Below are 72,089 nucleotides of genomic sequence, written 5' to 3' on the forward strand. Positions count from 1 at the left end.
TCAGAAATCTAGTACTAAATTCATCTGCATAAAGTTGAGCTGTAGTTGATACCGTCTTATATCATGCAAAGAATAAAAACAAACAAAGAACGGACTGTATCTGTTGTGTTTACAAGCTACAGTTTATCAAATCGAACCAACATTGTTGTTCAGTGGAATATCCGGGTGTGAACTCGACAGTACACAAAAGTACACAATGGCATAGACGCAGCAAGGATGCCAACGTTTATAGCGCCACCTATTGTCATACTGCCTTCCCAATCTCTGCTGCAGCTGCTGCTCGCTCCCCTCATTGCAGCACTGAACAAGGTATCTCAGGGGCGTCACCAGCTTTTTTTCAAGGGGGGTGCGTTTTGACCCTAATGTAATGAGATTTTTTTTTTTTTTTTTTTTTTTTTTTTGGACAGACATTTGGAATATAGGAAGCTCTCAATCCCTAGACTTTTACTGTTTTTGACGGAAACCAAGCGGGGAAAGGGCACCGGCGTAGCTAGGATTTCATCTTGGGGGGGGGGGGGGGTGGTGGTGGTGTGTTAGTATGCAAGGGAGCGAGCAAGGGGGGGGGGGGGACTCGTGAAAGTGCCTGTTGTTCCCCCCCCCCCCCCCTCCCACGGTGAGAACTTTTTGCATTTTGATGTTGTAAATGGTGTAATTTGATGCAGGCTTTTTGGGTGTTTTATCGACTTGAAACATTCTGATGGAATTTGTTGTTGAACAATATGTGCCTATAAACTATATCATTTCAATAAACTTCTTGTATTGATTTTTACACCGCTTATGATGTCATGAACGCGACCGAGCCCGAGCAGGCGGAGAGAGCGAGGGGGGATTTGATGCATTTTTTGCTTGTTTTATCGACTTGAAACAGTCCCACTTGTTTAAAACAAAGCAGTATATTTTGATGTGGATCAATATCGAACAATTTGCCTATAAAATAGTATCATCCAAATAAACTTCCTGTTTTGATATTTACACTGAATATCATGAACGCGGCCAAGCAAGAGCGATCTTGGAGGAGTGAGCGAGGGGGAGGATGTGGGAGGAAGTGTCCTCCTCCCACGGTGAGCACTTTTTGATGTTGCAAATGGTGCAATTTGATGCAGGTATTTTGCGTGTTTTATCGACTTGAAACAGTCCCACTTCAATAAAGGACCACACCCACATGTGTTAAAAATGCACTGTGATGGTGTTGAAAAGTGTTCACCTGACACTTCGTGGAGTCAATTTGACACTGTACCTGGTGTTATTTTGACACTGTACTGGTGTTAATTCAAAAATGACATCACATGGTGTTGATTTGATATTTGTTGGTGTTGATATCAATGGTTGAACACCCGTCCAGCTTCAATAAGAGACCACACCAGCTGGTGTTACTTTGGTGTAAATCTATTTTCACATTTTTTCAAAAATTCAGTATTTTAATGTAAAATTCTTGATCGTCTTGTTTAAATTAAAAATCAACAAGAAGTGCAGTTACTAAGAAACTCTTCAAAAAACAGTTTAAAATTTGGAAATGACACCCGGAGGTGTTAATTTAGCACCATAAATGAGCACCGAAAATTTAACACCAGCTCGGTGTTCACTGTCTAATACCGGACTTTTTGCAGTGTGAATTGTTTAAGGCATCGGTACATTTTGAAGTAAATTGTTATTGAACAATTTGCCTATAAATGGTATAATTCAAATAAACTTGTCATGTCATGAACGCAACCGAGCCCGAACAAGCGGAACGAGCAAGGGGGGGAGGTTGTGGGAGGGGGTTGTCCCCCTATAAATGGATTATGGAATGACGGTGTGAAACGACAAATTACTGGCAGCAATATCTGGAGAATGGCTTAACGATTACATGCGAGCGAGCGGAGCGAGCGAGCTTTAAAATTTTGACATTTTACTGTCCAAAAATTGCCGTTTGCAGCCATATTTTTTTGCTTTGGAAATTAAGGGGGGGGGGGGCAACGGGCGCAACTGCTGGCAATTACTGGCAGCAACATCAGGTGAATGGCATAACGATTAAATGCGAGTAAGCGAGGAGAGCGAGCTTGAAAATTTTGACATTTTACAGTAAAAAAACTACCATTTGGAGCTATATTTTTTCGCTCTGGAAATAAAGGGGGGAGGGCGTACCGGGCGCAACTGCCAGCAACATCAGGAGAAAGGCATAACAATTAAATGCGAGCGAGCGGAGCGAGCGTGCTTGGATATTTTGACATTTTACAGTAAAAAAAAAAAACCATGCCGTTTGTTGCTATATTTTTTCGCTTTGGAATTTAAGGGGGGCGCATCGGGCGCAACTCCTAGCAATTACTGGCAGCAATATCAGGAGAGCATAACGATTACATGCGAGCAAGCGGAGCGAGCGATCTTGAAAATTTTACATTTTACAGTCCAAAAGCTGCCGTTCTTAGCCGTATTTTTTTCGCTTTGGAAATTAAGGGAGGGGGCGCACCGGGCGGAACTGCTGGCAATTACTGGCAGCAACATCAGGTGAATTGCATAACGATTAAATGCGAGCGAGCGAAGAGAGTGAGCTTGAAAATTTTCCATTTTACAGTCCAAAAACTGCCGTTCTTAGCCATATTTTTTTCGCTTTGGAAATTAAGGGAGGGGGGCGCACCGGGCGGAACTGCTGGCAATTACAAACCTGTACTGGCAGCAACATCAGGTGAATTGCATAACGATTAAATGCAAGCGAGCTTGAAAATTTTACATTTTACAGTCCAAAAACTGCCGTTCTTAGCCATATTTTTTCGCTTTGGAAATTAAGGGGGGTGGAGCGCATGCCACCGGGCGGAACTGCTGGCAATTACTGGCAGCAACATCAGGTGAATTGCATAACGATTCAATGCGAGCGAGCGAAGAGAGCGAGCTTGAAATTTTTGACATTTTACAGTAGAAAAACTGCCGTTTGTAGCTATATTTTTTCGCTTTGGAAATTAAGGGGGGGGGGGGCGCACCGGGCGCAACTGCAGACATTACTGGTAGTAACATCAGGGGGATTGCACAAAGATTAAATGCGAGCGAGCTTGAAAATTTTGACATTTTACAGTCCAAAAACTGCCGTTTGAAGCTATATCTTTTTTGCTTTCGAAATTAAGGGAGGGGGCGCACCGGGCGTAACTGCTGGCAATTACTGGCAGCAACATCAGGTGAATTGCATAACGATTAAATGCGAGCGAGCGAAGAGAGCGAGCTTGAAATTTTTACATTTTACAGTCCAAAAACTGCCGTTCTTAGCCATATTTTTTCGCTTTGGAAATTAAGGGAGGGGGGCGCACCGGGCGGAACTGCTGGCAATTACTGGCAGCAACATCAGGTGAATTGAATAACGATTAAATGCAAGCGAGCTTGAAAATCTTACATTTTACAGTCCCAAGACTGCCGTTCTAAACCATATTTTTTCGCTTTGGAAATTAAAGGGGGGGGGGGTGGAGCGCATGCCACCGGGCGGAACTGCTGGCAATTACTGGCAGCAACATCAGGTGAACTGCATAACGATTCAATGCGAGCGAGCGAAGAGAGCGAACTTGAAAATTTTGACATTTTACAGTAGAAAAACTGCCGTTTGTAGCTATATTCTTTCGCTTTGGAAATTAAGGGGGGCGCACTGGGCGCAACTGCTGGCAATTACTGGCAGCAATAATATCAGGAGAATTTAGATGCGAGCGAGCGGAGCGAGCGACCTTGAAAATTTTGACATTTTACAGTCCAAAAACTGCCGTTTGTAGCTATTATATATATTTTTTTAAAGTAAGGGGGGGGGGCGCACCGGGTGGAGCTGCTGGCAATTACTGGCAGCAACTTCAGGAGAATGGCATTACGACTAAATGCAAGCGAGCGGAGCTAGCGAGCTTGAAAATTTTGACATTTTACAGTCCAAAAACTGCCGTTTGTAGCATGATACTTTTTCGCTTTGGAAATGAAGAGGGGGCGGGGGGGGGGGGGGACGCCCGGTGCGCCCCTCCCCCTGGATACGCCACTGGTAGTCAAGGGTGTCGTCGGTTTATGTTCATGACTGGGGGAGGTATCAGACCAGCGAGGTGGCGTAGAAGTGACCAAGCATGGGAAGGATGTCCAAAATCTATCTAAATAGTAAACACTGTGTAGAATACACTGCGAGTCTTGTATATAGTAGATGTGCATAAAATCAGTGCTGCCAGAACCAGGGGTGCGAATTGTTTTTGCCTACGATTTTTTTTTTTGTCCCCGATGCAAAATTTCAAAAAATAAATAAATAAATAAAAAATAATAATTATTCAGGGTCCGGCGTTGAGGTCGCTCCCAGACTGAGGTTTTTTTTTTTTTTTTTTTTTTTTTTTTTTTTTTTTTAAGGGTCTGAAGGGGGGTGCGTTCGCACCCAACGCACCCCCCCTGGTGACGCCCATGTATCTGTAGGCCCTAATGTGCATGAATTAATGCAAATAATGTAATAAGAATGACTCTAAATCATCCTTCGACACAGATTTGCAGTTTAACGACTCAGGTAAATCCCTTTTCGACAGATTGAAACAGAAATGAACTTGATAATAATTATGAAGGCTGGTATATTCACAGGCTGATGTCATGGATGTAGGCAGGGAGGTCTCTTTCCACCTCCCTGATAGATGTAGGCCTACTTAGTAATTGATGCAGAGTGTATTACCTTTTTTGTCCTTGTGCACATCTTTTGTTCAAACAATTCAGAAATGGCACTGTAAAATATTCACCGAATATTTTAGATTAAAAGTAGATGACTATCTATCGTTGGTCCTATATGCTGGGTTCTCGGACGGCTATCAAGGACGACATGACAGAGACATTAGAGTTTTCAAAAAATCACAGCCGTAGCTGAGAGGCAACTTTATTATGGAAACCGCAAGAATCGAGGGAGAAATATAACCCTTCGGAAAAAAAATGAGGTTCAAATTAGAAAAGCAAGACACAAGGCAGATTGCCTACCTTCTTGGAACAAAAGAATGAGATGCTGAGCTGGAACCTCCCCCCCCCCCCCCCCTACCCCAATCCACCAACCCCAATCACCACCAAGCACCACCAGTAATCACGCTCCCTCGGTTTTTGGGATGGACGATGACGACTAGTACAGGTAGTGTGATGACGAGTTTACATGTATTACACAAGAACTGATGATAAAAGTTGCAATGCCATACCTTAATTCAGAGTTCAGATGTATAGATTTACACTAGTATTGTTGTAGTCAGTTGACACAAACTGCAATATCTCCGTATCGAAACAAGACTAGCTTTTTATGTTGTCTGGACGTGGCATGAAATTAGTAGCAAATAAAATGTTCTTGAATGGAATCAATCGATGTTGTCCCACCCTTGTATACACTGTGTGGAATGAAGTCAGAATAACGAGCAGCACTCACAAAGGAAAGAAAAGAAAGAGCCAATGGTCAAAATAAAAGGAAGTCAATAAAAGGGGTTGTCACGGGGAAATTGAGATGAGCCCTCTAGAGGCGATTAAAGGATTATGTGCTCTGTCTGGCGTGGCAATGGCAGTGCTTAGGAACGTGCAGTAATTGATGCGATTGATCGATCGTAGCCCGCTGCGGTATCGACCGGCTTGTACAATCGAGAGGCGATATGTTTCAGAGGAGAAGATTCTTTCGATTCGACAATCTATTCGCCTATCGATCACTTTGACACCATGGTTGTCACGTGAGTTTTCTCTCTCTATCTAGTCTGGGTTATCCTTCACCGAGCGAAATAAACGCCTTTTGTACGAAAAGGAATGTTTTTGTCCTTTGTTAGCAGAATATTCATGTCACACAGAGACAAAAACTGTTGTATTATTTTCTCTGGAAAGCAACTGCGATCTCTAGGCAAGATACACTTTCACATCATGTTAACGTCGACTAAAATAATGAGTAAAGTTATCATAAAACATATTAAGTATTAAAAAAGAATCAAAATTGCCCAAAACAAGAAAAAATCATACAGGATAATCTTGAAGCTCCACATATTATTATGTCCACAGCCTACACGCGATTTCAGATGGCGATGTTACTTATTTAGATCAATATTCTGATATTAGTTCTCAAAAACAAACAAACAAACAAACAAATATCAAAATCATCTTCGGTTGGTGAATTATCAGTTGCAACCTATTGTCCTTAACTGTTATTTTTGCTATGAGTTATTGTTTTGTTCTTCTTAATGTCCAAAAAGTAATTTAGTGAAGATTTGAATAAAGTTCAGAAGATCTCTGAGATGATAATAACATTGCCACCTCCGCGAAGTTTGTTTGTTTGTTTGTTTGCTTTATTTTCTTCAACATAATTTCAAACACTAATACATATTCTTTTTCAGTAATACCTTAGAAAACATCAGTGAAAAAGATAAATGACACGTACATTCCATTGAGGGGCCGCGGAACGTTTTTCAGTGCGTGTGTGTGTGTGTGTGGGGGGGGGGGGGTCAAGGTCAAGGTATAGGCCATACGTGACACGCCCCTTCTTGAATATTCTGTGTTTTGAAAAAAAAAAACCCACATCTTATTGTTTCCAAATTCTAACTTAAAACAAAAAATGGTTGACATAGGTTGATCCGTGTCTATTACCTAACTTGATGACACAATTGTACTGAAGATAACATTATCTAACCAACGGCGAATCAAATGAAAGAATGAATGAATGATCACTGACTATAAACGTGATATCAGTTGACCACTTATCACTTTTTTTCTGTTTTTTTAGCGTTGAAACTATGAACATAATAGATTTCACGTACACTGGTATCTAATTTTGGGTACTGATGCAATTATATCACGAAACAAGAAAGACCTATACAAAAGGAAATCGAGCAGCGAGTGTTGTATTCCCCATCTCTTTTGTCAGTTCTCATTCAAGTGTAATGTGATAGGTCTAAATCCTGTTCATTTATGAGCGACCTTCGTAAATAGAAGTTCGGGACTTTTTTTCCCTCGGAATCAATATCTTGAGGCTGGGAGAGACGTTTTCACGGCAGTTGGCTCATTATAAAAGAGAGAAAGAGAGAGCAGGAAAGAGAGGAAGAGAGCATGAGAGAGAGGTAAAGAGAGAGAAAAAATGGGGAGGGGAGAGGTGGAGTGCTGAGCTGGACAGAGCAATAGTGCAACGAACCTTGGCTTTCTTCGGAGTTCCTGGTCCAGAAGGAATTCGTCTGGACCCGTATAATTAAGCGAGTCGAGTTAATACGATAACGACCTATAAGCTCTTCTTCGGCCAACCCTTCACCATCTGAGTTTGACAGAAAGAGCCCGCTTTCGGTTTGTTCTCTTTTCGTATCAATTAAACATGAACTTTATCAAACTATAGTATTAAATAAGTCTAAATTAAAATAGAAAAAACGATAAATTTAATGATTATGTACTCATATAATGCCAACCTTGCGAAAGATGGTGGTTAATTTGAAAAGATACTGAAGAAAACGCAAATACATTTCGTGAAGGAACTTCGCCATTCAATGTTCTCTGGATGTGCCAATGTGTAGGGGAATGGTTTAAGTTAAATTCCTGACAGTCTCTCTGTGGAACGATTACTGCTATACTTACAACAGGAGCTGTAGCGTGAGAACATGATGAAACAAACTGAACAGATGCTACACACAACAGTAATAGTGTCTAAGCAGGGAAAAAAAGGAATCGAAAAAAATGAAAAAGTACAAAAAAATATGGGCAAGTGACAAGTAGATAGGCCTACCTATTATATACATGTAGTCATATGGAAACAGACGAAGAAGAAAGAATAGAAAAGTAGGCCTACTTGGCGAACAAAAATAGCCCGATAAAACAGTAGGCCTACTCGTAATCAAAGAACACAGGAAAAGTTACTCGATCGTCCAAAAACATAACTCTTGAACATCTCAACAAGATGTAAGCCCTCATACCGCAAACTGTATCATTCCTTGGGGAAGAGTATAAAAAAAGTTGCTGTGGATTCAGAAAACAAAATAAGTGGAGGAAACAAATTGAATCCGTCAATACTCTGGAAAGCGTCGTGAAAAAAAGAAAAAGGATGTTACGCCCGATTACATAGATTACCACATTATCCGCGAGCAGGCCGTGACTGGATCCTCCCCCTAAGCTTCGGGGATTAGATTGATTTTAGACCGCTCCGCTGTCGATAAGATTCTGCTTATCACGCCAAAATGCGTATCGTGGAATGCGCAGGTTGTCCGGCTGCAGTTCCGGGGAACAATTTCGTAGAACAGCCAGCTACACAAGAAGTGTAACTGCTAACTCCTGCACCAGAATTCCTCACATTATAGCAAAAACTACAAGTCAGCTGATTGGCTATGGCCTGGTAGTTGCCATGTTGACGTGTTCATCAAATAATTTTGCACATTAATGGCGTGTCTACACGCCAAAAAAGGTACTTTTATGCACAAGGCCCTGCCATGCTACAAAACAAAGCACACACACAATACGAACGTTTCATAGCTATCACTCTCAAGGGGTTAATGTCCTGCTTTGTACTTCTCGCCTGACAACAAAGTTCGCATGTCAGTGAACATGCGCAGTATACCTTGAAGTATTTCGTGGATTTGTCCCCGTTTCGTCACAGTTTCTTTCCACTAAAACTTATCCTCCATAAAACACAATAATGGATCGGCTTCAATAATCGTCACACTATCCATCAGAAAGTTGATTTAATCAGGTAGTGATATTTAGAGAGCCTTTCAAAAAAAAATGTCCCATCAGCAGTCGATGGGCCTCGGCGATCAGTTGCCCTTTGGAGGGAGAACAAGACCAGGCACAAGTCAACCAAAATTTAGAACAGCCACAAGGCTTTCATTCCTTTGTTTCCCTATTCTTACTCTCTTCAATACCTACATTATTTTGCAAATTATCAGTACAGTGTATTTATCTCATTCAATATGCCGATATACAATGACTGTTTAATGCAATGCTTGCTGTGATAAATGAAGTGTAGTGTAAATGCCTTTTGCCATTTATTTGATCACATTCCTACGAAACCCGCGCCCTTGTACACTGTATTTAGAACGCTGTTATTTACTTATGAACATATGATTGTATGTGTAAGTATACTTTATCGCGATCGTCATCATCATCGTGATCATCATCATCATCATCATTATCATCGTAATCATCATCATCTTCTTCTTCTTCTTCTTTATCATCATCATCATCATCATCTTCATCTTCATCAGAATTGTCATCACCATCCCATGCACATGGGCCATCATTACCATCACGTGACCACAGTAACTAAATAAAATTTTTATCATTTCCATCAATCTCTCATTAGTATCATCACCACCATCAATAAGGGTCACGAACACAAATCAATCATAAAAAAGAAAGTCTAAGGAACAATTACGTCAATGAGGAAAACGTCGATTCGACTTTTACCCGGATGTTATAGCTTTGGTTAGGATGGGACTTCATGTTCCTGACTTTTTTGTAGATAGTAAGAAACCTCTTATGAAAAATGAAAGAGGAGCACAATAATTCGAATAGGAATTCAAAGTTAATTTGCTGAAAATTGGTTTTGAAATGGCTGACACATTCAAACAAACTTATCACAATAAAAGGTGGTATCCACCTTTTCCCCAGAATTTCTTTATTTTACTTCCTTTTGGATATCACAGCCATTTCAAAAACGATTTCCTCGAATAAGCTTTGAACACCTATCTATTCGAATAGTATGCTGTCTAACATTTCATAAAGTGGTTTCTCAGTATCTTGCAAAGAGTTAGAAGCTGAATCCTCATCTCAACCAATAGTATACCATCATTTTAAAGGCAAAGTTAACTGTAGCCTCGCAATTTTTTCCTGATGCGACAAAAACCAAACTCTTACAGACTCCGTCGCTACATCCATCAGCAAACAGTTTAATAAAAAAAAAAAAAAGACCAAAATTGTTGAAAGGAAACATCCCATGATATTTCACTTTAATAAAACTTCGGACAAACTCCCGAAAACAGCAATACGATTCACTAACAAAAGAGAACTGTGGCATATACGTCTTGATATAAATTTCATGACATGAATTATGCTAGAAGATGATCCGCTGGAATCTAATGGACGTAAAAGTGCATACAATGCAGGTCATAAGACGGTGACGCGACATTTGCTCCCGCGACAATATTTCTCCTCTTTTATTTTCTCCAAGGATTTAGGATTAGGGTGAGAATTGGGATTGGGTTTTAGATTAAGTTTGATACGAGGATTAGTGTTAAGGATATGTTTGTGGTAGAATGTTTGGCTTAGCGTGCACATATTTCATGAGAGCTTTTGTCGCAGGAGCAAATGTCATGGAACACGTAATATCATAGAAAAAAAAACATTGAAGTCGATGGATGAATATCTCTCTGGCTGATGCATATAAATCAACAATGACTGTGAATATTCTTGCACATTGTGATGGTGGAAAAGAACTTGAATATATACTCGGCTTGATAGGCCACTTTCTCCTTCAAGGGCGCTATAAGCATAACGTGGAATTCATGAGCATCAGAAAAACAAACAAACAAACAAACATATGTCGTTGTAAAATTATAAACAAAGAAGACATAACATGCTCCGACGGCAGAACAGAATGCGGCAAAACATAAAATACTATATAACAGGCCTATGTCAACAACAACAACAACAATAACAAAAAAAAAAAAAACCTCCAGAGCATTCAAAACAAAACTTAGACTCTGTAACACAATTTGTCCATGCTCAACACCAGGCATCGAACACTTTCCAATGGCAAGTTGGCCAAGACAACAAAAAGAAGTTTTGGCGTATTATACAGGATACATCTTGTAAGGTCTATTTACACTGTACATTAGTCAGCATGAGGTAGATCATGGACGCATCTTTATACACAATATAACCGTTTTTACTTCAGTCAGTAGAGTTTGTGATGCAGCATTTTCTAAAACGGCAACGGCAGCAACAAAAAACAAAACAAAACGATACTATGGTGTCATCATTATACACGGTATTATCATACGATAATCATGTATACCATTTGCACTCATGTTTTAATTCCATGAAGCAATATCCGTTGCTTATATTACTGAATGTACTGAAAAAAGACTTAACTCCCTAAACTCTGAGATGTCTGAAACTGCAGTGATCAGTTTCATCGACTTAGTTAAAATTACTTTCTCTATCGTGAGTACGTGATGACTAGCCAGGTTGCCAAGGTATACATTTGTCGTCAAAACTGTTCACACACAGATCTTTGCTTTCCCCATCACTTCTTGTGGTTTCTCTTTTTTTTTTAATCTTTCATTTTTTAGTTGTCGAACGTATCTTTCCTGGCAGGTCCTGCATCCTCTTCAGTCTCGTTCGTGTCCCCGTCGTCCCCTTCCTCCTCCTCGTCGTCATCGATATCACCATACTCGTCATCGATGTGGTTGTCGTCGTGGTCTTCGTCTTCGTCCCGCTGGCCGGGCAGCCTTGGTCCCCGACTGGACTTCTTTTGCTTCATGCGCCGGTTCTGGAACCACGTTTTAACCTGACGATCAAGAAAAGATTGGTGATCAACTTTGATGAGAATGATGTGAAATGATCTGCTGGACTTTTGCATCGATCTGTGACCACAAATACAAGATGGGAGGTGATTGATGTTTCGTTCTGATTTTAAAAGAAACATTCAATGAGATTTAGTCTAAAATCACGATTAAAGAATGGTATGGTTTTGGTTGAGATGGGGATTCAGGTTTTAACTTTTGCGAGGTAATTAAAAACCACTTACTAGTATAATCAGGAATAATAAGCATACAATATTCTAAGAAGCATTCACAGTTACTTTGATGAAATCGGTTATGAAATGGTTGAGATATCCAAAAACAAAGCCAAACAATGTGGTCTTGATAAAAGTTGGGATCCATATTTTATTCTTACTGCAAGTGCAGAGTGAATGTGTATCCACTGATGAAGAAGGATAAACATAGCATTTGAAATAGAAAAAGTAAATTAGAAGAATTACAGCATACGACGTGCCTATTTCATTTCGGCTGGGGAATGAAAACATACCTTACATTAGTGTTGACATAGTACAGTTTTTGCCGGAAAGGCTAAATGACAGCGGATGTCCACTGAAACATTCGGCTTTTTTTTTTCTGGCGACTTTTAGTAAAGGGCTCATTTTCAGTACATCATAAAGAGGAATGCATACATGCGGTTCCACCATAGACCCGACCAAAATGGTTTCGTACCAACTTTCTGCTGTAAATTGACCAAAGTAGCAACTGACTGTTCGGTCGGATGTGCACGGCATTTTTGCTTTCTCTTTCCTCTATTACTGTATACTGTAGTTACTCTAAAACCACATGGTCTGTTTGCTGCTAATGCTGGCACATGGAACTAACCGCGGCAATTTAAAGTTATGATATAGATTTAGTTAGGTCAATAGGTGGAGATTCAGATTTTACCTTTTTGCGAGGTAATTAGAAACCACTTAGTTCTAAGAGGTATATTCAAAGTTTATTTGTGGAAAATTGGTTTTGAAATGGCTGAAATAACTAGAAACAAAGGGATCCTAATAAACGGTGAAACCACACTCTCGAAAAAGATAAAATCCTAATCCCTTTGTCAACCAAAACTATATCATCCCTTTAAAGGTCCTGTTTACCTTTGGGAACAGTGGTTTAAAAAATGTTCAAGATCAGTAGTATCACATTTGATGCATAATCTTAATGTGTACGTCGGTTGTATCACAAAACATCTTACCATATAAGATTTTCGCAATAAAGCCTAAAATGTAAGGAGATGTCACTGTTTTTCTCATTAAACTATAACTGTAGACAGTTTAGTCTGGCAACATTTTTAGATTTTATAACTATTGTTCATATTTTGTGTATTTAACATTATTTAACATTGATTATATGGATTCAAATTTTTACAGCGGTTGCTTCTATCCCAAACAGTTTGGTACTATCTTAAAGCACTAATACCGGGTTTTTGTTTCATCTGCAAATGGTAAATTATGACTTTAAACCTGCCCGTTGAAGAAGGAGCGCCTATCTCGTCAAACTTTTGGCACGCTAAAAATATATTCGTGATAGGAAATAAAGGTAGACATTATTACGACGAAACGATAATTACGTAGGAATAGGGAGAAAGAGTAATCTCAAGCAGGTGGGGAGAAATTAGGGGTGCTCTTCAAGAGGACTGGAGGGTAAAGAAAACACCCTTTCAGCAGGAATGATCATTAGGCCATGCCATGCCGATTAGTAGATAAGCATGAAAAAGGGAGCTAATCGGAGAAAAACGGATGGGAATTATTGCTGACAGCACAATCCTCTTCTTTGGGTTTCTACTCAAGACTTAGCTCTTAAATATCCAGATATCCAAGAACAAAGTGGTCCTAATGGGTCCCAACTTGCATTTTTGTTTTTGTTTTTTTTGATATCTCAGCCATTTCAAGGTCGATTTTCATCACATCAACTTTGAATTCCTCTTAGAATTGTATTTCCTTTTATAATTCATAAGCATAGTTTCTCATTATATCATCATAAACAATAAGATCAAAATCTGAAGCACCATCTCAAAGCTATGCTTTTATTTTCTTTGAGATGAAGACAAAGAATGATACTGCCAAAATGATTCACTGAATCATAAGACCCTATAGATATCATAGACTCGCATATTCTGCCCCATTTCAATCCATCTTTCAAACTGAAGAAAATAAATCAAACAAACAAACGAACAAACAAACAAATATTAAGGGGAATTCCCAGTAATTAATGTACCTGTGATTCGGTGAGGAAGAGAAGGTTGGCAAGTTCGATGCGCTCGTGAGTAGAGAGGTACTTTTGGCTGAGAAAGCGAGCCTCCAAGCCCCGTAGCTGGTACTCCGTGAACACCGTCCGGGCCTTCCGCCGACGGCAGAAACGGAGCGACGAGTAGCGTAAGTCTGACGGGAAAGGCGACGGGATGCTGTAACCGGCTGTGTCAAAAAGAAGAAGAGGGGGGGGGGGGGGAGATGTAAGAGAAGTTGGAGCTACAGATGAATTTGCAGATACAATATTACAGTCCATGAAGTATACGATTTGATGTTATTTAGTCTTTTTGTCCACGAGGAGACTGAGAAATACAAGCTTAGCTTTTTAGCAGGTCTTCTCCATTTCCTGCAACTTTAGTTTTAATTCAGTTTTCATTTGCTTTTGAGATACGTAGTATTGTTAACTTCACGTATTTTTCTTTGTTGCTACATTGCATTGATATTGTGTTATTTTGTGTATGAAAATGTTTTACATTGTTGGAAATGAAATAAACGGAACGAAAACGAAAAACGAAAACGAAAAGTTTCAACGTATAGTAATTATCATGATTACGATTGCGGTGATAATGCATTCCCAAGTAGCATACTGCAATCTCCATTTTCCAACATTAAGCTCTCAAGAGAAATGAAAACACAACAGACATAACAAACAAAAATAGTCCTGGCTTACTGTGAGAAGAACGAAGCAAAATGCAGAACGGCAACGCAGAACAAGGAACTCGTCTCATTTCGTATTAATAAAATCAACGCGATTCCATTATACGCCTAGGTAGTACAAAATTAACTTGTATTTACATTTACATCTGCATTGGAGGCATGTCTGCGTAACCCTTCACCATGTGACAGAGGGTGCCGCATTATTCAGAATTAAAACTTCCCAGCATTAGTCAATCAGATAGGGGAAAGAACAATACCAATACTGAAGTATGATTTCTTTTCTTTTTTTTTTGCCAGGACTCTGTATAAAGGGATGATATAATTTTGGTTGAGATGCATGGGGATTTATGTTGTTGTTTTTTTTTTTGCGAGATAATAGAAACCACTTACATGAAATATGACAGAAAAGAGGAATCCAAAGTTAATTTGATGAAATTTTGTTTTGAAACAGCTGAAATATCCGAAAAGAAAGTAAAACAAAGTTGCCATTATATCAGGTGGGACCTGCTACCTTTTAATAGGACCTCTCTGTTTTAGGGTGTATATCTCCGCCATGTCAAAACCACTCTTCATATATGTAAGAGTTGTATTATTATGCTCTTCATATTTCATACAAATCGTTTCTAGTAATATCGCAAGAATCAAAACCTGAAACCCCATGTCAACCAAAAGTATACCATTCCTGTCAGATTCATCAAGGGTAATTATGCGTTCACTCCTGACAATGAGGGAAGGATGAAAACAATGAGATATATAAATACAGCGAAGATTGAAAGAGTATTAGATTGACGTCACGTTATATAATTATGATAAAAAAACAGCCTGTAGTTGTTTACTAACATTCTCATTAGAATGATTTTCCCTCTATTGTTCGAGTATACTTAAAAAATCCACTGCATTGTTTCATAAGATAGCTCTTTTACTGCTGTTCAACAAATGTCGATTCTTTTCTTGTTTTGAGGGTCAATTCCCCTTCGAATCATCATGACGTACCAAAACCATCGCCCTCCATTTTTTCAGATACCAGACTCCGTGTCACCAACCCCGGAGAAACCTCGTCACCGATCAATCAAAACCCAAGGCTGAAGTACCGGAGAAGCGTCTTATCTCGTTAGAGGAATTAACCAATTCTTTGGGAACAGCTTTGGGGCCCTTTGCTGGGAATGCCGGACAATGCGCAAAACCCAATCATCCAATCAACCTGAACTAGGGACCATAAAAGAAACACTAACCAGCAATGACACGGAAATGGGTATTAAGCCCACGACCACAACAACGGGATCGGATCGATGAGTATCGGTGAAGTCCGCTCGCATTCTTCTGCAAAATATTTGGAAAGATCACGATACTCTGAACTTATTGGTTCACGTAGACCATAGAAATGAGAGAATAGCAGAACTAAAGAAAGCACCCCCTCCTGATACCAACCCCTTTTGTGTGTTATAGAAAGTATAACCGTTATGCTCGCCGTCCCATGAAGCCTTAACAGAAGGACAATGACAGATAATTGGATTAGTACAGATGATCGTATCGACTTTCCTCTTCCCTATAAGAATTGACGGAATTGGACCAATGTCAAGGAACTATCATCTGCTGATGTAAATCGGGCACCTCTTTTTCGCTCATCAGTGTTCAACCTGATTCGTGACATCTTCTCTCACTGGGGTGAACTTTTCTGAACCCTTGTCATTGCTTGTCGCTCTTTCGTTCGCTTTCTCATGCGGAGAAAGCAACAATAATAATAATAACAACAACAACAACAACAACAACAACAAGGGTTTTTTTTTACGATTCATATTTATATCTTTAGAATAGCCACTGATGTGTTTAAAAAGGAGAATGGATTGAAGAGTCCAACCATTGTGTTGGAAGAGAGAGAGGGCCTAGTTTGTTCGACAGAGGACGAATACCTCTTTTTTCACTCAAAGTAGTATCAAGACTACACAGAATTTAACATAAACATCTGATTAAGATTTTTTTTTCTTTTGCTCAAGATCACAGTCCCTATATCTTTAATGATATCAAAGATGATTGATTGCAAGCATCACATACGACGGAGAAGGCAGAGGATAGATATGATTTTCTCAAAGCAAACCTTTACCCCGATATTAAATGCTGACAATGTGGTTTAAATGGATGCACTAAATGCAAAAGCAATGGTGGTATAATCATCATAAAAAACTCTCAGTAAGTCCCTACAAAAGTAATTATTCTTTAATGGCTGTATCACATGGTCTTATACCAGTGCCATCTTCGATGGATGAAGTTAACCCATTCCCTTCACAAGGCCGGCGGAGCGTTTTCAGAAGTGGAAGGGGGGTGGCACTTCTGGGTTTCATGAGCTAACAAGCAAAGAAAAACAAAACAAACCAAAGCAAAACAAAACAAAACAAAACAAAAGCAAAAACAAAATGTATTCAGCTCATCTTTTTCCTTCCACATCCGGGTTTCTTCAGCAGACAAGCCAAAAAAAAAAAAAAAAAAGGGGGGGGGGTCTTCATTGCAAAAGACGTTACCTCGCTCACACTTTGATATCTCTGTCTATTTCTTTTTAATGCCACTTTACGTACTTCCCCCTGCCCCCCCCCCCCCCCCCCCCCCCCCGTTCCTCCGGCCATGCCCTACACTGGAACCTGGTTACCTGTGTGTAAAGTCTATGGGGATTTAGAATTTAGTATGGAACGGGTTTAAAATAACTGCCGACACATTATTGGAACGAAATAATGAATGTATTACTAACATGACGACGTAATTTTTTTTTTCTAGGAGGATTAAAATGTTGTTGTTTTTTTAAACAAGACAAGGATAACAATTTGTGCCCTTCACAGCAAATAAGATATCATACTAATCTTGTATGATAGTCAGGTGGCAGGATATTGCAGTTCACTGATCAAAAACATTACTTTCATTTTTTTAATATAAAATTGTAATCGTGTTTTGTCTGTAAAACATAAAAATTCTATTACTTTCTTATTTCATATTCGATTTTGAGGAAACTTCGGGCATTCTGGTCGTGTGACTTTCCGATAGAATGATATTGCATCTTCTAAATCACTAACTACAAATATTACTTTTGGTCTCTTTCAAATTGTTTATCATGTATTCTGTAAAATTACGAGAACCAAAAGAATTCTATAACTTTCTGATTTTATTTCCGATTTTGAGAACACTTCGGTCATTCTGGTCATTCTGACTTTCAACTTGACCATTTAATTATGTAAATTGCTGCTTTGAATAAATGTGGTCTCTAACAACAAGACAGGAAAATTTTCATTCCAGTCGAACTGAAATTGTCTTTTTTTTTGTTCGAAAACAAAGGGTAATTAGGCAATATCATTATTTTCAAATCCGATGCTAGCTTCGATGCTATAAGAGTCTCTCCATATTCCCTTAATGGCTTGCAAGGAAACTTTTATAGTACATAAAATAGTATAGAAATAAAATAGGTCTATAGTATTCGTCAAGGTGAGGATTCAGCTTTTAACTTTTTTTTTTGTCAGATACTTAGAAACCACTTTATTAAATGTTCCAGAGCATACAATTCTAAGAGGAATTCAAAGTTTATTTGACAAAAATTGGTTTAGAAATGGCTGAGATATCCAAAAACAAAGCAAAACAAAGCGATCCTAAAGGTGGGTCCCGTCTTTTACCATATAGGACTGCTCTGTTTCGTATATCTCAGCTATATTTTAAAACAAATTTTCTTGAGATAAACGTTGAATCCCTCTTCGAATAAATGCTCTTTCATATTTCATTTAAGGTTTCTCATTATCTCAGTTCAGTTTAGTTCAGTTCAGTACAGTTGTGATACTTTACCTGGATGACTGAGAACATTCACAGACATTTCAGTTCAGTTAATTTTTCCATCGAACAGGAAGTGAAACAAATTATTGAGCATGCGTAAAACAATCACATAGTTGACTAATTTCAATCAAGAAAAACAGAAATACGATATAAGTAGTATAACTGAGAACACTAAGGCATGCTTTAGAATATAATAATAATAACCAAACAATCTAAAAATAAATGCTAGAAATGTGAAGTTAGGTCTCAACCTAAACTATGCGATTCGCAATCTATTCCTTGGTTTAGGCCTATCTTAGTTGTACTGCTTCATCAATTACTCATCCAGTTATCTAATCCTTGGGGTTAGGAATACCGCTTATGACATAATACAGATGCCATTCACTTTCAGCACTATCAGGGTAAAGGGGCATGGTGTGTGTGTGTGTGTGGGGGGGGGGGGGGGTCCTCCCACCTCCCTATTTCAACAGCCATTCATCTTCGACGTCCTATTACTAGTTATATTTGTCGAGTACGTGTATCAATAAACTGAACAAAATGTTATTGTGTTAAAGAATACAATTGTAGATGGTAGTTCAACCATTATTATTCGTTGAAAATAAATTGTCAACTTCTCAGAGAAGACGTCAGGGACTTAACATGCATGTATACTTGTATTCCCCTCTTTACATGAATTATTATAGTGTTCTTCAGTTTTGATGTTTTACCTCGTGGTATGATGAAACACTTGTTTTGGTATCTATCTTTGTGTAGTTGTAATTCATTGTAAGATAGTTCACAGTTATACATTTATTTGGCTTTGAATCATTTGATTTCGAACGTAAAAATTATTCCAGTATTAACATTTTGCTTTGCTCTCTTACCAGGAGTGAGAAGAAAGTAGGGTTCATCACACAGCTGATCAGAACACGAGCAGTTGTAGGGATGTATCTGACCAGGTCCTGGCGCCGCTGGGGAAGAGGCTGGCGGAAATGGCGGATGAGGCTGCACCGGGTATTGGGGTTGGTGCGGACTCACGGGAGAGAAGTACGGATGGAGATGGGGGAAGTCCGGGTAGCTGTGGGGGTAAAATCCGGGAGCTGCAGCAGCGAGTTGTTGCTGGTGGTAGAACTGCTGCTGCTGCCTCTGCTGCCGCCAAATGAGCTCGTGGTAAGAGGCCACATCGAGCTGCTTGCTCTCCTGCTCATACTCTGAGTCAAAAAGTTCCCCCGATTTCGGCGAATCCGTTATTGAGCTGGGACTCGAGTTGGTACTGGAAGATAATTTCCCGCCCTTTCCGCCCCCTCGCCGAGTTGCTGTCGTCTGCCCGTGAAATGTTTGGATTCCCGCGTCCCCGGTGTGCTGACGAGAGAGAATCTTGCTGATGGAGAACGCGGATCCGGTGGTCGCCTTCGTACAGGGGCTCTGAGTCGAGGTCATCTTCAATGACTTCCGAGACGAGTGACCGTCATTGACCTCATAGCAGTCTCCCTCAGCCTTTCTCTTGCGACTCTCCAAAGCCTGTTGCTCATCCATGTCACCACACATTGCACAAGAGCACCGGACTACAAGAGCGGCGATACAAATGAAATGTAGAAAAGTTTTACTGACAACTGCACGAGGAATGTGCTCGCGATATCCTCTATTTCAGTTCCCACGTGTCGCTAGCACTAAATAGTCACACAAAATAATTTCTGATTCACGACGAATCGCTCTCCTTGAAGTTCTTCAGCTCATCTCAGGGCAAAAGGTTAAAGACGATGTTGCAAGCGGTCTCGGATGACAGACGCAAAGGGGAGCAAAAAAGTGGCCGTGATGAACGATATAAATTATACGGAGAACAGAGAGAGGAGAGTGAAGAGATGAGGAGGAGGATTTTAGAGGATGGATCTTCCAGGGCGTCCTCTTCTTGGAATAGAAAAGATGATTCTCTTCTTGACCTCGTCAGAAAGGATCGGAATGAAAGTAAAAGGTTGACTGTTTTGCTCCTACAAATAAAACGAGCTGAGACGAGAGTGAGCTATCCATCCATGGGGTGGGACTGGGATCTGGAGATGGCACGGAGATGATTCTCTCGACAGCCAGGCAGGTGGAACAAATCTGACGAGAAAGGAGCGAACGAGAAGCAGAGCTAGGGGATTTGGGATGTGGGGTGCGATTACGTAATCACGAAACCCATGCTGTGGTAGTCCCGAGGTGGGCGAGATTCCTATCAATCGGTCTGAGCAGGGAGGTGGGAAGCCAATTCCCTGGTCTGAGGAGATGCGAAACGCGCCAACAAGTGTTTCGGATTATGTCAATAAATCGAACAATCAAGATGTCTGTTATGTTAGTTAGTGGCATAATCCCAGCCAGTTATCACATCAGTCGGAAAGCGTGGAATTCAAGCGTGAAAGCAGGACGACGGGAGGGGGTAGGGCGTGGAGAATTGCGTAATGGTCCTTTTCACATTCTTTTTAATACTAGTAGTCTCGAGACGAGACACCGTGTGATCAATGGAAGTTTGGACACGATTTGATAAGATGATGTAGGGCCTAAAATGCAAGATACGGATGTGTCCAGGAGGGCGTTGTTCTGCATGATAATTATAGCCCTGGTGATACACAACTGAGGGATCCATGATGATCTTTGGTCTGCGTAAGTTGTGGATGCATTCAGAGAGTTTGACTTTTATGTAAACTTATAAGAAACTGTTACGCAGTAATGTTTTCTTTTTCATTTCAGCGTCTTTTTCAGCTATGAAAATAAAGAGAAAGAGTGAGGGACTACCTTTCCTGGCTACCTGTATTGATGTAGGTAAAGATTTCTCTAAACACATCCGAAATTTGTATTTACCTGTGACAGTTTCGACGACGGCCGGGCTGTCATCTTTCTCAAACGATGGCTAACGATGAACCGGGATGGGGGTGCACCCCCATACCAACTGTCTGACATTTACGATGGCGCTGATCACTCGGATTGCACACCTGGGTGATTGCTGATTGGCGCCAAATTATCAGTTGCCAATTAGCCATCGTTTGAGAAAGATGACAGCCCGTCGTTGAAACTGTCACAGGTAAATACAACTTTTGGATGTGTTTAGAGAACTCTTAACCTATATTTATCAACCATCCTTATGAACTTATTTCGCAATTTACCTGTATTGAAGATTTGTACAGATTTGAAGAGTTTGTTCGCAAAAACCGATAAGTCCATATTTGCCAAATGGAGATATTTGCGATTAAAGGTCAAGAAAAATAAAGAGAATAATAAGAATTGTTTAACTTCTTTTAACCATAAGTTCAAAACTATACCTTTATATGTAGTGACCAATATATCATTTAAAAGGTATTATTTTGTACTTTATGACAGAGACCGTACTTCAAAATCTTCAAAACTGGACTTATCGATTTTTGCGAACAAACTCTTCATTTTCTTTTTTCTGCTGCAAAATTAGCGTATAAAACATAATATTATTCCGGCTAACGTAAACGTCAAAATAATGATCAAGATGAGACTGGGTCACAAATGCCTTTGAAAAGAAATATATAAATCTAGTATTGTATTACAAAAATAAAATGACAGTGCAAGATATCAGGCAATGACATCATGAACTCATGTTCATGTTCATATTGACTGTTCAAGAACTGCTGTATTTAGCGAAGCTTCACAAGAAAATATTTCATAACTTTCCTCATCTAATTATTCCATTTTCATCAATTTCACTATTGTGCTTATGAAATTTGATTAAAGAAATAAAATTCTGAACTGGTCCGGCATGGTCTTGTGATGGCATACTAGAAATGCTTTCTTGTCCAAATTGTGTTGCTCTGCCCCCCCCCCCCCCCCTCCCTTTAGTAGGCCTAGTAAGATGTCTAAGGAGGTGGGAAGAAGGAAGGAAAACACACTAAGAAAAACTTTATTTTGACTCAGGTTAGTACTTGGTTGAACCAAGGAGCTATTACACAACAATAGCTCCTTGGTTGAACCAAGACATTATTTATTGATTTTGTCTTATATTTTTTTGTTTTTTTTTATTATTATTATTATTATTATTATTATTATTATCATTATTATTATTATTATTATTATTATTATTATCATTATTTTTTTTTGAGTGCTGAGTAGCACCCGTCCGCAACACTGTAGGCCTACTGACTATGGAAATGTCCCTGACACAGAGGGTCAGTGCGCAATCAGTATTAGAAGCACAATTATGGGATATTATTTTCATGCTACAGCAATTTATGTTTGTTAGTGTAAAGTGATGTCAACTTTTCAAAATAATTTGCATTCTTGAACAATTCCTCTCATTGCCCTATTACTAACCAATGAGCAAGCCAGTGGGTGAGACGCCGATCATCGGCTCTCCAAAATAATCTGACTTTGTCTTTGAAAACTATAAAATTCGACTAGTGTCCTCGCTTGCCTTCTTCATATCCGATTGTGATACAAATTCTATTGGTTTGACAGCAATTCATAACAATTCAATAGGTACAACTTAGGCCCTGCATTACATGACCATTGTTCCCATCCGGACTCTCAAACCATTTTAATACATGTATGTTCAAACAATGTCAATGAGATTTTTCTCCTCACTCATCACGGAATCATGGTCCCGTGCTCATTGCAAGCTGCTCTACTACTGTAGTATACTAGTACAATAATATGATCACAAAACTCTAGATGGCGCAATTGTGCCGCGGGAGTTCGAATCGGAACCAGTGTGCAGTTGTTGACTATCGGAATTTCTAATATCGAAATTGAATGAGAATTTCACTTGGGATGACTGCGGTGTTTTCAGAGGAGTTCAAATCGTATGTTTATGAACTGTGTGGCGCCAACTGTAATATAGTAGTAGGGCCTAGTGCTTTATAGCTGTGTCCTTTGCAGTTACTCTGAGTATTATGTCGCAAACGGCTTGGACGTTGCGTTATGCGGTGCTGAAACACTTGCTATGTACTCAGTCCCATACGTTTATGTTCGTGTGGTGTGCGAATATTCACATTACAAGTGGGAAGTGGGGAAGGCTTCATGTAAAATATTATCTTAGTTGATACTAAATTCAAGTATGACCACAGGTAATCTAAACTTTTATAGTTGCAGATAGTCAAGACAGATGCATTTATAGTATACGCCTCCACACTTGACTTGGTGTCAGCAGTCATTAAATTTAAATTTACTGATTCAAATTTAATCTCGTCTTAGATTTTTACTTGATAAATTTACATTCACCTTAAATAACGTCAGTAGTCCCTATATAATCTAGAACAATGTTAATAGGCTACATTATGCTATCTAGACTCCTACCCTACTTCCTATTGAGTCTGTGACCAGTTACTATTCTTTTGTAAATCAACAAGTAGTGAAGTACTCACTCATTGACATACCCCTAACCGCAGCAGCGACCCCATACGGACAAATACGTACTGTTACTGTGTTACAGCGCCCCGCGACGGGGTTAACATACCCCCAGATATCATACACCCTTTTCATCTACATCACTCCGCGGACACTCTCACAAGCTCTTTATTCCATATGCACGAACTGTTAGCTACCAAAGGACATTCTTCCCAGACACAACCAGACTATGGAATGCTCTGCCCCCGGATACCTTCAACTGCACCACTTTAGCTCAGTTTAAGCAAGTGGTGCAGGATATTAAACTCTGCTAGAAGGGAATGGGATGTTTTTAGCTGCACTCTAGAAAATGTAGTCATTTTAACCTGCACTGTACATAAACACCTCCACACCATGCCTGCCAACAGTACGACAATACACCAAAGGTGGACTGTACTGAACAGGAAGAAGAAAAAGAAGAACAAATCTTTCAGAGAATGACAGTAGGTCCTATATAGTGAGGTGCCCGCACCTCGTCAGGGGCCCGAATACCGTCTCCCCGCTTAAGATTGTTTTGAGCACACTAAACAAAAATGTATGCCCGGGACTGTGTTCAGAACGCTTGAAACTTGGCAGGGCTATCACAACCAAGCAAATTGTGGTGAAAACCGAACAGTTTTTTGCGAAAATCTGAAATTTTAATAGGGCTATAGGAATACGTGTTATAAGTCACCCGCACGCATCTTTTACGTGTATGTCTATGGGAACATCACGGTCACCCGCACACGTCTTTTACGTGCTAAGACTATGGGAGCGCAGGTGACGAGTTGCGGGCCCCTTCCTTAGCGCACAACTATTCCGCATCGTTCGCGTTTGATTACGATAGCTGCAAATTTTCAATATCGATCAGTGAACTTGTGATTCCATTGGAATTTTCAGCATTTTTCCTGTATGTGAGTTGGATTTCAAAGAATTTCAGTGGCGAAATGTGATTCAAATATGCGCAAACTTTAACTATGACGAGGTGCGGGTCACCCAAGTATACTACTTGCACCTTGCCTCAAGTAAGTCAGAACCACATTGACTGATTCACTCTGAATAGATGGTGTAACAAGTTATGTGATAAACCTTTATTAGATCACTCTAATGTTACAGGTTGCATGATGATGATGATGATGATGATTTCTAGTCAACAATGCAAATCATTATTTCTGTGTGATACCACAACTTATTTGTATGTTACCGTTGTTTTACTTTTATAGTCTTTTTAAGTACGTTGCACATTTCAAATGCAGCTTTGCAGTGACCAGTGTTTTCAGTCTGTTCTATACAATTGTAACTGTATAACTAAGAGTACATATATACAAGCTTGATATCATACCCATCATACCCTGTTTTCAACACCTAGGACAGACAACCCATTTTATGATGAGCCAGAACCAAGGACATTCTACCATCCTACGCTTCCGAAAAAGTTGAGCAAAGCAGAAAAGAAGGTGAGCTAATTGAACTGGGTGTAATACCGTGGTAGACAATTACAATGTTTTAAACAAATGTGTAGAAATGGTAGTGTTATTAGTGGCTGTCCTCTTTGGACTAATTATGGCCTGATAAAAGATGAAAGCTGACATCCTTGTTTGTACATGTTATAAGCTTTGCCTTCTTTACTGTTCATCTGTAAAATGTTTAAGGCATCAACAGCAATATCGATATAAAAGCAAACACAAATTGTTGAAGTTGAGCACAGACTAATGTAGTTGCTCTAAATGCAAATTTCTGTACATTTCCATTTGATGTGTGTTTGCGCATGTGTAGTATGTAGAATTTTATTATTTGATTATTTTCAGCTTGCCCTGAGTCCGGAGCGGGTTCGGTCATCGCTGCACTCCACCCGTCCTGCCAAGGATGGGGTTGATGATGGGAGCCGCAAACTAAGTCCAGGGGAGAAGGGATTCCTGCAGGGGTCTAACACCATGCTGGCCAAGGAGCTCCCAACACACGACACACCTAGTCCTGGGTAAGATGTCCACTGGCCAAGATCAGCAAGGCACTAACTAATTGTAGTAAGGACCCGCCTTGAGGGGGGTTCAACATCTTTTGCCCGAAGTATGATTCTAGGTGGGGACAACTACATACCCCCTGAAGGAACCAGTCCATGGTATTATCAGACATCAGGGGGGAACTTGAAAGTATCGACAATTTATGTAATCATATCCGAAATTTGCTTCACGCACAGGGTTAATATGATGTGGCAAGTAAAAATCCGATCGAAACTTTAGAGTTAATGACAGTTGTTGCATTGTACAGGTGAGGATGGTACCGGGACATGCAGTTTAATCAATTTGTCGTGAAGAGCATCTTTCTCTATTGGGTTGGTTGACAGACCTCCAGCCGTTCTGAATGTGGAGGAAAGAATATTAATTTTGACCATTCCCAGCTCTTGTTTCAATAGGAGTGTTTTTTTTCTTTTTCTTTTTCTTTTTCGATGATTTTACTACCCATTCCTATGGGAACTGCTCTTTCGATATGAGCAAAAAATCCTTATTTTTCAGTTAGAAAGGTTGGGAGGTCTAGGATAATTTTCCTGTCAGAGAGAAAATAAATTTAAGAGACTGTTACGAACATGTTACATGGAGCTGTTGACATATAATCACTGTAATGGAGAAGTATAATAATGCATTGTCAAAAACAATGATTATTTTCCCTACAAATTCTAATAGACAAGATGCATTTGTTCTTTATGATGCTATGTTTCGTCTTTCTGCATCATATCCTGGCTGTCAATCAGACCTGGTGACACCTCCTCAAAGTTTGATGAGTCTTGGCCCACGAGTGAGCGACCCTCCACCATTGAGAGTCCCATCGAGATCCGCGACAGGTCGTCCACTTCTCCTTCGACGGCCCGAGATGTTCCAGAGATGACATCTCTTGGTATGTTTTAGGGACCTTACGCACGGAACATTCACAATCATGGATTAGAAGTGATGAGGTGACTCACTTTATGTGCCACATTCACACGCCTGACTGCATATTTTGCTCACGTGTACAATCTCTACCAAATAGATCAACGAATTGCCAAATCACAGTGCAATATAAAGTGTCGCACGTGATTCCATTTCTCCTCACATGGCTAGTTTGCATTGGTATGGTGATTGAATAACAGTGTTCTATAGGTGTTTTTTTTTTTTTTTTTTTAAAGTAAATCTCGACCGAGAATACAGTTCTGCTGTCTGTTTTGGAGTCATTTTTTAAAACTGGTCATTTGCAAGAAAAATAACCATAGCTTTATCATAAAATTTGCATCACAGCAAAGCTTTCAATTTTCTCTATAACTTTGCTGTAATGCATCCTCAGCACAAATGCTTCTACAAAAAGTTACAGGGCTTTGAAAAACAAAATGATTTCCTAAAGAGCTCATGCGCTGCAGTCTCAGAATAATGTGGCACACAGGGGGTTTATACCTTGGCACATAAAGAGGTAAGGCATTTTTTGCTGTTTCAGTCACAAATTCTCAGCATTTTCATCCTCGTGGAAGGAGGTAAAGAAAAAACACATTATGTGAATGTGAGAATGAGCCATTCTCTATTTCAAAAGAAAAAATTGTCTCGCCACTTGCAAAATTGTCTCACAATTTGCAATTTACAAAAAGTACCGTACCCATTAAACATTTGGTGTATAATACAGTATTTTGATCTTTTCAATATCAGATCTAATCAGACTTGCTTACACTCTGAAATGCAACAGAGAATTTATCCCAAATACATTTAGAATTCACCATGACAAATACTAGTATACACTGGTTTTTAAAATTGTGCACTGGATTTGGCCCTTTTCAGGATTACACTCACGAAAGAGAGAATATACGTGTGTAGTGTGCTGGAAACCAGTGGAGCTAGCATGTGTGCAAGTTGTAGACTTGGCTGTCCTTTCTTGTTGGATACATTGTGACAAAAATTGATTTCAATCTGATCTCACAATTTACAGCTGACACATCGGCGTCAAAAGAGACTCTACAGGGTCAACCTGACAGCACGATTGGCAGGTAGGTCTATTAATGTTTGTATGTATACTCTAGAAAATATGCTCTCTTTGCCTTGTCATATTTGTGTCTAAGATCAGACTCTCTACTCACTAAATTCAGCATCAGTTCAAGGAATCAAGAGCCAAAATCTAACAGAATGATCAACAGGTAGCCCCTTTCCCTTGTGCACTGATGTACACGTATGTTCATCATAAATTTTGTAAACATGCTCTACAAATACCTACTACCCAATGTTTGTTGACATATTTCTCTTTTCTCTATCTCTCTCTCTTCTTTTCAGGTAGCACAAAAAATGATATCAAAGGTTGTATTTCTTAGTTATTGTTCATTGCAAAAGGAAAAAAGAAGAAGACCAAGAAGAGAGTATTATACTGATGGTTTATAAAGATATTGATGTCATGTTTTATTCAAAACCATAATATATTATGGTTAAAAAAAAATGCATCTACAGTACATGTATTTGCAGGGGATGGACCGATAAGCCTGTTGTTTTTTCCTTTGTCCCAAGGTTAATCGACCGGTTCCGCTTTGGAGCGCCAACAAGCCGCGCTGAGCGGACCGTGAGGTCAGAGGACAAATCTGCAAGTTTCTGGTGGTTATCCTCCTCATCTCCTACCTCACAGCTTCTTTCATCATCGTCATCAGCATCCGTCTCCAGGCAACCTTCGGGAGGAACCACGCCCGCTTCTGCCAAGGGGTCAAAAGGTTACGCAGGACAAAGACCGCTGGAGTCAGCCGGTGGAAGGGGGCGGGAAAGCACCCTTAGGCATGGCCGGGGGCGAGGGCGTGATGCGTCACGGACATCATCCTGGTCGGGGACATCAATAAGGGGAAGTAGCTTGGATGCTGGAAGGAGAATGAGTGGTGTATCGACCTTGGCATCAAGCTCAAGTAGTGTAAGATTTGTTTTGTTGTTTTTAACCCTATTTTGTTACTTTCGAGACCCCTGCCCTATCTGTTTTCACTATCTTGAAGATGAAAAGAGATACTCTTTATTCATTGTCGATTTGCAGTTTTTGTTTTCAGGTGATTGCAAGAAAAACATTTTCACGTTGAATATATGCATGTATCGGTAAACACCATGGAAAGAATGTCCAAATACAGTACTTTATAAATTTTGACCTTTTCAAACAATGTGAATTGTTGGTAGCGTGGAACCAACTACTCTTCATGCCAACATACATCAATATTATAGTCATGCTCAAGCTGTCTCACATGCCAGATTAAAGTATATTTGCATTCTAGGACCACTGGGAGGTGTTCTCTGCACACAGACAATGTTCAATTATGATTCAATGTTCCAATTGGAAACATCGAGGTCGAAGCACAAATTTAGCACAAGCTATTTTATAAACAAATGCTCTCATCAGAAGATACTTTGTTTAGTGGAATAAATGAAGTTTTTTTTTTAAATTTCACAAAGGTATGCTCTTGCAACTGATGGACAAATTGCCTTACATCGACATAAATAAGCAGTGTGGCTACTAGCTACTAAAACACTGATCAATTCAGTGCTTATTTACATTGATGTATGGCAATTTGTCAATTAGTTGTTATATAAAAACAACTCAATACAAGAATTTCATCAATTTGAAAGGCATATCCCTTTTAAGTCACTTTCATTCTGTTTCTGTTGCAGTCTGTGAAACTTTCATCCAGTCCATTGGATAATGACACTGATGAATTGCAACGAAGAGCTGACAAATTGCTTGAAATGAGGTACTGACAACAAGTTTGTTTGTTTTTTTTTCCTAAAAATGGTGAATATGCCTTCATTGCTTTCAAGGGAATGAAAACAGCAAACCATTACATGTGCACGGAGCAATAATAGATTATGTTTAGATTATTTCAGTTGAACATGAATACGGAAAGAGCGATATTGTATCACTCTTTCGAGACCCAAATATGATGACTGCATTACTCCATTGTACTTGGTGCAGCATTTTCTTTCTTTCTTTTTTTAAAAAGGGAAACGTATTGTGAGTTTGCGCTTCAACAAGCAGCTGCCTTAACCCTAAAAAGGCCGGGGGGGGGGGGGGGTTGAATCAACCCCCCCCCTCGACATTTTTCGTGAGTACTCCGCCGCGCGAAATTTTTTGACTGCGCTGTTCTCTGACTTTTTACTTTCAAGTCTTGCGCATCTTTTGACACCATTTTTGCCAAAATCGCGCATACCGTTACGACGCTGCACGACCTTTTATACATGCCTGTCAGACTGAAAATGGCTCAAAATCGTGATTTTGTGTAGTTTTCTCTTCTTATTCATAAAGATATGATTATTTTCACTTTCATAGACTGAAACTAATTAGTTTTAGCATAATTATGCTTGAAATAGGTTCTGTCATAATTTTTGCGAAAAAAATGATAAAACAAAAGTCAAAAAAACAAAGAAATACATAAGAAATTCATAAAACAATAAAGTGTATAAGAAATTGATTTTGATACCAAATTTTTTTTCACGCACATTGTTAGGAATGCTACCAAGAATGTTATAACCCAAAATTAGGATTCTAGGAGCTATAATTTCTGATTTAGAGCAAAAAGTATGATTTTATGCATATATTAGCATAATTAATCATTATGACAAAAATTTCCATTTCTTTTTGTATAGTTTGGTAGATTACGCCACCGGTAATGTATGTGCCAATTTTCATGGTGATTGCGCGAGTGACGGCCGAGATCTCGGGGGGGGGGGGGGGGGGGGGGGAAGGGGTCGAATCAACCCCTCCCCGGCCACAGAACACCAAAAAAAGCCCGGCCTGGTTAGGGTTAAAGGTATTGTTTGGTATATGAATGTGACTTGTCATAACCTCCAATGGCTGTAATAGTCAGGAAGTAAAGTGAACCCAGTAATGATTTCTGTTTATGACAGTGATATTTAAATCTTTATTTCATTCTTTTTTTCAACTGAAGTAGAACTATACCACACAAAAATATATGTTCAAAGTAATAGGTAACTGGTCAACAAACATGGCTGGAAAACAATTGAAAGGAAAAGTGAGTGTGTAACTTCCCATTTGTAGAACCTATTAAAGGACAAGTTCACCTTCATAGACATGTGGGTTGAGTAAATGCAGCAATATTAATAGAACACATCAGTGAGAGTTTAAGGAAAATCGGACAATCCGTTCAAAAGTTATGAATTTGTGAAGTTTCTGCTCGCTCAAGGCTGGATGAGAAGACTACTATAGCTTGTGATGTCACATGTGTACAACGATATAAGAAAGAATAAGGAAAATTCAACATATTTTCACTTTTCTCGCATAACAGAAGAACACTTGACCTGTCTCTTTCAGAAGGCAGCAAGAATAATATTACCCTCAACATATGTCAGTAACAAGTCAAAGAAATGTGCACTTTATTCAAAAAGTAAGTTGTGTGAAATTCTCTTTTTATTTTCTTTATATTATGGTTGTACGCATGTGACATCATATACTGTAATAGTCTTTTCATCCAGCAGTGACTGCGCAGATACTGTAAAAATTCATAACTTTTGAATGGATTGTCCAATTTACCCCAAACTTTCACTGATGTCTTCTAATTTATATTGTTGCATTTACTCAATCCATTGTATGTATATACAAGTGAACTTGTCCTTTAAGCGCTATATTTCAAATGGTGGTTTTACAATATGGAATTTGTATCTATGTATGTAAAACTGTGTACGGAATGTGAATTAACTGATACGTCATGTAACTGCTTCACAAGGTTCATTTTTACAATCAAAGGGTTTTTCAAAGTTTGAGAGGGTAATATCTCTCTTCATTTTGACAGGGATATTTCTAATAATTGCCATTTATAGGTCAGACTTGCAGTGAAAGATGTTTTTATGTTTCTAGTGAGAGCACCATCCTGACCGACCCCATGGTCAGTTCAGATGGACTTGGTCACTTCTCTGCCACCTCTACCAGCCCCGACGACCTCACCCCTCCATTGGCAGATGCCTACCGCTCAAGAATCATTGGTAAGTGTAAAGAATAAACAAACTGCAAAATTAAAATTCTTTGATCTTTTGTTGTGGTGAATACTCACGTTCAAAGACCCCGGTAGCGTGGGCATTCATGCAGTGGGAAGGCTGGCCTGGTTTGGATATACTACAAAAAATGGATTTTTTTCGCGCGAGTAATTTTTCATGCTCAACTGTGTAAGATTAATTTTACATGCTTTTAATTCCTAGCTGGGTAAGATGAATATTTGATGCTAATAATTCTGTGGAATCAGGACATTAACTACTGGAACATATGGCGTGCAAAAATATTTGCATGCTTTTATTTTCGCGCTAGCATCTGGTTGCGCAAAATGCGCGAAAATTTCCACACTGAAAAATTTCCACTTTTACAGTAATCTGCAATGAATTGCGTTACACAGCTTTATCACTGATCACTATATTAGTACACACACAGCCGAAAAATCTCAACCAGAGTCGACTGTAACTGATCGCATGAGCGATCACTTCAATGCTCATACAATGTATTTGCTGACCGTTGTAGTTTTTGAACGTACCCCAAAGGGCAGCGAATGAATTTGGCCGCATATGAATCACCACACTACTAGATCTCGAAGTTTATTGTTATAGAATCATCATTTATCTTTTTCTCTGTTCTTTTATTCATTTATTTAGTTTTTTTTTTTGAGGGGGGGGGGGAGGATATTCTTTCTCACCTCTAACTCTCATTTATTATTTGTGTTTCCCTCTGTGATTATGTGATTGCATCATTGAAGAATTCACAAGAGTTAGCCAAACCAAAATGCATCAAACTTTTCATATATCCACAGCCGATGGACAACCATGCATATATCAACTTAATTGGCAGATTTTCAAGTTATGTCCTGGAGTTATGGAAGATTTGCAGTTTCGTGTGATGGGTCGAACTTGAAATCTTGGCAGGGTATTTTCTACAAGATGAAAATAAGAAATACAAGTATGACATCACATGACAGGGGAGAAGCCAGGACAGTGCTTTCAGGGTAGAGGTACATGTATTTGATAATGCAGAGTTATCTCTCTTATTCAAATTCTTGTAATACATCTCATGTGAAATGCTCATGGCTAGATGATTGCTGTGTTGATGAAAGTGTTGTTGTTGTTGTTTTAATCTGCCAAACAGACAAAGAAAACCTGCCCCGCCCGCCACTCTTCCCAGCCAACCTCCAGTTCACACAGCGCCCTCACAGGCCGGAAGAGGACATCCTCCAACAGTGGCGGATGAGAAGACGGATGGAGGAAGCGACTGGCAAGGGAACAGGCAGGGACGGAGTGAAGCGTCCTCTGCAACCATCAAGCTCTAGGCAAACCAGCACAGTATCAAAGCCCTGTGAGGTATGAGTAAAGTTCATTCTTCAAGCATTACACAAAGTTTTAGTAAGGAAAATTCCAGTTGCTATGGCAAAAACAGAGGCAGCAAATGAGTAATTTGCACAGATTTTATTTGTGTTGCAGTGGTAGTTGTATGTATCGTACTGTGCAGCCAGTTAAAGTCCCTAAAAGAAAGAAGGCCATGAGTTACTATACAATGGACTCCTCTTATAACGAAGTCCTCCGGACTGGCAGCTTCTTTCATTATATCGAAATAACCGAATAAATAACAATACAAAATATAGAGCGGATAATGTTTTGGCCAGAATTTTTTACTTTGTTATAACCCAAATTTCATTGTAACCATGTTTGTTTTAATGGGAGTGCAATGTGTTGTACAGATGATGACTGGCAGAGGTGGCAACTCACAGAATATCTTATAAGAAGTTCTTCCTATGTGATACCTGAGTGAAAAAGAAATGGCAACAATAGACTTTATCAGTTTTGCAGAGCATGTCTCTTGCTGGACTTTTAACAAAGATCAAGATTCAAACAGTATTTTGCCGTGCTGATAACTGCAAATCCTATTCACTATGTTTTTGACGGAGCAGTTTGTGCAGCCTATTATCGTTTCTCACTTTGGTGACATTACAGGAGAGTCCAGATTCAAAGCTTGCAGAGTTTCGCCGGCGTCTGCAACAACAGAGACTGCTGTCTGGAGCCACGGCAACAGGCCACACCCTGCAGACGACAATGAGGGCGGGGACAGGTGGCACCACCCACACTGGGACCGACCCTATTCCACAGGCTGCATCCACTCAGACAAACGGGAGTATACCTCCATCGGATGATCATACGCATGGTTCCTACACTGACACTGGGGCACATGCAGAATGCCCAAAGAAGGCTGCCCGGATATTGCACGAGTGTAGAGACACTCGACCGCATCATGAACCAATTGCTGTCGCGAGTCCCAATGTTGATCCACCTCCCAGAACAGGCACTGCCTCACATAGGCACAGTGACCCTAACCGAGAATCATCACAGCACTGTGATGTCGTGCCTCACGTACATTTGGCTTGCGACATACTACCTTGTGACGAAAGCAGACCTCATCGGCACAGCACATAGAGGATGTGAATGCCAGACTGTCAAGATGGGAACACCAGGTTCAGCCGGTGAGGGATACCACATGGATGGTTTCTGAGGACAGAAGAACAGAGCCTGACCACCAGCACCGTCATCCTTTCTCCCAAAGTGGTCCTCCAAGAGCAGAAACAGTCAGCCACAGAGATGAGGTTGTTGTTGGGGCACTTAATGATGACAATGGAACTGATCCCACATCTGGGAGGGATGATAAATGGGAAAGAGAACCTAATGGAAGAGCAGAGAGAGATGCTGTCCCAGTTGCTAGGCAACAGCAAAGTGGTACCAATGATGCTGAAGGTGGAGCAAGTGATCGAGAATTGGACTCTTCACCAATCAACAGAGCAATTGGACAGGTATGGTTGTGATTCACCAAGAAAAAGTCTTCCTGTCTACAGATTGGTATCATTAATGACTAGGGAGGAAAAATAAGTGATATAGGGCCCTGTTGTCTTTTGCTTTTTAGCTCACTCAAGTCAAAGGCTCAGGTGATCTATTATGATCATTCATCATCTGTTTTCCATTGTCCATCTTACGTCATCTTTCATTCATTGTCCATAAACTTTTTACATAACTTCTTGAAAACACATGGTCAAATATTCACCAAACTTGGCAGGTGTTATCACTAAGGGTGATGATTATATTCATACAAATAGGCATCATGCCCCTCTTGCCTCCCCCCCCCCCCCCCCCCCCCCCCGATCCAAAATTTGAGAATCTTTAAAAATCTTCTTCTATAATATCAGAAATGTCAGATTGCAGTTTCAAATTTGTGTGAAGTTAAGTCATGTTAACTTAAGTTGTTGTAACAAGAGGGTTTTAATCATTATTCTTTATAAATAACAGGAGACCATTCTATGCAGATACAGTTATGAATTTCTAGCTTTGCCAACCTTGCCCTGTCTGTTCCAAAGGTCATTGCTAGCAGGATGTTTGCTTCTCCTGGAGGTCAGAGGTCATCGTCTCCCAGACTGCAACCATTACCAGGGGAAGACACGCCCCCCTTCACACCACCAAGGGAGCAAGGGAGACTAGCAGACCTAGGTATTGGTGTGTGTGTGTGTGTGTTTGCATATGTGTGTGGTAATGGTGGCATAGGAATCATATGTGCAAATTATTCAAAGATTTCATTGCAGAAATTAAATAGTTTTTTGTTTTTTTTAATCTTTTTTGCAATGTGTGTGTGTGTGTGTGTGTGTGTGTGTGTGTGTGTCTGTCTGTTTTTGTTTTTGCTGTAGTCTAGGGGAAACACGCCCACACTGTCAATCACATTCCATGTTCCTGCCAAGGCATACATGTGTATGTTCTTATAGCAGTGGTTATCATACCAGTCAACCTACAGTGTATATGGCTCCCATATGTTCTTAATCAAAATGATTGTTGTTTACTTTTGTTTTGAGATGGGCCTCTCATTTCTGGATAGTATTAGCAAAAGAGGGGAGATAATTTTTGCTATTATGCATCTGTGTCTGTAACACTTCAAACCCCCAAACTCATACTGCTATTAGTTAACTGAGTGCAATTCACAGAGAAATACAAATCTAATACTGTGCACTCCCGTTATAACAAACTCGGTTATGAAAAAATTCCGGTTGCAACAAAGTTAAAATTCAGGCCTTAACATGATCCACTCTATGTATTTTTATTGTTTATTTGTTCGGTTATAAAAAAAGTTCAATATAATGAAAGAAAACTGCCTGTTCCGAGGACTGCGTGATAATGGGAGTCCTCTATACTTTACTGTTATTATGACGTCGGTCTAATTAATTAATCGTTACTATAATCTCCATTCATGCAGATGATGGACAGGATAGGGCGGAGTCCAGAACCAGTTCAGATGGCGAGGAGTTCGCTGGAGACGAGATGCTGAGAGTCCTCCGGGCACAACGGGAGGAATGCATCAGGAAGCTCAACAGGCTGGGCGATCTTCTGGCGCATCCGAGGTGAGACATTATCCTCGGCAGACAGCAAAATGGCATCAAAATACATCCAGGCATATCCACGTGGTGATTGGGTGCTTTTCGACTGGTAGACTTTCAAAAGGATGTGTGAATATGAGGACAAGTGACCATTGCGACAAGTGTGGAAAGATGATTTATTTTTTTTCAGGGCATTTGAAGAATGATGAGCTTCTTCACACCCTTGAAACGATGAACATTGTATAGTTATTAGCAAGTCCAGATTAGCCTGTCACCATGGCGACCAAGGTGGAGGAACTATTTCTAGCTGCATTGAAGTTGATGCAAACTCTTCTGCAAATGGCAAAGACTAGATTACAATGACTCTGTATGAAGGCTGAGCTGGTTTTCTCTCTGATTGCAAACAAGAAAGAGTGACAAGTCAGTGCAGCTGAGCTTTGATATCCTTGGTAAGCAGGAACAGCATTCTTTTATCTTCACTTAAAATGTGATGTGTGATTGAAATGCTGCAGTAGTGCAATAATGTCTCTCTGTTAAGATATCTTCAGTGAAGTGTGCTCTGAGCGTAGAAACTGCTTATGAATTGTTGCATTTTCTGTGCCAAACGATTTCATACAAGGTAAAAAACAAGATTCACATTTCTATGAAGCTAAGCCAATTGAACGGAGAATCATATTTTACCCCAATAAAAACTTTTGTTCAATTTCTCAAATAAACACAATTCACATTGGTTTTATACAGCACTTTGAACACTGGCAGTCATGGTCATAGCCGAGACCTGATTATAGTTACTATTTCTCTGGGAAAAACAAAGAATTTAATGTGAGTTTAATGAAGAAACTTATTGGAGTCGAGTATGTGGTTAATGACATCATCGCATGCCATCCAAACCTGGAGGCATTTTCCCTTTCGATAGTACTGTATAGAGTACAATGGTACATTTTAGCGAATGCTATGTGATGAGGAGGCAGCCCTGCATATGATATAGCAAGAATCTTTTTAGATACACATAATGAACTAGTGCTGAGAGTGATAGTGAACAAGCTGATTTTCTTACATCACATTTCACATTTTCCCATTACTTTTCTACCATGAGCCAAATGTCTCAGCATACTGGAAAGCAAGAAATTTTCACAAATTGCCATTGGCATTCAATGCATGATAGTGAAGACAGGAATTTTTGTGTGCATTTTAAGTTTGCAAATCTTGGCTCTAGCAAAATTCGTGAAATTAATATACACACGAAAACTTTTGGTTTAATGATAGTACAATGTGTTGAATTTAATAAACAAATCAAATTTTACATATCTCTGCATGGCTTTGTCGATTAGGAATAGTGCTTCACAGGTCTAACATGTAGAAGGAATTTACTTTAGTGTTGAGTAATTACACTTACCATTCTGGGCACCATTTAATGAAAGTTGTCAGTCTCTGACTATCACCATAGTAACAGTCACTCACCACAGCTTTTCAGCCAATCAAAATCAATTATTTTACTAAAATTAACAGAGAACAATCAGTTGTCAGGGCTGACAACTTTCATGAAACGGTGACCTGTTTGGGGAGCTGACTGTACTTTTTATTTGTTTCATGGGAAAAGAAGATTTGTCAGGCTCACTGAGAAGTAATTATTTTCTTCAAAGGTAATCAAACACATATTTGGGCTGGTTTGCTGAAGAGTATATTTTTTACAGTAATGTTCTCCTGGCAATAAAAGCAACTGATATAGTAGTGCATGCATCAAAACTAATGTATCAATTTTCATCACTATCTTTGTTTCTGTAGTGTCCAGTACTTGGCCAATAATAATGTTGTGAATGACCTTAATACATTATTTACATATCTGGCTTTCCATAAACAGCCATGTGGCTTTCCTGCCACCCAGTACAACAGATTACTGTGTATGACACACACAGAGTGTATTGTATGACACACACAGAGTATATTGTATGACACATGCAGAGTGTACTCCGTACACACACATACAGTGTACTTTCTACACACACACAAGGAATCAAGAATAAAGGCAGGAAGAACACATGCAAGTTAAAGCATGGACCACAGTCAAGGTCTGCTAGTCTGTTTATTTATCTGTGCATCATCATAAACTTTACAGTTTCTTCTTTTTTTTTGTACACAGTGTGTAACAAACAGACTTAAAACAAAATTTCAGTTAGAAGGGCATAAAAATTCAGGCTCCAAACATTATCGGCCCTTTGTTTTGTTTTGTTTTGTTTTTTAGCATTTACGTGTATTTGTTCGGTTATAAAGAAATTTCGATATAATGAAAGAAAACTGCAAGTCCTGAGGACTTTGTTTTAACGGGAGTCCATTGTATATGTACAGTTTTACAATTGGCCAAATGCTAAAGTTGATACCTTAGTCCTTTACAAACTGGTAATCCATAAAGCTCCATGCTTGATCCTCAAGGGGAAATATCAAAGTTTGTAGAAATATAAACTGGCCCTATTTGTAAGTTGCTACCGTGGTGAAACTTTTCATTTCTGCAAATCATTAATCATTGGTGTAAATGAGAAATAACCTGTAAGATAGGAATACACTGAGCTTTTGTTTCTGTTATACATGTTATTCTTATTTTAACAGAGTGCAAGATGTATGGTGTATTAAAGGCTACCAATAACTGCAAATCACCATACACAGTCACACACGAAGGCAAGCACACAAGTCTAAATAAGGTTACAGTAGCCTGACTAGTAACCGCTCACCCCTTAGCGCACGAGTGCAGTTGATGATGACCGAGAATATCTGCCCTACATTCAATAATATGCACTGCATGCACTGCAGTAAGCGTATGCGCAATGCTAAGAATTCGATGCTGAAACAAAACGCAATATTCAAAATATTCCCCGAATCTTGTGATGTTTAAATGCAATAAGCCACATCTGGAGATTCCTGATGGCAGAAAGGTCTCGTCTATTGAAGTTGGTGAGTAGGCCTTGACTTTTTAGCTAAAATCACTCAAAATTGAGATAAGTTGTACGAATAGGCGTCCGTCGTCGACTTGACGACTGTCAGCAAATGATATGAACAATGGTAGTGCATGGTACGTACGTGGAATTGCGTACGCAGACAAAAATGTTCGTAACTCATACAGAGATGGCGCTAGACTAGTTACCGCTCACCCACTACTTTACATGCGTGCTTTCAGACCACATTGATTGAAGTGGTAATAATACTGAAGACATAGATAAGAGTGATGAATCACTTTGACATGATGAAGATGATGGGATGAGGATGATGGTGATGGTGATGATGATGGTTGTGGTGGTATATATTGTTAAGGGTATAGGCTAAGGTTATGGGGTAAATAAATGGTGATGATGCCCAATAAATCAATTAATATAATGATAAAGATTATAATGACGTTGATAAAAATCGGATGATGATGGTGGTGATGATGCTCATGCTGAATGTATGACGATGATGATAATCGGATGATGATGATGGTAGTAGTAAAGATAATCGGATGCTGATGATGATGATGATGTTTATAGTGGTAAAGTGTGGTAATGTCATGATATATGCTACAAACATTAATGAATGGTAAAGATGATCGGATGCTGATGATAATGATAATGATGATGATGACTATGATGATGTTTATAGTGGTAAAGTGTGGTAATGTCATGATAAATGCTAGAAACATCAATGAATAAAAAAATAGTTTTAATAACAATGATGATAATCGAATGTTGATGATCGAATATTAATGATGATCGAATGATGATGTAGATGTTAAATTGTAGAGGTTAATATTTTAAAAGTTAATCCTGATTAAGCATATTTGGCATTGCCCTATTTATACATTTTCTTGTGGTTAGGACAAAATATACATGTAACATCCTAACTTACCCTATATATTTCTCTTTCTTATTTCACCATTTTGACATTTAACAGATCACTTCCCAGCTCCATCGATTCCAGGCTCTGCCGATATCCCCTCCCCTCACCCATCTCTCCGAGCGGGATTTTTACATCCCTTAGGGTATGAACTTCCAGAAACTCAAATTATATAAAATTGTAGCGGTATATAAGATTATGCAATAAATGTTTGTAAAGTTAATATTGTTTAAAAGTATTTGGCATGTATGATAATTATATTGATACATTTTCTTGTGGTTTGGACAAAATATACATTTAACATCCTAACTTACCCTATATATTTCTCTTTCTTATTTCACCATTTTGACATTCAACAGATCACTTCCCAGCTCCATCGATTCCAGGCTCTGCCGATATCCCCTCCCCTCACCCATCTCTCCGAGCGGGATTTTCAAACCTGAAGGTATGAATTACTCCCAGAAACCCAACCCCAACTCACGTTCCCCCCCCCCTCCATCTCGTCGATGTCCTTCAGCGTGCCATATCTGCCAGATTCCCAAATTCCCCCACAAGGAGTAAACTGCTTGATGCAGTGAGATCAATTAAAACTGCAACTAATCATGAACTTGAAATGATGATCATTTTTCAGCAGGCACTAGAGAATGGGTTGATTACATATTCCTTCAGTGAACACACCAGTATTGAGTATTTTCTGTTATTTCACCAACATACATTCAAGTGTTATGGCGACTGTCAGACAATACGGGGACGAAGGAGTGCGCAATATTAGAGGAGGAAGTGCTGAAGAAAGTGGAATTTGATCACGATCATTTCATTCTGTAATTAGTCACATTCTCATCTCAGCCCATCGTGAAGGAAAGGTGTAAGATATAGTATAGTTATAAGATTCAATTCCATAAGATATTAAGATACAGTGGCGATGAATACATGTAGAATAGTATATAACATAATGAAGTTCAAGTTTGAAGAAATATTTTACAATGTAAAATATATATATTTTTGTAAATGTAGTATACAGCCTTCGTTTCAAACAAAAAAGACCAATATCTGACAATATGTTATATACTTCCAATCACACAGCACTTGCAATGTATGAAATGCTTTATAGTACTCTATCAAATGTAATATATACTTGTGGATTACTGTCTGGAATATTATCTATTTGTATTTTAATTCATGTTATATTTCTGTCAAAATAACAATTGCGCATGTATGTATACATAATTATATTATATAAATGTATAGATATTTACTCATTCATGTGACTGTGCTTACATGCATAGTGAATAGTATAAAAGAAATGAAGTCTGTTCACATAAAGATTGTGTTTTCCGTCATTATTTTGTTGTCTGTCATCCAGTCATCAACGCTCCTTTACTTTCATCATCAGCATCTAACCACTAGTACCATGCAACCTGGATATCGTGTTCGGTACACCAGAATCGCAGCTTTGTCTCCGTCAGGTTGGTAGAAGAAGAAATTATCATGTTTTCAGAATATGGGCCTAGAGGCAGAGAATATATTTCCTCAAAAGATTTAAAAGTATTTACCTAAGATTAATAATGAACCTTCCTTACAAAGAATCAAATTTCATATTAAAGGTAGGGGATACCTTTTACAGACCTCCCAAAATGCAGCAAAACATTAAATATGAACCTCAGGGGACTTGTTTAGGCCACTGCTGAGAAATTTGGAAGTCAACAGTTATCTACAATTTGAATAATGCACAAAACTCAACTACTCAGTAGTTCTGTGTGTCAGCCACACTGAAGCCCTTTTGTTGCAGTCTTCTGTATTTTTTATCTATAAACACAAATCTAAAAGTATAAGAGCTGATGTAATAACATATAGAGTGTGTGGCAAGAATGTATATAGAAATGTTTGTAAGTTTTGATGAACTTTCTTCACAAAATATACATGATGGACACACATGCAGTGCATGGGTCTGCAAAGGTAGCCTAGTAATGTACTGGAATTTACGGTGAGCCCCGAAAAAAATTCAATTCAAAATCTAACGGTCAAAAAAGTGTACTAAATGTTACCTTCCACTTTCAATACTTTATGGGAGTTTCTAAAATGATACTCTCTTCAACATACCACTGTATTTATACAACTCTTCATTTAAGGCATGCAAATGGGATTCCCTACCTTTAACGATCAATTTGAGCGAAGAAAGACACGAAAATACCATCAAGAAAACAAATGTATCAATTATTTTTCTACATCTTAACAGAACACAATGCCTTGGAAGAAGGAAAACCTACAGGCTGCCCTGTGTAGAGTAAGACTTGGAGAACTGTCATTTAGGGCGGCATGAAAGGTGTACGGTGTACCGAACACAACCCTACGAGATAAATTCCATGGTCGATGCGAGCTGGATGCGAGGCACGGTCCGAAGCCCTTTCTTACTGAAGCTGAAGAAGCTGAAATTGTAAACTATGCGAAAGATATGGCTAGGATCGGCTTCGGCAAGACGAAACAAGACTTACAAGATGTAGGTTACAAAAAATGAAATTCTTGGTATTCCATATCCGTGATAGTATCATAATTAAGCGTGATATACTTTCTGTTCAAACGAAGAAAATAATCAAATCTTACATTGTGTTCACATTATTTTATACTCAACGAGGTGATAGTTATTATTGTATGTGCAGATAGTAATATGGACACAGAGGGCACATGTAAGTAGTCTTAATGGCAGTTCCCCTCCCCCCGCCAACTACCACCCGAACAACTACCACCCGAACTGACTACCACCTGGATAACCATCCTCTATGACTACGACCCCCCCCCCCCCCCCCCCCTGAATACATTCTTGGATGATCACCCCAGTCAACTACCCCCAACCAACTACACTCAGTCAATTACCCTCAACAAATATATATGTATGTATATATATTAAGTAAATAGGTAGAGTGAAATTTGCGTTGTGATTGGTTGGATAGTATCACGTGATCGTGCAAACATTTTGTTTTATAAAATGGGTTCAAGAATGTAGCCAATAGGAAGCGCTGAAATGAGACACACCTCCTTCCTTTACTTCAGTACAACTGCACTGCCTGTAATCCTATGGTAGATTGCCGATCGTCTGTGCGCGCGGCGGCTCCTTTGATGAATTGCATGCATACGCGTACGCGCTGTCAATCCTGTAAACAACTTCTAGTTCGCGGGCTGCCGGCCGGCCGGCCTGTCTTCCCTTGTGCATAACATATGTGGCGTACGTACGTATACTATACTATACGTACACTTTGTACAGTACAGTAGACCAAGCGTTATGGGACCGGACGCGTACATGGAGTCACTTTGAAGAGCAAATCCAACGATTTAGCAGGTTAATTCTCACGCCGTTTTCAGAGTATGTTGTCTAGTAGGCCTATATGAGGAGTCTATATCAAGTCTTTAAGGTAAAGGGTGCATATTCTATGTAAAATAAGTAAGTTTTCATGCGGGTGTCCGGAAACCCAACCCCCCATTATACTTATACTGTATGTGCGGGACTTCCGCGAGTGCGACGTGCGTAAAAGTTTGGGACGAACATCTTCGGACGTCTTGACCCACAAAGGTACGTGAAAAACGCTGAAAAATGATGTTAGTTTTCGAATTTTCGACCCATTTTATAAAACAAATGATGCACAGGATTATTTCGTGTTTCGCCTCGTGCATGTTTCACAATTGTAAATACCCTCGAGTGCACTACGCCTACACTAACGCACTCTATCCTGTGCATCATTTGTATAATAGTGGCACGACTGTGCCACTATACCGAACGCTTACAGCGCGTGCCTGCGCTTTATGTACGCAGAGAAAAAAATAATTTGTAGAACTTTTTTAATAACTTAATTTATTTGATAATAATTTATTATTATTATTATTGATATTATTATCATTTATTATTATTATTTTTATTATTTAATTGATTTGATAATTTAATTTATTTTTAAATAATTTTTTAGAACTTTTTTTATAATTTTGTAGAACTTTGTAGAACTTTTTTCTAAACAAAATTGGTGACTACAGCGCATGCCTGCGCTTTATGTACGCAGAGAAAAAAATAATTTGTAGAACTTTTTTAATAATTTAGTATTATTTATTATTATTATTATTAATATATTTGATATTATTTATTATTATTATTATTATTTAATTTATTTCATAATTTAATTAATTTTCAAATGATTGTTTAGAACTTTTTTTATATTTTTTTATAATTTTGTAGAACTTTGTAGAACTTTTTTCTAAACAAAATTGGTGACTGGGCGAAAAAATGGATGATGGATTTGAACACAGATAAGTGTAAGGTTTTGACAATATCCAGGAAAAGAAGTAAGGTGCAACACGTGTATCATCTGAATAACACCCCTTTTGAATCTGTTGAATGCATGAAGTACTTGGGTGTAACCATCACTTCTGATTTGAAGTGGACCCAACACATCAACAATACTGTCAATAAAGCCAATAACGTGCTTTCATTTCTAAAACGCAATCTTCGCATAAAATCTTCTGATGTTAAAGCCACAGCTTACAAAACGTTGGTTCGACCAATTGTTGAGTATGCTTCCACAGTTTGGGACCCATCTACCAAGAACCTAATCCGCCAAGTGGAAATGGTCCAGAGAAGAGCTGCTCGATTCACTTTAAATCGCTACCATAACACCTCGAGTGTCACCAAAATGCTACAAGAACTTGATTGGACCACTCTGGAACAGCGCAAAGAAAATGACAGGCTGATTATGATGTACAAAATACACAATAATCTTACTCCTCTTTCAGCACAGGACATTAAACAGGCTACTCAGTTAACGAGAGCCTCACAACCACACTCCTATCAGGTACCATATTCGAGAACTGAATCGCATCGCCATTCGTTCTTCCCAAGAACTGTAAGGAACTGGAATTCCCTGTCGTCAGAAATTGTTTCAGCGCCATATGTGGGATCATTTTGAAACCGTCTAACGGTTGATCACAGTGGCTAGTTATTTTCGTCAAATTTTCTATGTGCTTGTAAATATCTGTAAATAGATTGTATTATAATGTAAATAGCACCAGTCTGCAAGAATCTTCAGTCTATTGAAGGAGGCAGACTTAATCAGAAGAAGAAGATTCACGCAAGGCCTAGGGAGGGACGTAGACAAGGCCAAGTATTTCAACGTATGCGCGCGTAGAGCTCTGGACGCATAAAGCTGTTCGTAAATATAAGCGAGTCTGCTCTGTGATGTGCAATACGCATACACGGCTGTACTAGCGTCGCACGCTGTGTTCGTAAACTATGCATGGTAAACTATACGTTGCGGTTAAAACCTCTGCGTGCAACAAATGCAGTGCCGGCGGTACGGTGAGTCTTGTTAGATCTAAATTAAGGCCTAGACCTACGGAAATACATGTAGATCGAGGGATCTATTTACTACGTGATAACAATTAGTGCATGTTCTATTGATGCACCAGTACTGGACTATAGAACTCCAAATACTAAATTATCCCGAGTGCTGTTTTGTTTCACCGGGGCCGCAGGCCGAGGTGAAGAGAACTGCACGAGGGATAATTTAGTATTTGTCGTTCTCTAATCCAGTACATACTAACATAGTGCATCATAGAGCATGCACTATTTGTATAATATATGTATATAATGTAAATGTCATATATATATACATATATATATATAAATTACATATACATATATAAATACAATAGTTACAACTCGTTATTCATAAGGTTCGTTAATACGAAAATGAGATAAGGTTTATTATTGTGCGGGTAACTGTCTTTGGGGTAGTTGGTTGGAGGGTAATTAATAAATGATTAAGGGTACTACATTTTGGGTAGTTGACTGGCGGGTAGGTAGCTGGGGGTAATCATCATAGAGGGTAGTTAGCTGGATGGTAGTTGTCCTAGAGGGTAGTAGTCGCTTATTTGAATATTCATAAGAACCGGTCAAGAATTTTTTTCCAGAAAATATGTGAAAAATAAATATGTCATAAATTCCTCATTTCTTATATCCGATTTTCATCACTTTTGCACTACAATGTATTTTGTAGGGAAATTTTTTTCTCTTTTATTTAGAATTAGGCAAATTCTTGACGTAACTTCCACTTTAACTACATCAAATAAAATACATTATCTATTTTTTTCTGTTCGTGCTCCATTGTTTCCACATTCTCAGGTGATCAAGCATTGGCTAGACGAGGACGGTAGGGCAAATCCGTTCGTTGACAACAGACCTGGGGATCGGTTGTGGCGAAGTTTCAAAACTCACCACCCACATCTCGTCTACCGCACACCACAAAGTCTCGGAAATGAACGGGCTATAGTGAGTCAACAACGCATTGACAAATGGTTTGATGACTTAGAGAGTTATTTGAGCGAAAACAACGCACTCAGAGTGCTAAATGAACCAAACATGATCTTTAATGCCGATGAGAGTGGGTTTTCTCTTGGAGGGATGTACGCAGACCGCATGTTGGCTGAGAAAGGCGAGAAATACGTACAAGTGTTTAAGAACTCAGAGAAATCCCAAGTATCTGTGTTGGTAACTACATCAGCGGCTGGAAACTATCTTCCGCCAGTCATTCTTCTGCCTGGTCGTCCTGACGCCGCCGCCCTAGAAGGAAGACCAGAAGGATCTTTCTTCAGCTGCACGAAGAATCGGTGGATGGATAAGAAAGTCTTCTGTAGCTTCGTTGCCAACTTGTTCCACCCCTACTTGGTTCGGAAGAAGATACCACTTCCAGTCCTTCTTCTGGTAGATGGTCTCGGGGCACACCAGAGCCTTCAAGTGTCCAAATTCTGTAGGGACAATGGCATAATTTTGTACCGCCTCCCTACAAATGCCACCCATGTGCTGCAGCCTTGTGATTTGAGTGCCTTTCGGTCACTGAAAGCCTCATGGTGCACGGCTGAGCGAAACTTCCGGTTTCGGAATCCTGGAGACTATGTCACGAAGGCTACGTTTGCTCAAGTATTCGCAGACGCCTGGAAGGAGCAGTGAATGGCTTTCGAGCCGCGGGAATTTTCTCATATACACGGCGGTTCAATACATGTGTGCTGAGGCCATCTGCCATGTACACATTCGGCGACGACGACGCACCCCAACCAGACGTTGGCGGAGGTGGTGACAACGCCACGGTTAGACCTCCAGCACCCATTCCACCTCCAGCACCCATTCCACCCCTAGCACCCATTCCACCTCCAGCACCCATTCCACCTCCAGCACTCATTCCACTTCCAGCACCCATGCCACCTCCAGCATCCGCATCTGACGAGGGAAGAGGTGACGATGAGGCAGGACCTTCTAACTCGATATCCATCACCCCTACACGTACAATCACGCCACCCAAGCCGCAGACTCGGAGCGCTCATTACATCTCCCCGTCGCTCGAACATTGTATCGAATTTCCTGCGGTACATGTCCCAGGAAATCGAAAGCGGAAGTTGCAGCTTCCAGAAGCAATTTCAGGAGATGACTTCATAACTCACATGGAAGCAACACAGAAAAGAAAGGATGAGGAAGAAGAGTCGAAGAAAAGAAAGGAAGAGAGAGAGAAACAAACGAAAGAAAGATGAAGGCAAAAAGACATTGAGAAAGAAGAAAGAAGAGGGAAGACTTAAAGAAGAGAGAAGAGATGAAGTTGTGTACAGGAAATAGAAAGATCACAGAGATCTGATTGTGAATAGGAAAGAAGAAATGAACCGTAAAGAAGGAATGAAACAGAAGGAAGAAATGAAGTTGGAAGAAAAAATGCAAAAGAAGAAAGGTGTGAGTTTCGAAGAAGGAATGCAAAAGAAGAGAGAAGAAAACAAGGAAGATGACTCTACAATGGAGAATAGCGTTGAAGAAAAAGGAAAAAAAAAGAACAAAAAGGAAAGAATCGAATCAGATGATGTTGGATATGTATGTCCTGCATGCAGGAAAGAAGAAGCCGTCGAAGATCAATGGATTTCCTGCGATTTTTGTGGCACATGGTTGCAGTTGGAATGCAGTGGACTAAAAGATAAGGTTAAGACATATCAAAATACATGTATCGGTGTCCTCTCTGCTGAACTGAAAGGGGTACATGATCGCAGTCGTTCTCACGTCCCTTCTTCCTTTTGGATAACATTACATACCAGTGTTAAAAAAGATCTTGTTAATGTGTGTATTTAAATGAAATTTTCAACATTATTTTGAATAATTGAACATTCAAAACCGTGTTGAGACACCCACTATGGCTGCGCCCAGTGCCATGAAATGTCTGCTGCCCTCAACGAACTCGAATCGGTCAATAAGCATTTGCATGTTTCTGTATGTTTGCTCCACACCAGAGAGGAACCTTCGTTCAAAAAGTGAGGAATTATTTGTCATTCCAAACAGAAGAACCAAATTTTACGGAGAACGAACATTTGCTTTTATTGCCCCTACCTTATGGAATAATTTACCTCAGAAATTAAGACAAATCACTGATATAAGTAAATAGATTAAAGTCTGCCTTGAAAACGCATTTGTTTACAATGTACGCAAATATGAAGCTCGATACCATCACAGTAATTGGAATTGTATGTTTTTGTATAATCTTTACATTTTTTTTTTTTGGCGCATAGGGACATTAACATTTTGTGTTATGCGCTATACAAGCACTGTCAGTTGTTATAACTATTATTATTATGTCTGAAGGTATACATCTTTAAAAAAGTCGCCAGCATTGGTGTAGTATTGCCCGTTTATAAAATGGCATTTTGTAGATATATTATTTTTATAATAAAATTTTTCGGAGTGTTCATATCTGTTTTTTTTGTTTCATTCTTGTTCAACATTCCCTTATAATTCACTAGAATGTCTGTGGAACTTTCCCTTCACTATATAGAATTAAAAGTTTTTGTGGTGAACTATATAATTTTGTAGTCCTTTTTCATACTTATAATCAATTTCATGGGAATTGGGGTGAATGATCTACAAGAGATATATCCCTATATATAAGACTGGTTACGGGCGTGGTTTGCCTCCATGATATTTAGGCAATCACACTTTGGTATTAAAAAGAAGTTAAATTTAGATATCACGTTTCAGCTGTTTCTGTATTTTGTACAATGTTGAACCGATAACCCTTATGTTTTATGGAAAGTCTTGAGCCTATAAACATTTTATTCCAGTTCTTAAATTTATTCTTACCCTACAAAATATGCCGTGTATATGCTTTTAATGGATGGGTGATATATGACGTTTATCACGAAAGCTTTGTTGGGAAAAGTTGTGAGACATTGACACTACACGTATGTATAAAATTTAATGGATTTCTTTGTAAAGTTCTATGTTTGCCACGTTTGTATAAATTGAAATGATCTAAGAAAAAATGAAACAGACAGAAAAAAAAAAAAAATATTGCATTTGCAAAAAACAGCGCAGTGCATAATATACACATGAATTTATTTGCATTAGATCTATTCTGTTGTGCGCTTTGAATATCTTTATTAATCTCTACATCAAAGACCTCATGCATCATTCGGTTCAAAACATATGAATAACGGCTATTTCATAACTTGTATCTACAATTCCATTTTTGCAACTATAAATAAGCAAAGCCCGTTTTCCACATAATGATAAATACGACACAAAATGCAATATACCTACACATAAAAAAACCATGAAAAACAACAAACCAAACATTAATGTGATACTAGATAGTTCATTCAGACATGGACATTGAGTACAATAGAATATCCACCACACCGTATACGGTCGAAAATGTATGTTTATCTCAGACTCGGCACACGTGGTAGGGTGGGATTTCACGGAGCACGCGAACGATTTGCGAAGGACGCGAATGACAAAATCCAACATTCGGAAAAGTTTTTCTCCGAATGTGTTCCGACAATGAAGCCGAAAACTATTCTTGCGCATTTTGTGCGAAGTTTCCACGACGTTTGTGCGAATGTCGTGTGTATCATTGCTAAAGTACAGCATGTTACGTACACGAAGAACACGCGACGGAAATGCGAACAACGAAACATTTCCAATAATCATGGGAGAAAATGTACCCAAGGAGGGGTGGAAGCTGTCTTGAATTGATTTTTTTTTTCTTTCCTCTATTTCTCCTTTCTTTTTCTCTCATTTCTCTATCGTGTGCTTGCCTACATTCTTTTTCCTAATATCTCCACTAGAAACGAGCATCTGATTTTTTTTTTCAGTTCCTCCGACACATAATCTCTATAGTTCAAATGAAATCATACATACTTAAGATTAATCTTAAGTGTATTCTGCGATTTTTTTTTGTATATCAAACATTTCTTTCTCTTTGCTAGTCTTTAATTTCTTTTGTTACTATAATTGTTAATAATTGTTTGATGTTTAGGTGTATGCTACGATTTTTATTTGTAGAAAACGTACAGGTCATACATCCCCCAAACGTGCGCTAAACGTTCGCGAGAATGTCTCAAAAGGTACGCGAACAGTTTGCGATTACGTCGTAAAATGATCGGAAAAACTTCGCAGATATCGCGTAACATACGCGAGACATTCTCCAAAGTTTCGGAGTCTGTTTGGGGTTTCACGAACATTTTGCGAACATCGCGCGTGTCTTGCGAAGGTCTTGCGCATATGACGAGGCTTTAAAGACACTTTCGAGAGAATGCTGGATTCTGCCATTCGCGTCCTTCGCAAATCGTTCGCGTGCTCCGTGAAATCCCACCCTTAGCAAGCATGCCCTTTATCATCATTCAGAAAGGGACTATCTTAGCATCCTTCAGAGCCTTATGTACAGCCTTACATCATTAATGTGCGCGCGCGCCATCTAGTGGGCGGTTACTACATGTAGTCAGGGGTGAGCGGCTACTAGTACAGGATGTAACGACGAAGTGTCGCGCGTTTATTCCGTTACTGGACTTCGTGAACAGATGTTGGTAACATACTGTAAAACGAGAAATGTTCGCGTGCATTTTAATTTCGCGAATTTCGCGAGCGCCAAGATTCGCGAAATTAAAATGCACGCGAAATTTCTTATCTACACTATATGCATTGAACGCAAGAGGCAATTCGCGAAAATTTCTTGCCACGAAAAAGGCCGTCGGCTCCAATTCGCGAAAATTTCGTGCCGCGAATATATCATGTTTTACAGAAGTACATAAGAAAGAGCAATATTGCCTACCACGTTTGACAGGATTGAATCGGGAAGGAGATAATTTGGTAAAACTACATGTATTCACAATTAAGTATCAAATTGAGCGGTTACTAGTCAGGCTACTGTAGGCTACTTTTGAATACACTAACTTTTAACTACATTATACAGTGCATTCCTGTTTAGAACATGGATTAATCAAGATTTTGTTACAGCGAGTCATAATAATGGTTCCAAATTTATGTCACATGTCTTTATATAGGCCTACATTTTTTGTTCAGGTATAATGAAATTTTGATTGAAGGGGAGAAAACTGATGGTCCCAAGGGCTTTGTTATCATGGGAGTCGCCTGTATTCCTTGTTTCTTGTATTGAGAGCTCAACAGCAGTTAGACCGATATCTTTTGTTCAACAAGTGAAACCCTTTTGTTTTGTTTACAGGCAAACAAGGTACACACAACACAGAAAATGGTAACATGTATTTATTCATCACTGGCAGTTTTATTCCACCTGCTGTTTCAGACATTAGATACCTTTTCCAACAGAAAATAAAACTCAGAATTTCCACCTGTCATTACTACATGACAATGCAATTTTAAACCTAAATGGTTGATACAAAGCAGATGTTCTACAAAAGTGCATGCTCAAATGGAAAGTGAATTATGTTGAGTGTGCTTTTTCATTTAAACCAAAGAAAAAACTTATTGGTACTGGCCGACTGTCTCTGCGAAGCAAGAGAGACGAGTCACAAGGAATATGGTCCCTCTGCTTATAATACGGCAAACAAATTTCATACTCTGTTTACATGGCAGTACCCTAATCTCCAGACGAAATTATTGGAATACTCGTTTTGTGTATCCATCGTTTGAGAACCATTTGACCAAAAATAGTAATACACGATAATCCTTGGATGAATATGTTTTGCCAACCCAATGTTTATCTTGTTCAAATGTGACAAATGAAAGTAATTTCTGTCAGTTTTAGATGTACCTGCATTTATAGTTTATGAAAAGGGTTATTATTGAAAGCGGATGACAGATCAGCATATGTGCACACAAAACTTGCAATGTTTGCATGTTCCATAATAATAAATATAACATAACGTTTGGAAGATATGTTTTGCCCACCCGCTGTTCGTTTTGTTTAACTGGGATAAATGAAATGTTCAGTCATTGTTTTCTGTAATGCATGTACATGTATGTATTCATAGTCTATTAAGTCTACTGAGCGCGGAGACAGATTTGCACCTGCGCCCACAAAACCCTGGCTCCGTCGGATCCCCGGCCCTGTCCGCTCCCGAACACAGTAGTCGCCTGCTGGCAGGTGGCGAACTCGCCGCTGACGGCAGGTCCAGTGGCGTGGTGACTGACATAACCTCTGACCACCTTGGCACTGCACTGGTAGGTGGACGCACACTCCTTGAAAGCTGTGGGCAGGGGGAAGGGGAAGGGGTGGAAAGTTATGATGAGATGATAGCATTGGGTTGGCATCCTCTGATCAGAAGTCTTACTCAACACGTGCGACAGTCATGCCTCGGGGTCTTTATCATGCTTGCATGCCGTAGTGACAAGCTTTTTCTCACTCCTTGCAGAAAAGAAGAAAAAGGAAAAAAAAAATCGTCAAAAAGTCTACCTAGTACACTTGTATATGTTATAACTTAAAAGTATCCACTGGATTAGATAGCACAATTTACAACTTGATAAATGCCAAAATCTCACTCCTAACTGGTCTCTCACCTTCGCATCTCTGAAAACATACTGATTCAAAGTACAAAACATGGTTTGATGGCAGATATGTTTAGTTTTAATACAAAAACAAAACAAATTAATGCTTATATCAAGCATGCTGTGTGCAATGTCATGAGAAAAAACAAACGAGAAGATATTTTCTTATTGTTTTATCAAAACAAAAAGGACACACTCTTTAATATTACTCATGATCATAGATTAGTCATGATTAAGTCTTCGTGGGAAAAGTCTCTTCATCACTTCCAGAACATTACAAATGAAAGAAATGTGAAAACATTACAGCACAGATGCATGTACATGCTGTCATAGTAACATATACATGTGAAACACTAGCAATTACAGCTCTTTGCAGTGCAATGGAGACAAAAAAAAAAAAAAATGGAGCTCTATTGCACTTTTTAAAAGCACAGTGATAAACACACAAAACTAAAGAAATAAAATGTTAACAGCTTTCATTTACTTGTTTTATAATCGAGTACTCTTAATACTGTACAATGTATGCACCCCATACTGGCACTGCAGAGCTTCATCGAGGCTCAGAATACATGTACTGTAATAGATTGAGAAAAAATTGTATAGGTATAGGTATGATACGTTTTTATTTATTTATCAAATTAGTTTGTTTGTTGTTGTTTTGTTTGTTTTTTTTTTTTTGGGGGGGGGGAGGTCCATTTATTCTCTATTCATGCTTCTATTCAGCTGTCTATCTGCTCTGTTCGTATGTCAAGTTCTTCATTCATTTGCATTGTACTTGCAGTGACACTCGACAAAAATACGTTGACAGACGAGCAGTATATCGATTATTGGAATGTAGCTGTGTATATTGGCAAACTTACAAACATCTTCAATTTCTTGCGTTGGGTCCTGGAGGGCATCAAACCAAGTACTCTTAGTGACTTGGAACGGGCCGCACGGCTCTTCGTCGTTGTCGCACCCGCGATACGGAGGGTGACATCCGCTCTCGGCTTGGCAGATGCACCTCATGCAGGTCGACGAGATTTGCGCTGTTTGCGACGTATATGGGTGGGGGAGGGGGCAAAGAGAATGCATTCATCAACGTTTCTTCACTTGTACTGTGTGGTACACCGGAGTACACAACTGTATATTGGCACATGCGTGTTTTTTTGTTTTTGTTTGTTTGTTTGTTTGTTTGTTTGTTTTTTTTTTTTTGGGGGGGGGGTGTCATAAATAAACTCCAACTCCTGAATGAGGTTCATCTGATCGGTGATTTCATAGAAATATTATGTTCTTTTTCTCACAATTCACTATCAGGAAAACCCCTATTCAAACCCAATGAACAGAGACCATAGAGCTGCATTTACGTACAGTATATTATACAGTAATACAGCTCACTCTCTTTCTCACGTCCAGCATCATACCGCCATCTACGACTCGGTCTGAAGAAGCCATTATTGACCAGTTGCAATGGAGGCGAAAGTAAGCCCTACTCACCAAGGCCAAGGGTTCCCCTTGTGGACCAAGGTACAAAATAATTTTCGTGATGGTGAAAAAAGAACATAAGCCCTACATATTTCTATAAACGTTACTGTGAAAAATGATATCTGGCTAGATTCTATGCAAACTTAACGTCTTAACCGCACCAGCGCGATCCCAACACGTACCGTTACAGCGCCCTGCGCCGGGGTTGAGAATGTCTAAAGTCATCACTAAACTATACACAGCCCACGCACAGCGTACTAACAGCGTCTGGTCGGGCTAACTAAGTCATCACATAAAAGTCTTTCATGTTAGACCCTAACATTGTTACATAATTAAATCTCAGAATAGCCAAACTCGCTCATTAGTAAAGATCTATGAGACTTTCAAATCCATTTCATGAAGTCTCTCACAAGTGTTTCTTTTAAAAAAATTGACTCTTAAACTATGAGCGAAAAGTCGGGAATTGTGCACTTTACGTAGAGTCTACACTCTGTGTTGTAACACAACAGCTAGGCTTAGACTAGAATCGATAGTGGGGTGGCTTAGTGACAAATATACTGATAATCGTGACACGCCGGACAAAAGTGTCATTTTTTCCTCAGACATTGGTATATATATGAGGATCAAAATTAGGGGGTGCTCCAAGAAATCCGCTAACAGAAAAAATGAGAAAATGCCCTTAATTTGTACATAACAATAATGTCTGAATTCAAAGACTATACACAGGGCATTCGCCAGGTTTCTGTACAATGCAATGCAATGTACATGGTTGCTAGTCTTAAAATTCAGACCCATAATACGACATATTATGTGCATGTTTACAGTAATACACCATTTTTACTGGTTTTCCTATGGTAACAGGTGGTTAGTCTGTGTTGCAGACCTGAGGGAGGTGTGTTGGAATAGTCCAGTTTTCTTAAGCACCTTTTCATTGAATAATTTCATATAATTTCTTGTAAAGGATTTTTTTAGTACTGTCTACCTCCTGTAGAGAAATGGCAAAGAGTGACATGTGACTCTGGCTCAGATACTTTAAATCTTGGGCAATGACTGAGCCAGGTGTAGGACTATGTCACAGTTCATTTTTTCTCCCAGAACTACTAGTTTACCAGTAGAAGAGCTGCATATTCCATTGAGAACTTAAGGTTTTGGGTATTGCCCTACATATTTCCTAACAAATTTAACCCGTTTCCTCCAAGATTGTGTGAATTCCATAGGTTTAGCGCAGGGATTACCTGGTTCCCGTAAGCAATTTTTATAGTCCGCACCTCCCCTCTTTATATGTTTCTTATTTCTTATGGGGGTTATTCAAATGTTTAAAAAAGTTAAAAGTCTGCTTTCATAGATAAAGTTGAATTTAGACAATTTGAATATTTTTAAAGATATATTGATATTTGTAATTTCACTCATAAAGACTTAAAGCGGTTTGAATATTTTTGGTCTGATAGCTATGTATAGACATGTTATTAAAAAGTAAAAGCAATGTTTGATTGGTTCACATTATCCAAAGAGGGTGGGATGTAGTTGGCTGGTGAACAAAGTCTATGGGGAAGTTTAAAAAGTTGATAGAAATAAAACAAAATCGGCATAGAGCAGAATCTAAATCACAATATGATATGACAAAATTCCCGACCCCAAAGGCGGTTGATTCTATGATGCTTTATGTCAAAATACATTCCACCCAAAAATACATGTGATTGATAGGAGGAAAAAGTATAGCACATTAAAAACAATATAGTTCAACTAACCCCATTAGTCCAGCAGCATAATGAAATGATTGTTAAGTTTTATCGCCTTGTCAATTGAAGATGATGTTACATAATGACAATTATCAAAGTCAGGTAGATCTACTAGTATATCAAGAAACCAAAAAGAAGGGGTGGGGTGGGGAGAGAAGAATGAAGTAAGTTATTAGTATCTGTAGTTTTGGTTTTCAGTATATTCATTTTAATTTCCTTAATTTCCGTTAGGTCATCATGGATTGGAGCATTTGTGTACTAGTAATCTGCCAGGAACAAACACAAGAAAAACTTAAAGGTCCTATATATACACTTTTGGGAGAGTGACTTGAAAAAAATGTTCAGGATATCACATTTTATGCATAATATGTGTAGGTCTGGGGGCATTTCATGAAGCATTTTGTCCGACAAGTTGTCGGACAAATTTGCTCTCTGCCAATCAGATGCAAGGATTTCTGTAGTTTGTAACAGTTTGTCAGAAAAATATCTGACCAAACTGCTTCATGAAATGCCCCCCTGTTGTATCACAAGACATCCTACCATATACTGTTTTTGCAATCAAAGCAAACATATAAAGAGATATCAGTATTTTTCTCATTAAAGCATAAATGCGGACGGTTTAGTCTGGAAACATGTTATCATAGAAATATTGTTCACATTTTGTGTTATTAACAATACTTAACATTGATTATACAGATTCATTTTTTTTTTACAGAGGTTCTTTCTATCCGTAACTCACACTTAAGAATAATTTTCAAGCACTAATTTTGGGTTTTTGCCTTTAATTATCCACAAAAAGGAGGACTCAATGCATAAAAGGTGTATGCTTTATTTTTGGAAAATGTTGAGGAGATCAGGAAAATAATATATATTGATGTAGATTTTGGACCTGAAGGAGCAGTTGAAGCATTTTTAAGAAACAATGCCTTGTGGCATCGTTCTTATCATCAAAAATTAATAATGACAAACTCAAATGAAAATTGGAGGGGGGAAGAAAAGATGAACATAATGACATGAGACAGCTTGGTAAAGATTAAACGCTAAAATAGACAATGCAGCCTCTTTTCTCAGTTCATACTTATCCAGAGTGTGTGCTTTCTTTCCAGTACCGGTATTATTATTTAGATAGGTTAGGGGAATCCCTTTGAATTGTGTGATACATCATTTTAAAGCTTACAGTCTGCTCTTTCAGAATCTGTCCTTAAAGGACAAGTCCACCTTCATGCGCACGTGGATTCAGTGAATACAACAATATTAGTAGGACACATCACAGAAAGCTTGGAAAAAATCGTACAATCCGTTCAAAAGTTATGATTTTTTAAGGTATCTGCACAGTCGCGGCTGGATGAAAAGACTACCACAGTGTATGATGTCACATGCGCACATTCTAAGGAAAATGAAATGAGAATTTCACAAAACCATACTTTTTGAATAAAGTTCACATAGTTTCTTTGACTTGCTAGTGACGTATGTCAAGGGTAATATTATTCCCCCTGCCTTCTGAAAGAGAAGTCGAGTATCCTTTTGTAAGCGAAAATAATTTATGTTGAATTTTCTTTATTCATTCTTTATATCGTTGTACACATGTGATATTACAAGGTATAGTAGTCTTCTCATCCAGCCTCGACTGCATGAGCAGAAACTTCAAAAATTCATAACTTTAGAACGGATTGTCCAATTTTCCTCAAACTCTCACTGATGTGTTCTACTATCGTTGCTGCATTCACTCAACCCACATGCTATAAAGGTGACAAATCTTTGTCTGGCGACTTTTTTGTTGATCAATAATACCAACCCTGATGGAAATCTCTTCAAATTCATAAGTTCTGAAGTCTCCTTTAAGTTTAACCAAAATCTATATATGTAGTTGCCATGGCAACATACCACTTAACACTAATGAAAAGTATTTCAAACCTCTATACATCCCGTTGATCAGTTGTACCTATTCAAATGGAATCTCTTCCAAACTGGAAAATAGCCTCCTGTAACTAACTTCAATTAAAAACCCTAGTTTTGGGTTGCCATGGCAACGCACAAATCAACAATTATATTTGACCCCTGGTTTATACTCTTGGTACCTTCTATACAACGTTCATATCAAATTTTGTGAAAATTGAATCTTCCTACCTGGAGAAATAAACAAAAACATGATTTTTAGAAAAAGTTCATTGACCTTTGACCTTTGACCTTTGGAAATTTCACCCCAAATTCAATCAAAATATTTTACTTGTTCTCAATATTCTTCCTGCCAAGTTTTATCCAGATTGGATATTCCTGACCTGAGAAATAGCCAAAAAACCTATTTCACAAATAAAGGTCATTGACCTTTGACCTCTAACCTCCTTCCCAGCATCAATTTTCTTGGAGCACCCTATTTTTTGAGAAGGTACATCATGAAGTACCTTTGGTGAAAAAATCATGCTTTTGTCCGCCGTGTCACGATAATTTCACTAAGCCACCCCACTACGATAAGACTTTCATGAAACGGAGCCCAGGTTACTTGAGAGATCGTATGTAAACGGAAAGTATATAATTTTGATGTTCGACGGTAACTTCTGTTCTTGGGAAGAAAACGGGGAAAAAAAAGAAGCATACCACGTCGATGTGTAAAGCGTGGGTCGAACTGGTCAGTCCTCTGCTGATCACCTGATGCTCCGGCAGGCACAGCCGTTGCTGTCCAACATCCCAAAGATAGCGTGAGTGCAGCTACCAACGCAGCGAAAGTGGAGGTTTTCATTGTTGCGGCTTTCACTTTCAAACTCAAGTTTCTGTCCCGAGAATAGGCTCAGTGTTCCGTTAATAAATGGCCTTGAAGCAGGTCTGCGCTATGAACGGCGGGTTGTGGAATTAGTTTAGATAAACTGCACGTATTTGTTCAAGAATTCCATGAACAAGAAAGCTATATAATCGATGTCAGTAAAGGTGCTTCCGTATGATTGCACACATACTATACTAGGATACTACATACACTCGAATGCTAACAACATTGTTTGCGCGTTTGGTTCCAGCCAGCACGCGCATTCAAGCGTAATAAACTGCTAAACAGCGCGTCTTGAAGCAGTTTAGGAAAATTTAGACCTATTTTCCAGTCGCGACCCAATTTTTTTACTGTTTTATTTCTTTTTAATTCTATTTATTCTTATTATTTTGTGAACCTACATGTAGGTTACATTGTTATGGACAGACCTGGGGCCTGTCTTATAAAGACTTGTCATAGAAATCAATCACAAGTTTTTTGAGAGCTTCAGTGCAAGTTGCGATTGATTTGGGGACTTGTGATTGATTTGAAGGCGTTGCTAGGTCCCAACAGAGCAAAATCACCAAAAGGCTTGTAAAAAATCACCAAAAGCCATCAAAAATCACCAAATTTGGAAAAACGTAGGTGAGGCTTCAATTTCAAGACAAAATTATATCAATAAACCTTTATCAAATACTCTGCGCGAGTCTCGGTGCAATTTTCGGCGCGCCGTAGTCACACACACTAAGTGCAAAATGTGTACGATGTGTATGGATATAATGACTATATATGATTAGTGTTTGTGTGTGTCGCTGTGACAAAAAAAAAGGGGCACATGTTATGTTTCTGCAGGAAATGAGGGGAAAACTTTGGGCAAAATGCATTTTCGTTTTCAATTAGTGTGATTTTTTTCATTGGTCTGAAAATCATCAAAAAGTTACCAAAAATCACCAAATTTTGATTTGGTTACCAGGCTAAAATTTTGTCACCAAACAACTTCAAAAATCACCAAATTTCACCCTTTTTGCTTCCCGAAATCACCACCTGGCAACACTGTAATAGACGGGGCCCTGAGTGACATTTTGTTTGACTGTTAGTCGTCCGGTTATGGCACCACTAGTCTAGTAGAAGCACGTCTCGCGGTTCTACTAGGCCTAGATGGAGCCCCCCTCCCACACACACATCCTCTGTAATGTGGGGAAAATGGGATGAAAAAATCACAACACACCCCATTGCACCTCAAAGGTCTGTCTGAAGAGACAATATACCAGACAAGAAGTTGGCGTTTATTATACTTTTGAGGGAAGACACAATATTTTCTCAAAAGATTTTACCGTGTAAGAACTTGATTGGACCACTCTGGATCAGCGCAGAGAAAATGACAGGCTTACCATTACGTACAAAATGCACAATAATCTTACTCATCTTTCGGCACAGGACTTTAATCAAACAGGTTACTCAGTTGACGAGAGGCACCCAACCACATTCCTATCAGATACCAGGGGCTGATCCAGGAATTCCGTAAAGGGGAGGTGCCTTTGCAAAATCAAGGGGGGGGGGGCGCACGCACCCCCTTTTTCTTTTTATTTCTTTTGTTTTGACCAAAAATAAAGAGGGGACGCGCGCCCTGTGCGCCCCCTTTAGATCCGCCACTGGATACAGACCGTTAAAAACATGTAGTATGGTCAGGGAGAAAAAAGGTGAGGGGAATGAACAAGTGCAACTTGACGGTTTTCATCAGCAGCGTGCATCTCAGCCAATAGTGGCACCAAAGATCCTACACTACGTTTTAATGGGGCAGATATGTGAAAAAGATGCTCACATCCGGCGGAAAGAATGAAATTTTGCATATAGGGGTATTTTGGGGCGCTGATTTCAAAAATTGCCGGATCCAAGAGATCTGGCCACGGGGTCGGCCGCCATTTTGAATTCCAATATGGCCGCCGTCAAAGATCCCTATCTTCAGTTCTGAATGACATAAGCTATTGGAATTTGATACATAAAAGCATGGTGATATGATGACTTCAATAACAGATATATTTGATATGTCTGACAAGCTGCACGGCAGCCAATTTGAATTTTTAAACTTAGTTGCCATGTTGGAGTGTTGAAAATCTCTATCTCGGGTTTGTAAATTAGGCTACCTGATTGAGCGCGCGTTTGTAACTGATTGAGTGCGCGCTGCTGTATTTACATTGTGACGTCAGTGAAAGGTGCATTATGCTTCCTTTTTGCTCCACTTTCTGACATGCTCGTGAATGTTAGTTGTGGCGTTTGTGTTCGTAGCCACATTGGAATTCAAAATAGCAGGCATTGCGTTTGTCAGACACATCACATTAGTTAATATTTTAACTCAGTATGTTAAAATACTTGTTTACACCTAATTTCAGCGTCACTCACCACTTAGAAATGGAGATAGGGATTTTAAATATTTCGTCGCGGCGGCCATATTGGAATTCAAAATGGCGGCCATTCGATGTTTGTCAGACACTTCAAATCAATCTGTCATCAAATTCAATATGTCAAAACGCTAATGTGTACCAAAATTTGGTGCTACAGGTCATTCAGAACTGACGATAGGGATCTTTGAATTTGTTTTGCGATGGCGGCCATATTGGAATTCAAAATGGCGGCCGACCCCGTGGTCAGATCTCTTGGATCCGGCAATATTTGAAATCAACGCCACAAAATACCCCTATATGCAAAATTTCATAATTTCCGCCGGATGTGAGCATCTCGACCAAATTTTGTTACATTGTAAATCTGCCCTACTATTCATCTTTGGTGGCACGGTAACGCTCTTCATTATGACGTCATTGAGGCTCCGACGGAACGCCCGTCGGTTCAACGACATTTTACACTTTTCTATAATAGCGTAATGAAAGAGCACTAATACCTGGCTTACCTCTTTCAGAGAGCAAGGGAAAACCCGTATGAATGTCAGTCCCATTTATGTACTTTTCATACAAAGAAAATATGAAATTTTGTGAAATCATCTTTGTATTCTCTTTCAGTTATTGCTGTAGGTCCTATATACATGCATGAAGTAATAAACTGTGGTTGCTTTCTCATCCAGCGATGGCTGCACCGAAATTGTAGATACATGTATAATATGTTATCTATTCATAACTTTTCAACGGATTATCCGATTTTCGTCAAACTTTCACTGCGTTCTGCTATAGAGTACTCATTGCATTCCCTCAATCGACATAATGTGCATAACTGGGTTTCGATCCCCTTCAAATACACTCGGTGGAAAAGAAAAAATAGAAATTAAAGAGACACTGAGGTCAACTTTTACTGCTGATGGAGATATATTATTACATAGCGACAAGAAGGGATCGATCATAATTCGTAATCGCAGACAAAACGACAAAGATTATTGAAAAAAATCTTTACAATACTGTATTATAATAGATGCAAAGACGTAGAAGATTACTTCCTAAAAAGTTCATTGGAAAAGGCGAAAAAAAGTATGAATCTCTCAAAATCAGAAAGTTTTACCTTCGCTGCCGATTGAAATATAGTCTTTTAAAACGGGATTTACAGGTATACCGGATTTTTGCCCTTGTTCCCATGTTTGTATGCTCCCCAGATTGGCCACACCTATCTTATCCTTACCACTCCTAACCCCTGGGCCATCATTCATGACGCTATGACACCACCCCCAACCCCTACTTCAAAATCATGATTGCAATATCCGTTAGTTACAAGGAATCACCTGTTTAACGGCACCCCCCCCCCCCCCCAAAAAAAAAAAAAAAAAAAAAAAAAAAAAGCGTCAGCCTGTTTTGAGACTAATGTGCGAGTGTCTGCAATCGTCAAGCTCTCAGCACAGAGGCACGCGAAGAATCTGGGCCTGGGCGAGGCTGCTATCCGATTGCCGCAAATTGCCAGAACGCGTGCACGACTGTGTCCGGGCCTGTATACGATAATACCCGATGAACATTAGTGGATGTTAACATTAGTATAATTATGTATTAAACCAATGCGGTATATGATACGCAACCTTAGCAAACCGATCATAATAACTTAAACTTAAGAGATATGACTGACAATCTCACATTTTTGTTTGATACGTATCATTGACTTTGAATACAAAATGATAATGATAATAATAATGACAATAATGATAATGATAATAATAATAATAATAATAATAATAATAATAATAATAATAATAATAATATTGATACGAATAATAATAATAGTAATAATGATAACGATGCTTTATGCATGTAGTTATACTCACTCGCAAAATCAAATTTACTGAGAACGGATATGCGGAGAAAGACGAAAAAGAAGAATGAAAGAAATTTAAAAGGAACTTGGAGAAGAGGGAAGTAACTGACGGGGCATTATAACCCTTTTTGTGCCATAAAGCAGGGACTGTGCGTACTGGTAACAGCGCTACGGGATTCTCTGTTCCAAGCAGCACTCATAGAGTACACCTCTCCATCTCAGTCATTTTCATTATCGCAGAGCCCTTGATGCAAGAACTTCTTGCATGAGAATGTGATGGCATTGATGCTGTATCAGGGCATAAATAATTACCATAGAATCATGCTTAAAGTTATCATAAACAAAATCAAGAAAAAAATACTTCAATATCTTCAGCTAAGGGATTTTCTGTTCCAAGCAGTACTCAAAGCACACCGTCACAGTCATTTTCATTATCGCAGAGCCCTTCTTGCATGATGTTGTGATGCCATTGATGCTGTAGGGCATAAATAATTACCGTAGAATCATGCTTAAGTTATAATCAGGGGCCGCGGAACGTTTTTCAGTTTGGGGGGGGGGGGGGTATCGAGGTCAACCCCCCCCCCCCCCCCCATGCTTAGACGCACCGGCGTAGCCTGGATAATGATCTTCTGATCTTGGGAGGGCGGCGGTTACTATGCGAGGGAGCCCCTCCCACGGGGAGAACTTTTTGCATTTTGATGTTGTAAATAGTGCAATTTTATGCATCTTTTTGCGTCTTTTATCGACTTGAAACCCCCCGCTTACACGCACCGGCGTAGCCTGGATAATGATCTTGTGATATTGGGAGGGGCGGTGGTCATGCGAGGGAGCGAAGCGACCGAGCCCGAGCAAGCGGAGGGAACGGGGGAGGGTGTGTTACCCCTCCCACGTGAGAACATTTTGCATGTTGATGTTGTAAATGGTGCAATTTGATGCATGTTTTTCCGTCTTTTATCGACTTCAAACCCCCCGCTATACACGCACCGGCGTAGCCTGGATAATGATCTTGTGATATTGGGAGGGGCGGTGGTTACTATGCGAGGGAGCGAAGCGACCGAGCCCGAGCGAGCGGAGGGAACGGAGGAGGGTGTGGGAGGGGGTGTTTCCCCTCCAACGGTGAGAACTTTTTGCATTATCATGTTGTAAATGGTGCAATTTGATGCATGTTTTTCCGTCTTTTATCGACTTGAAACCCCCCGCTTACACACACCGGCGTAGCCTGGATAATGATCTTGTGATATTGGGAGGGGCGGTAGTTACTATGCGAGGGAGCGAAGCGACCGAGCCCGAGCGAGCCGAGGGAACGGGGGAGGGTATGGGAGGGGGCATTCCCCCTCCCACGGTGAGAACTTTTTGCATTTTTATGTTGTAAATGGTGCAATTTGATGCATGTTTTTCCGTCTTTTATCGACTTGAAACGGCCCACTTGTTTAGTAGGATATTTTGATGTGGATTATTATTGAACAATTTGCCTATAAAGTGGTAGCATAAATAAACTTCTTGTATCAATTTATTGTTACAATTAATTTCATGAACGTTGTCTGTTAAGCAATCAAACAGAAAAGGCATGCTCACGAGGGTGTATATACAAAAGGGATATTTCTCCTCCCACACGAAGGTGATTTTACATTTTCAGACCTGAAATTCAGCGATCTGGTGCAAACTTTTGGTGCAATACTTGGATTTTTTTTTCTAGCTCCCCCAGCCCCCCCCCCCCCAAAAAAAATATATATATTTATGGAAATAATTTAGACTTTTTTCAGGAAAGTGTTAATAGCAAAATCACGGCATTTAGCTCTTATTCCGCGTGTGCATCATCTGTGTGTATAGCACAAAGTCTAATGAGGTAGGGGGGGGGGGGTGGGAGGGGAATGCCCCCTCCCACTCGACGGAGCTTTTGCGTTTTTAAAGGGACCGTACAGTTTTGGTTGAGACCTAATTTCAGGTTTTTAACAATTTTTGGGAAGATAATGAGAAGCCTCTAATGAAATATGAAAGAGCATGTAATTCTATGAGGAATTCAATGCTTATTTGATGAAAATTGTTTTTGAAATGGCTGAGATATCCAAAAAAGAGCGATTCTAATAAGGTGTGGGACCCACACTTTATTACGATCGCTTTGTTTTACTTTGTTTTTGGATATTTCTGTCATTCCAAACCCGATTTTCATCAAATAAACTTTGAATTCCTCTTAAAATGGTATGTTCTGTACTATATCACAAATCTTTTCTAGGTATCTCACAAAAAGTTAGAAGCCCAATTCTCATCTCCGCCAATACTGTACCTTCCCTTTAAAATCAAGATAAGTCGATCTGAAGCACACTTTTTGTGAGAAATTCGGGTAGTGTGATTTTCCCCCGATTTTTCCCCTTGCTTTCTTTTTTTTTTCTTTTTTTTCACGATCCAAAAGTGTGGGGGGGGGGGCTGCAGCCCTACCCCCCCCCCCCCCCCCCCACCAGCCCCCCCGGTTCCGCGGCCCTGCAAACAAAATTGAGAAAAATACTTCAACATCTTTAGTAGATCACAAAAACACGAATTATAATAGTCCTATCGATCGAATGTTTTTCTCTATTTTTTTTTTTTATGAGTCACTGAGATATCTGCCTGAATCGGTATACATTATTTAGACATCTGATGACATCATTCATTAATTTCGAAGATGCTCCCATTTTCACAATCAAGGGAAATGAAAAGAGAGTTGACTAGAAAATTGACACACTGGAAGGATGTATTTAAGTCCAAGAAAGGTACTGTGACATGGTCATTCTATAGTAAGCACAAAGAAGATATATTTCATAGATGATGCTTATCATTATATAGCATGTAATGTATATTCATATTAATTATATACACTACATCTAAAAGAGGATTTCACCGCCTGAGGATTTCACTACCTTACGGAAATTCAACTAACCCTTTCACAGCCATTATAGCCAAAATGTCATTGCTACAACGGACGTAATAAATGATTTTCTGGCCAAGGTATAGTAGGTTAAACTAGAAACTGCTGTGGTGAAGCCTTGCCCAAATTGAGTTAAATAACAATTCAGTGTCCCCGTACAAAACATGATGATGTACATGGCGTCTCATTATGCATGCACGCAGAAAACTGTCATTTTATGGTAGTCACACCTTTCATAAAGCTAATCCTTTTATTATAAACAATTTGGAACGCCCTGAACATCATATGATATTTAAGATATCGTCGAAAACTATCATTTCGCATTGACGAAAGCATGGACATGGTTTCGAATTGCATTTCATCATCGACACCTGCTCTTTTCTGCTACAAAGTATGCGATCCACGAGCTTTTCATCCTTTCTTTCCTTTGTTTTCTTAACGCAATTTTGTAATGCGAAATGTTGATGGCCAGAAAAAAAAGCAACTAAAAGTCAAAAAGAATGAATTAGGTCTATATAGACGAAGAGGCAGGTGTAACTTTAGGTCAGGATACCATCCAAACTGTAATATCTTGTCATCAGCCTTTGCCATAACATTGCCATATCCAAATGCTTCTTTTTCATGCCTATCTTGATTGGCAAAGCATGCTCCCTGGCCTGAATGAGATATTTTTATTGTCCAGCGATGAGTTACTCGAGCTGTAACTTTACCGGTCGCTAAATGTCACCGATCACTGATATTTGAATGGCGGCCTATACTCTCTGTGCTATAACTACCGCCTGTTAGCGAGCTTTAGATACCACGTGACCGCCGGCGAATCTGATAACCGGATGGCATGCCGACTACGCGATGAGGTCAATGTCGCGGAGTGAACATTCCGTTCATGTTACCTCATTTGTGAACGTGGGAGGGCGTGATGCAGCCTCTGTGATAGTAATGGGGGAAGTCTTGGATTTAATAACCCTTTGGTCCTTTTTTGTCCCCGCCGAACGAGTTCGAGCAGGGGACTATGAAACGGGCTCCGTACGTGTGTGTGTCCGTCCGTCTGTCCGTCCGTCTGTCCGTTCGTCCGTCTGTGCGTCCGTGTGTGATCAAAATGTTCAATTTGCTACTTCTCTGTCATTCATGAGCCAATTTTGATTCTGTTTGCTTTATATGATAGCACTACATGGGAGCTTTGAAACTTCTACACAGAATTTCAGTTGTGACCTTTGACCTTGACCTTTGACCTATATTGTACATTTTGCTTCAAAATGCTACTCCTTCGCCATTTCTAACCCGATTTTGATTCTGTTTGCTTTATATGATAGCACTACATGGGAGCTTTGAAACTTCTACACAGAATTTCAGTTGTGACCTTTGACCTTGACCTTTGACCTATATTGTACATTTTGCTTCAAAATGCTACTCCTTCGAAATTTCTAACCCGATTTTGATTCCGTTTGCTTTATGTGATGGCACTAGGTGAGGGCTTCAAAACTTCTACACAGAATTTTCACCTTTGACTTCTTTGACCTTTGACCTTGATTTTTGACCTATATTGTACATTGGCTACAAAATGCTACTCCTTCGCCATTTCTAACCCGATTTCGATTCCGTTTGCTTTATGTGATGGCACTAGGTGAGGGCTTCAAAACTTCTACACAGAATTTTGACCTTTGACTTCTTTGACCTTTGACCTTGATCTTTTTACCTATATTGTACATTTTGCTACTAAATGCTACTTCCGGCGGGGACATATATTAGGCACCGCGTAATTTCTACTTTTCCTTGTTTTGTTTTGTTTTGTTTTGTTTTTTTTTTTGCTTGTCAGCTCATGAAACCAGGAAGTGCCCCCCCCCCCCCCCCACTTTTCAAAACGTTCCGCCGGCGGTGGTATGTACAATGAATATGCAAAGAATGTGTTATTTTCATGAAAGTTTCTGTTCGACGTTCGATGGCCATTACAACGCAATAAATAAAATTGAAATAAGAACTGAAGCAAGTCGGGGTAAATACAGACAAACACATTATTACCAGTAATTTTTGAAACAGAGTGATGTTATTTTGGTGTACGACTCATTCTCGTTTATAAATATTATATAAATATATATATAATATATATATACATATATATATATATATATATATATATATATAAAGGAGGAACAGTAAGAGGAATAATGATGTCAAAGCTACGCACCGATTTCTCCTTGTTTTCTCATATCTAAGCGCTTAGAGACTTGAATGTAATTTGCGCTCTATAAAAATGTTTATCATTATCTTATATATATATATATATATATATATATATGGGCAATTCCACGGTAACTGACGTTACGCGTAAGGATTTTCATAAAATTGTGTATGTTGTAGTTTTGTGAATGAAAGCACCCAGGGCTTGTAATTAGCATTGATGAATGAGTTCATGAGAATGAAGAAATAGGTGGAAAGTTTTTCTCTCAAACTGCATTTCTTATCGCATAGCAAGTGAAAATGTGTCGGTAACTGACGTTACAGAAAAAGGACATGGGAAATTATGGTGTAGATTTAAATTGAAATATCTCATGTCCCTGACTTCTAAACTTTATGTGTTTAATATGGCAATAAACCTAGGTTCTTAGGAACAGGTGTGCAGAATAATGTGCACTTTAGATATTTCCTTTTAGCACCATGCTAATTTCAGTGAAGGCATGATGGTAACTGACGTTACGCGTACATTTGCCATAGGGTTTACACACGGAAAATCATGATTAGGAATAGTTTTGTGATATTTTATAATTCTGACCTTTCAGAGTGATTTGTTTGATATGGAATCATACCTTGGTTCATCAATTACAAATACCCAAATGAAATGAAACATAAGTCCATTTTCTTTATGTTTTATGAAAACTTAAAGGTAAACACGTCAGTAACTGACGTTACACATACTTTTGCCATGAGGTTTACAAAGAACTAATTTATTTAACAGGTTATTATACTGCTGCAGTATACCAGTAACAATCCCCTGGAGGCATTTACTTAGCAACAAACTAAAACAAAATCTAAAGACAAAAATGGGGTGGGGCCCTTAGAGGGCAAGCTCCCCCCCCCCCATGACATAGCACAGTTGAGCAAAAATAATGTAAATGCACCAGAGGACATTTCTTGACATTTGTCTTAAGATTGAATGCTTATTCAACAGTTATGATTACACAGAGCCATTTAGATTCAGCAGTTCTAAGTATAAATATTGACATAACTAAGGGTGGTTTGGGGGGGGTTGTTGTTGTTGTTGTTGTTGTTTTTTGTTTGTTTGTTTTTTTTTTTTGATGAACAGGAAAGTTTCTATCTAGAGTCCCCCACCTATAATGCCCTCCAGTACTACACAAAACACAGATGTTTTTGTGTGTGAAAAAAAAAAAATATCTTTCAGGTCATGGGGGAAAAAACACTTACAAATAAAAATATTCATAAATATGTATGAAATCTACTGTGATATATTCTTTCTTCTTTTCTTTATTTTACTCCTTCTCCCTCAAGGCATTGTTAGGGCCACAAATGAAAAATTGATCTCCATTATCAATAATGATTTAAATGAATAGTGTTACACTTTTGATATTTTCTGTGAAGAAGAAACATGCTTTCTTGGTAAAAAAGGGCATTACTGTATATGTTTATTCCTTGCTTGAAGGAATGTAATTGTTTTTCTTTTCCTTTTCACTGGTATATCAAGGCTTGCAAATACATCCCAGATACCAAGAAATAGGACTTTGCACTGAAAGAATTCTAAGATCAATATAAACGAATCTTCCTGTTCATAATTATCATGTATTACAAAAATGTCCCTGCATGAATGAAATAAAGTAATCAACAAATATGAACAGTTTTTTATTTTACCCTACAATCACCTCTCACTTTGAGCAACATCATTGTTAGTTTCAAACAGTAATGACAGTACATGCCTTATGTCAGGCCTGCTTATCTGTACGCATGTACCATTTCAAGATGTGCCATATTAACTAAACCACACATTTAAGTGCAAGCGAAGAAATATATCTGTTCCTGCATTTGCCTTGAGGTAGAAACTCCACTAAAAGAAAAATGCTTGCAAAAGTAGCCATTAGTAAAGATCATAAAACTGTTGGTATACAGCTGTACACAAGCTTTTTGATAGAATAAGGTGGTTACCATGCAACCACATCATTGATTAGGCCTACAAATTTGGTAGCTTTATCATCCCGTAGGACAGTGAGTACTGTATAGTAATTTGAGTGCATTATATATTGCACATGGTAAACCTAAACTTCCAGATGATTTAACCTTAAACTTGTGCTGAACCGAAAATCAAAAGCTCAAGCCCCCGCCCCCACCAAAAAATATGATAAATTAATAAATAAGATAAAGTGAACCCCCCCCCCAAAAAAAAAAATGTATCCATGGACATACAGTGTACCATGGTGATGACATCATTCCCTATCAAAGGGATTGCTGCTCTTTGTTGATAACCTTTGACTTCCCAGATGCATTGAAATGGCCTAAAGTCAAAAAATTTGCCTAAGTTATAATTACTGTCATGGTTACTGACGTTACATACTGGTATATGACGTTTCGGTAACTGACGTTACACATTTTGATGTGTTCAGTGACTCTCCAGTATGCCAAGTATCCTTATTTTCTGGTATTGAAAGGAAGGCATATGGGCATACATTAGAAATCCTAAGTTACATCATACAGCTCACTTTCTTTGATAAATAATGTTAAAAATTCCTTGTTTTTGGTAACTGACGTTACATCCATCATTGTCAAACTAATTAAAAGTTTTTATAAAATTCTTTAAAGCAACCAGCTTTTTTCTTTTTATCATGTGGTAAAAGACTTGTCTGGTAACTGCATGCATATAAAAGATTGTTGTTTAGAGTACTATATAGTAAAGTGGATATACAGAGGGTGAATTATGTGACAATACACTCTTTCTTACCATTGAGTTATAGGCATATTTGGGCAGTCATTTTGAAAATCAAAATGGCCGCTTTTATTGAAAAACATAATGATTCTTAAAACTTCAACTCAAGTATTGTCTGAAAATGTATGGTGTTTGAAACAAATATCATTTTGAATTTTCGGCATCTGTGTCCTACATACCGTGGAATTGCCCATATGTGTGTGTGTGTGTGTGTATATATGTATATATGTATGTATATATATATATATATATATATATATATATATATATAAAACATTACGTCGCATCCTGGTCGCTGATGAAGAATGTGATGACTAACCTGTTTGGTGTCTTGTTTCTATATCATGCGCTATCCTCCCAATGATAAAGCGTTTTTAGTCTAATGCCATTTTAGGTTTTTATCACATTATGGCATTGACGAGGATTCACGATACCTTGTTGCGTTGTTAATTTAGGAGCGGGAAAAAGAACGGTTGACTGGATTTTTTTGTGATATTATACGTCTGTCGCTTTCCCCTTGACAGAGTCACACTCCTTCTCTCTCCCTCTCTCCCTCTCCCTCCCCCCCCCCCCCCTCTCTCTCTCTCTCTCTCTCTCTCTCTCGTTCTATTCTCTCTCCGTCTCACACAACAATACCACCTATATACTTCTTATACGCCTTTCCCTAAACGATGCTGCAATGCGTTTATCGAACACATTATGGCATCATTTTTTCTTTTCTTTTTTCCTGTTCAAATTGCCCATCAGAGAAACATGGGTAGACAGGTATAGGATGTAGATAGAGATGGAGATGGTTAATGTTCATATTATTAGCAAATCGTCGAACTATCAAGAGTCACTGAGCAAATATCAACATGGTATAATCCTCTATATACCAGTTACAGGGAGGGGAGGGGACCTCTCATCATAATTCATGTATACAGACCCCTCATATCACCCCACCTCCTTACAGGCATACATTTCATTCCATCCCGATCTGCTCAACCTACGTATACCGCCACAACAATCTCCCATACCACCGCCAGCCCCACCTTTCCATCACCCCCGATCTTCTCTGGTTTCTTGAGTCCTAAACCTGTAGGCCACGATGGGCCAGGATTATCAAGAGGCTAACCAAGTCAATCACATGAGACAGATACAACACTATCGATAATTCAGCCACAGACATCCTGTAATATAAATCAGAACGCATTAGCTTCAGAGGCTAGACTATCAAGAGGAGAGGGACTTTAATAGGTGTATAGATAGCACAAGTCTGTGTCCCGTTGCAACTAACCACCGCAGGTTGATCTTCTGTTGCCATTCGTTATATTGATCACTCAAAATTGACATTGAAAGGGTAATGGTGCGTGATATGACCGAGAAAACTAACGTTGGTATTGTTTTGTCATCTGCAGAATGAGTAATGCCATGATGATCCTTAAAGTGAAAACTAAGTTTCGGTAAGTGCTTGAGAACCCGTCTAGCACCATTTCATTTTTGCTTGCAATATATCGAAAGAGTCCACTAAGAAACTTACCTGGC

The 72,089-nt window shown here is 39.1% G+C and overlaps 2 protein-coding genes and 1 pseudogene across 2 annotated transcripts; 2 read left to right on the forward strand and 1 right to left on the reverse strand.

Annotated features, from left to right (window-relative positions):
- The first annotated feature begins 21,056 nt into the window (after positions 1–21,056).
- Positions 21,057–35,916, forward strand: LOC139724916 (uncharacterized). The gene is made up of 13 exons (XM_071636039.1): positions 21,057–21,136; positions 24,894–24,981; positions 25,333–25,502; positions 26,274–26,416; positions 27,470–27,527; positions 28,036–28,423; positions 29,167–29,246; positions 31,367–31,491; positions 32,636–32,847; positions 33,478–33,946; positions 34,099–34,325; positions 34,884–35,013; positions 35,768–35,916. The coding sequence occupies exons 1-13, from the start codon at positions 21,057–21,059 to the stop codon at positions 35,914–35,916; spliced, it is 2,319 nt and encodes a 772-aa protein (XP_071492140.1).
- Positions 35,917–41,991: 6,075 nt separating this feature from the next.
- Positions 41,992–47,309, forward strand: LOC139724917 (uncharacterized; annotated as a pseudogene).
- A 4,744-nt stretch (positions 47,310–52,053) lies between these two features.
- LOC139724918 (lysozyme-like) lies at positions 52,054–53,565 on the reverse strand. Its single transcript, XM_071636040.1, has 2 exons — positions 53,418–53,565; positions 52,054–52,259 (listed from the first exon to the last, which is right to left on the reverse strand). The coding sequence occupies exons 1-2, from the start codon at positions 53,563–53,565 to the stop codon at positions 52,054–52,056; spliced, it is 354 nt and encodes a 117-aa protein (XP_071492141.1).
- Between the last annotated feature and the right edge of the window lie 18,524 nt (positions 53,566–72,089).

This window comes from Diadema antillarum, unplaced genomic scaffold (genome assembly GCF_040938485.1).
Source record: "Diadema antillarum isolate AM-2024a unplaced genomic scaffold, OU_Dant_1.0 seq00000003_RagTag, whole genome shotgun sequence".
Lineage (NCBI taxonomy): Eukaryota > Metazoa > Echinodermata > Echinoidea > Diadematoida > Diadematidae > Diadema > Diadema antillarum.

Excerpts from the sequence above, each read along its gene's own strand:
- LOC139724918 (XM_071636040.1), bottom strand. The coding sequence starts at position 53,565 with ATGAGGTGCATCTGCCAAGCCGAGAGCGGATGTCACCCTCCGTATCGC. Across the intron at positions 52,260-53,417 it reads GCAAGAAATTGAAGATGTTT|CTTTCAAGGAGTGTGCGTCC; the intron begins GTAAGTTTGCCA and ends CCCTGCCCACAG.
- LOC139724916 (XM_071636039.1), top strand. The coding sequence starts at position 21,057 with ATGAACCGGGATGGGGGTGCACCCCCATACCAACTGTCTGACATTTAC. Across the intron at positions 29,247-31,366 it reads GACAAATTGCTTGAAATGAG|TGAGAGCACCATCCTGACCG; the intron begins GTACTGACAACA and ends TTATGTTTCTAG. Across the intron at positions 32,848-33,477 it reads CAGTATCAAAGCCCTGTGAG|GAGAGTCCAGATTCAAAGCT; the intron begins GTATGAGTAAAG and ends GTGACATTACAG.